The sequence below is a fragment of the Colias croceus genome, chromosome 11, assembly GCF_905220415.1.
Source record: "Colias croceus chromosome 11, ilColCroc2.1".
Taxonomy (NCBI): domain Eukaryota; kingdom Metazoa; phylum Arthropoda; class Insecta; order Lepidoptera; family Pieridae; genus Colias; species Colias croceus.
In genome coordinates, this window is record NC_059547.1 from 5,269,393 (window position 1) to 5,341,481 (window position 72,089).

Genomic DNA, 72,089 nt, shown 5'->3' on the forward strand with positions numbered 1-72,089 from the left:
AGTCTGTAAATACTTATACAGGGTGTAATCGTTAAGTGCGCACAGGCGATTTTTCCGTAAGTATTACAGATAACAAAAAACTTTAAACTGATATCGAAAGTACTTAACCTTATGAGTAAAATGGCCGTAATAAATTTTTAAAAATAAATCGAGAAATATCAAAAAAATTATCTTTAAACCCTCCCATACATTAAGTATGAAATATGAATATCCTATATACATTTAATATGAAAGATTTTAGCTTTCTTTTTCTTTTTTTGGTTTTCTGCTTTAATTACTTCGCAAATTTGAAGTGGCATTTTCCACGCTTTTTCCGGACATTTTCACGCATTTTCCGGGACTTTTACAGGCATTTTCCGGGAATTATCCAGGCATTGCCAGGCATTTTCCGGATGTCCCCGGAAAATGCCTGCGTGAAAATGTCCGGGGAAAAAGTGGAACATACCTGGAAAAACCCCGGAAAATGCCTGGGAAATGCCCGGAAAATTCCTGGAAAATATCCGGAAAATGCGTGAAAATGTCCGGGAAAAGTGTGGAAAACGCCTGGAAAACCCTCGGAAAATGCCAGGGAAAAGCCTGGAAAATATCCGGAAAATATCCGGACAATGCGTGAAATGTCCGGGAAAAGCGTTTTAAATGCCTGGAAATCCCCGGAATACAGGGGAGTTGTACTTATTACTTTACAGGTATTTCCCGGAAAATGAAAATTCCCGGAAAATGTCTGGAAAATATCCGGAAAATGCCTGGGAAATATCCGGAAAATGCCTGGGAAATATCCGGAAAATGCCTGGGAATTTCCCGGAAAATGTTTGGGAAATGCCCGGAAAATGCCCGGAAAATATCCGGGAAATGCGTGAAAATGTCCCGGAAAAGTGTGGAAAACGCCTGGAAAATCCTCGGAAAATGCCTGGAAAATCCTCGGGAAAATGCCAGGGAAAAGCCTGGAAAATGCCAGGGAAAAGCCTGGAAAATATCCGGAAAATGCCTGGGAAATGCTTGAAAATTCCCGGAAAATATCTGGAAAATGCGTGAAAATGTCCGGGAAAAGTGTGGAAAGCGCCTGGAAAATCCTCGGAAAAGGCCTGGAAAATCCTCGGAAAATGCCAGGGAAAAGCCTGGAAAATATCCGGAAAATGCCTGGGAAATATCCGGAAAATGCCTGGGAAATGCCCGGAAAATCCCCGGAATACTGGGGAGGTGTTTCCCGGAAATTACTTTACAGGTATTTCCCGGAAAATGAAAATTCCCGGAAAATGTCTGGAAAATATCATATGAAAAATGTCTGGCATTTTCCGGATATTTCCCAGGTATTTTCCGGATATTTTCCAGGCTTTTCCCTGGCATTTTCCGGGCATTTCCCAGGCATTTTCCGGATATTTCCAGGCTTTTCCCTGGCATTTTCCGAGGATTTTCCAGGCGTTTTCCACACTTTTCCCGGACATTTTCACGCATTTTCCGGATATTTTCCGGGCATTTTCCGGATATTTCCCAGGCATTTTCCGGGAATTTTCATTTTCCGGGAAATATCTGTAAAGTAATAAGTACACCTCCCCTCTATTCCGGGGATTTCCAGGCATTTTCCGAGGATTTTCCGGGCATTTTCCGGATATTTCCCAGGCATTTTCCGGATATTTTCCAGGCATGTTCCGGGAATTTTCCGGGCATTTCCCAGGCATTTTCCGGATATTTTCCAGGCTTTTCCCTGGCATTTTCCGAGGATTTTCCAGGCCTTTCCGAGGATTTTCCAGGCGTTTTCCACACTTTTCCCGGACATTTTCACGCATTTTCCAGATATTTTCCGGGCATTTCCCAGGCATTTCCCGGATATTTTCCAGGCTTTTCCCTGGCATTTTCCGAGGATTTTCCAGGCATTTTCCGAGGATTTTCCAGGCGTTTTTCACACTTTTCCCGGACATTTTCACGCATTTTCCGGATATTTTCCGGGCATTTTCCGGGCATTTCCCAGGCATTTTCCGGATATTTCCCAGGCATTTTCCGGATATTTTCCAGACATTTTCCGGGAATTTTCATTTGACCTTGAAATTAAATAGTTGCTTAGACCCTACCATATGTAGGTTTTGAGACAACTTTTAGGGTGTCAATATATAACTATTTACGTTTTACTACTATGTATTTACATTGTGATCTAACAAAAGACTTGCAATGTGATGACCAATAAAAGAATTTGCAGCACAAAAATGGAGAAAGGTTAATTTCTAAATTATTATTTAAATAACATAACTGTCAGATTCTTTTACTAATTTATAATAAACTAGTGGTCTGCCCCGGCTTCGCCTGTGGTACATATTTTGCAATAAAAGGTAGCCTTTGTCCTTTCTCGGGTATCAAAATATCTCTATACCAAATTTCATGCAAATTGGTTCTGTAGTTTAGGCGTGATTGAGTAACAGACAGACAGAGTTACTTTCGCATTTATAATATTAGTATGGATGAATAACATTATTTTATTATTTTTTTATATTATCTAAATATGTATAAAAAAATTACGTGTTAGGTACTTTGTTTGTCCGCGATAGACTCCTGAATTAATAAAACGATTTAAAATCAAATTTGAATATGTTAAAATAACAAAATTGCGAAAGTAAGTATTAAGAAAATATGAACATTTCCAAAGGCCCCTGGGTAGTTTCAGCCCAGGGCCCCACAAGTTCACGGTCCGGCCCTGCTTATACAAATACTTAACCACCATAGCAATAAAATCCCCATTAAAATATGCGTCAAACGTCAGCCCCCCTAGCCAAGTGGCTTTCTGTAGATACGTATCTACAGCTTACGTCAATCCCATACATTCGTAGTCTATTCTATTGAACGCTACGCTAACAGAAAACCACTTGGCTATAGGGGGGCTGGTCATATTGAAAGCTTGCTGCAAGCCTTTGTTTGAGCCCTCAAATCTTTTCCTTTTTCAATTCTCTAGTTTTAGGTAATACTCAGCCCCCGGAATCACAGACACAATAGAAAATGTATTGTGTCGTGGTCCGATCGGGCCGCTCGGGGCTCAAATACCTGAAAGAACACGTATAATTTACTATAATAAAATCGATGAGATAAGTAGAAAAACATAATAATTATGATAAAATAAGGTGTAACTTTAATCTATAAGCAAACAAACTATTAGCTTCCAAGATACATGCATGAACAGTTAATAGATAAAGCTACTATTAATTGAGTATTCTTTCACAAATTGACTTGTAAACAGAGCATAAATTTAAATGTATAGGAACTATTTTAATCAAGACAATTTGCAATTAAAATAAAACATAGCATTAAATATAAATTTCAAATACATTTATTGCACGTAACATGCATTTAAAACCAATTGAGGGGGAAGTAACCGGCGTATCTGTGATTTATGCAAAACCGATGAAACAAATAAAAACGATCCAGTAAATATGCACCCATCACAATTAGCAAGCATCCCGGTGGGGTAAACGTGTTTTATGTTACCAATGTTAGCTACTGCCTGTTAAAATTGTATTTTGATCGGTAATATTTTAAATTGGAGTAATGTTTGATTAGGAAATTATTTTTAGAAGTTTGAGAGCTTTTCTATGATTTTACCTGATATTAAAAAGTGTGCCTTGATTGAGAACACCATTTAAAATTTTGACACAATTTCGAGGAAGGTTTTCAGAAAAAAAAAATAGACATAAATAGTCTATTAAGTTATAGACTAGCCGAATGAAGCCGCGGGCGGAAAGCTTAGAATAAAAAAAGGTGACAACAATTAACACACGATTAAAGATAAAAATAATTTAAATACCTATACACTTATCAATTATACTTTTAAAGTACTGATGATTTTTTTTCTTCTGTGACTTAATAACCCATTGAGCCCCGAGCGCGCGGCCCGATCGGTCCACGGCACAATAGATTTTCTATTGTGTCTGAGATTCCGGGGCCTGAGTTAATAAGTAGGTATAGTGAGAAATTAAAAATGTCATATTATATTAAAAAAAAAACAGTTGATGAAACTCTCCGCTTTATATTACGTTAGAAGAAAACCTTCCTCGAGAATCACTCTATCTATTAAAAAACCGTATCAAAATCCGTTGCGTAGTTTTGAGAATTAAAGCATACAGACACACAGACGCATATACATACAGACCACACAGTCACAGACAGAATTTTGACGCAGTGCACTGATACGTAAAGATTTAATTCATTATTCAGAAACTTACCGTACAATTATTATTCAATATTCGTTATTCATATTCCCTTCACAGTCCCTAAAACGATCGTCCTTTATCCTTGTCTTTGATACATTGTTTGACAAATTCGGCCAACTGATTAGGTACCAACAAGCTAATAAAATACCTTACCAAAATACCTGAAATTATATAAATCTTTAAGCATCTACCCTCACTTTTATACCGTGAGAATTCATTTGATATAACTATATTTTTTACATACAATTATTATCAGTTTTATAGTGTAAGTTTTATATTTCATGTAACTTCTTAACAAATGTATGAAATTCATGATACATATGCAATGAAACCCGACCCTATTTTATATTCTCCGGTCATCATCTCTCGCTTAGAGTCAGTGATAGCTGGGCGTCTGTCATCATAACATTGTGTCCGTGAGCACCATTTAAACATTCATAAATAGGTACGTACCTACCTTTATTATTCTAGTAAATACTTCTCATCTCATAAATACATCTCAATTAATTTGTATGCCTGTTATTTTTTTCCCAATTTATTATTTCCAATATGTCTGAATAGGTTATGGTTTGACCTAGACAATGAATTCTATTAATGAATTCTATTTTTAAATCTCATTTTTTTTCGTGGAATGTAACTGGCAAGTGGCAATAATACATATATTATACCTGTTATTGTATAAAATGTATAAAATCAAAATACCGAATCCCTATGAAAAATTTGTCAAATTTTTTAAATTAAATAGGTACTTACATTTCTTTATTTTGATAAAAATTAAAAAAAATAGTATACCTAGAAAATATTATGTGCGGAGACAACATAATTATTTTTTTACTGTTTTAGGACGTAACAAAATTTAATTAAGTACACGGTATTAAAAAAAATAGGATGGAACAGTAGTTATATACAGAAAAAAGTAAAAAAAAAGTTTGTTTAGTGCATCAATATTTAATATACGTACTAAACAAACAGTTATGTTATTTGCTTATTAATAATAATTAATATCAATAATCATTTTTTACTAATCTCTTTTAACGAGAGAAAAAAGAATACATTTTAATCTATGATTTATAACAAATAAATTAGTTGTACCTATATTGTGTATTCCCAATATGTATTTGCAGTTGCAATGAGCTGGACTCGTGTGGTTGCCATAACGGGATGCGACAGCGGCCTTGGCTGGGCTCTCGCAGCCCGTTTGGCGCGAGAGGGTCTAGTTACTGTGGCAGGTTGGTTTTCATATACAATTCGTGTATTTGCGCTCCATAATTGCAAGATAAGTGTTTCGTGTTCGTGAACAGGATGGTATTTTTGTTGTTAATTTTTTTTTTTCGATTACTGCAATGACATTTTATTGTAACTTTTCCTTTCTTTATCTTATACATTAGGTATAAATCTGTCGACAACATTTTCGAAATTTAAAAATGTTTACCATAAATAGGTATGTAAAATTCGATGGATGAGGAATGAGAATTTCAAAAATGTTTTAATTGACGATAGTTTGATAGACTTTGGCCTTATAAACTATAAACTTTACTCTCGTTATCTTAATTAATTTATCCAAAACCAGTGATTGCTTTCAAATGAATCCTCTTGGGTCGGTGTTTTGATGAGGATACTATGTAAAAGCGTGTATCTAAGCTCAAAGTCTAGACTCCAAACTATCGACATAATCGTAAAAACCGTTCTCCTATGAGTTTTTTTTGCGTCAGTCGTAGGTTAATTCGAAAAGTATTATTAAAATCCTATGTTATTGTTAGCATAAAAGAGGGTAAATGTACCTACAAGAATAAACGATGTTTCGGGTATAAAGAATTCATAAAAATAATAGATAGAACCGACAACTTATTAATAAGAAACTTCCAACAGGAATGTACAATGGAACCGAATCTGAAGCTTCATATGCCCTAAAAAGTTTATGCGCTCATCCCCATAAACTTGACGTGACGGACCCTGAAAGCATTGCAAAATTTTATGGCTATGTAAAACATCTTCTAGAAAGAAATCCGGAGTATAGTAAGTATTATCACTTACAGTCTATTGGACAAAATGATGGTAAACCTTTGTCGAAATGCAGCTATGTACAACCTTTTAGATTAGGAAGTCTATTTCAATAAAATAAAGATATAAAGAACATATTATTTATTCTTAGTGTAGTAAATACAGAACCTAGGGGAGACCGGGTTTGGTTGTCTCACGGGTTGGTTGTCACAGGGGTCTTAACACAAAACTGAACTATCGAATAAGTCTGTTGAACAGCGTGGCAAAAGCGATATAGTGACAACGCTGTCCCCACTTCGCGTCAGACCGCTCCGATCTGCCGTGAGGGCTTCACAAGTGTTTATTGTTTTCGCATAGCAAAAGTAAATTTCTGTGCTGCTGTGTCGAACCTCGTAAGTATACGTTCTTGTTTTACAGTAATAATCTTTCAGTTCATTTGATGATGATGAAATGTGTTTTATGATATCGTAGTATAGTTTTTTAGATATTCATTGATCGGAATTTATTTTCAATGTTATTTTTCTAAAACGTGTTATGGGGCTCGTTGTCACAAATTTTCGGGGGCTGATTGTCACATGTGACAACCAGCCCCTGTATGCGAGCTGACTTTATTGGCGTTTTGAGGTTGTTTGTTTCAGCCGTTAATTTTCAATCAACACCGGAAAATCGCCCTAACGAACCTGCTGGAATTCCATCTATCCTAACGCCAGAAAATTTTATAGAAAGTCCGATGCTAGGGGAATCTTTGTAGAATCAAGTTCCCAATGAGCTCCTGGCGATACCAGGTCTAAGTGGAGTAAGAACCCGGGAGCCCCTAGCGATACCAGGTCTTAGTGGTGTAAAATCTACTCTGAACGTATCCCCGCTTATTTTGAAACCACTACCAAAAGCACCTCCACGCAAGTCACAGCAAGGTGATAAAAGAAAATGTAAATCGGCCATTCTGACAGATATACCGGAAAAGACCTATTTAGAAGAGAAAAAGAAGGTGCAAGATGCTAAGAAAAAGAAAGTATCAAAACTTGTATTGAGTGAGAAGAAATATGAGATGAAAGTTTCTTAATCTAATAAAAACAAGAAGAAATCTGACAACAGTGAAGAAGTGAAAGAGAATGAAGATTTCTGCTTAGTCTGTTTGTCGCCATACCCAGCAAGCAAATCTAGAGGTTTGGGTACAATGCCAGGATTGTATATTTTGGGCTCTAGAAACATGCTCATCTGGTCTACTAAATTTTTTCTTCTTTTTGCACTATCCCATTAACTTCATACATTTCCTTTCCATCAGGTTGCCTGGTAGAGATTGCTGCTTAGCAATAAGGCCGCCTCTTGTACAAACTATGCCTTTCTTATGTATTAATGTTATTTTTGTCATATTTTAATTTGTGCAATAAAGAGTTATATAAATAAATGAATAAAATAAATAAATTACATTTGCTAAAATTATGATTCTTAATGTTCAGACTGAAATAAAGACTGTCTACGGTTTCATTAGGTTAAGAGTTCTTAATTAAAAACTATTCCGTAAAATTATAAGACCAAAAAGTGACTTTCTATTTATAAATTGCCTGTTATTTAGTATGTGACTACCTACCCTAGGCATTGTGACAACCATCCCTGACCCGGGGTTATAAGTCACATTTTTCTTTGGAGTGAAAATACAAAATATTTCTACAACTGATAATATTATACAAAAATATGTTTATTTATTTTGTACCAGAATAATTACACTTTCCTTTGGTATACAAATATCATTCCTAAACAACGTATTTTGGAAGTTACATAAAAAAAGAAAAAAATGTGACTTTCATCCCCGCTCTCCCCTACATAATATGCTTGGATTATTACTTTTTACAAGTAGGCATTAAGCAGCCAAGTTCGCGGTAGCCTTTATTTTACTCGAAAGCGGGGATTAAGACAGTAGCGCGGGTCTTTTGCAAATAAGCCACAGTTGCATGCACTTGGCAAGATTTGAACATTTTCAATTATACATATCGTTTTATAATTACTTCCATTAGGTACATAAACAGAAACAGTGTTTTAGAAAGTTATTAATGAGTTAATTATTTACTTAACCCTGATACTAGTTGTGATATTTTTTACGTACCTATATAATTTCTCTAGATTTTCCTACAATGTAAAACATTTATTCATTTGTTTTTCTCTTATAAGTTTAATGTAAACAATATTGTTCATTATGAAGGTCGTAATTTGAAAATTATACTTTTGTCCTGAAAATATTATAGTATTTATGATAATGATGTAGGTACGACATAATATATCAATGTACCACTTGAAACTTTTCAGAATTGTACGCTTTGGTAAATAATGCTGGCGTGATGACAATAGCGGACTACGAAATACAAACCCCTCACATTATTGAGAACACCATTAACGTCAATTTACTGGGGTCTATGAGAATGGCATCTGCGTTTCTTCCTGATCTCAGAAGAACTGCTACAGAGGTAACATTAATTAATGTTCTGTTACTTAAACTATTTAGGTATTCCCAAAAATATATATCTATTATTTTGTTCTACGACACGGTTTATGTGTGCTTTATTTCATTATGGCTTAAATACAGTTTTTTTTGCTTGTTCTTTGTTCGTTTGCTTGGTTTTATATTTAAAAAAAAAGTTTTATTGACGTCCATTTTTTTGATTACCTATCTGACGAGGTATCTCGACTAATTTTATTATTTTCACAGGGTTTTGTTAAACCACGTATAATCAACATAGCTAGCCATTGCGGCCTACAACCTTTGCCTAGGTTTGGACCATACAGTGCGAGCAAAGCTGGGTTATTGGCATGGACGCGGTCACTACGTTTAGAACATTCTGGAAGCGGCCTGACCGTTGCCGCCTTTGTACCTGGTTGGTATAATTTTATATTTGCCCTTTTTTTGGTTTTTTTGTTACGTTTTTTGCACGCCAAACAACGCGAAGCTGATGATGTGTTCTAGGTACTAGGAACTTGTGAATTCGAAGTACATTTTTATATGCGTATTAAATAAAGTAATGAGAAATTGGCTTTTCATAAAAACCAGAAAAAAATACATGAACAAAGAACGTTTTTGAGTTTGAGTTTAATATTTTCAGGTGGTTTCGTGGGTGCCAGTAATCTCATGTTCACTCAAAAATGCCAAGAAGATGCTATATTAAAAAATATGACTGAAGAACAGAAGCCGATCTACGAATCGAAAATAATAACACTGAACAATTACTTATGCCAAAACACACAGAAAAGTAGATTCGATGCCCTGAAAGATGAAAATATTATAGAGACGTTTATGAAAGTAGTACATGCGGATAAGCCGAAATTATTGTACAAGGTGGAGACTTGGCGATATAAATTTTATTATGCTTTAATGAAAATTCCATTTCCGGAACCGTTACATTTATGGATTATCAAGAAGTTCTTAATATTCCCTAATTGAAACTAATCAATGTATAAGGGAAGAACTGTTATTAAGTATTATATAACATACTAGCTTTCCGCCCGCGGCTTCGCCCGCGCAGTCAAAGAAAAACCCGCATAGTTCCCGTTCCCGTGGGGTTTCCGGGATTGCGTCATTTTCCCGGGATAAAAAGTAGCCGATGTCCTTTCTCTGGTATCAATATATCTCCATACCAAATTTCATGAAAATTGGTTCAGTAGTTTAGGCGTGATTGAGTAACAGACAGACAGAGTTACTTTCGCATTTATAATATTAGTATGGATTATGTAGATACCTACCTATTTTATATGTTACGAACGAATTGATAATAATACCTAATTATTATTAACCGACTTCAAAAAAAAGGAGGAGGTTATCAATTCGGCCGGTATATTTTTTTTTTTTTTATGTATGTACACCGATTACTCCGAGGTTTCTGAACCGATTTACGTGATTCTTTTTTTGTTCGATGCGGGATGGTGTCGAATTGGTCCCATAAAAATTTTATTCGGATAGGCCCAGTAGTTTTTATTTTATGAGCATTTTTGTCTGTAGGTATTTGTAAATTTTGCAAGTGCAAGTTTGAAGTCGGTTGTTTTTAACGCAGTTATCACTTGTATTATTTTAATATTGCTTTGTAAAATCATTTTATTGGTATACTTAAATATTAATGTAATTAGAACAATTATTGAATTATTAATGAATGCTTAATGAATGTAATTAAATATTGGAAAGAAATAAAATAAAATTTGTAATCGTTTTATTTAACTGTTGACTATTACTTTAAGGAAATAATAAATATATTTATCTAGGTAATATACATACCTATATCTTTATCTACTTTAGAAGAGTGTACAAACTACAAAGACATAATAGTTACTCAACAACTTGGCTTATCATTATCGGGTTAAGCGATTTTTGCTAAGGATTTTTGACTTGTTGGATTACATATAAATAATATCTCCGCTTGGATTAGAATAAAAATAATAGGAATAGCTAATTTAAAATTTAACAAAGAGGAATATCACCCAGTCTAAATTATTAAATTAACTAGAAAAGTCTCCAATGAAGGAACAATGTAATAATTTACTTAGTGCTATATTAATCTGTGGTTATATTTTTCTGTAAGACAACACTTTACACCGCTGTCTATCACTATGACACTGACATCGTTGTTTGTTGACATTGATTGACATACGGAAGGAATTTCTGTCGGTCGCGGTTTTATTCTCGTTTTCTTTGGCATATTTGTATTTGCAACTAACTAAATAATCTTTATAATTCCATAAATACTTCGAATTTAAAGGCTGTTATTAAAATTTATACTTTCTTTCTAAATACTTGCATTTAATTAAGTAATCCCAATAATGTGCTAAATGTTTACTTTTACAAATACGTTTTATTATTTTTAAATTTTATGTCTATCTTTTGAAGTTACCTCAAATCTCAATCTCCTACGATGGAAGTCCAATTTGGACCAAATTCCATAGATGAATCTGTAAGTAACATCCATATAAATATATTATGTTCTTCAAAATATAAATTGCTAATAGGTTATAATACTACCCGGCTTTTAGAATCTGCTTTACAAGCTACAACGGAAAATAAAGGTGTTTAATACATCTAATACATTGCCTAATCGAGGGTACAATTTATTGACGACATCAAGCAAATATGGTATTGTATTTGTTGCTTCACCACAAGGAGTTTTATCTGGTAAGTTATTCTTATATTATTTTAGATGTTTATGAATAAATTTCAATCACACAAACTACTATATATTGAATGCTCCTTACAGTGTACAATATCAAAGAGTTGATCAACAATGAAATTGAACCTCAACATCTATCAGTAAAACTACCAGTGCAACCCACTCATATAGCCGTAAACTGCGATCAGGAATGGCTAGCTGTAGTTGGGAATCAAATGCTTTTAGTTTTTAAAGTAACTGATTTTCAAAATCCAGTAAGTAACCATTTTATTTACTTGTTTGTTAAACAGTTGTAATTAACAATTTTTTTACCTACTTTCATTTTATCTTGTCATCAATATATTGGTGGATAATTTTTTAGAATGTTGGACCATCTGCATCTATAAAATGTGACGTCGATCCATCAACTTTTGTATCATCCCTGCAATGGAATCCATGTGTACCTGACACTATTGGTATTGTCTTCTTTGACGGTACTCTAGTTGTTTGCCAAGTTAGTACTATGCAGAAAAAGCAAATACCATCAACAGCTAGGTAAAAACATATTATTATTACATTTTATTATTATGTATACAAGATTATTTATTATATTTTCAATTTATTTGAAATGACTGCATGCTTATTTATTATTATTATATTATTTTGATTATTGAAATATTAAAGATAAAGAATATAAAATCAAGTTCATCAAACACAATATTCAAATCTTTACTCTTGCTAAAAATATATAATACACTTTATGAACTACAAACAACTATTTAATAAGAACTTTCATCACATCATTGAGTTGCAAAAACACAACTATTTTAAAAGAACTAATGGTATGAACAATACACAGGTGCATATGTTGGAGCCCCAAAGGAAAACAGCTAGTAACTGGTAACAGCGATGGAACGCTCTGTCAATACAAACCTGACTTGTCACCAATGAAACAAGTACCCGCTCCTAATCTGTTTGAAGGAGCACCTGTTGAAGCTCTGGCTATTTATTGGATATCCACTTATCAATTTGCTGTTGTATTTAGAAACGCATCTGATAATAGCCGGCCAGGTATGAAATGTTTAAATTATTATCATAATAATATGTTACAATATAAAGTTAATTTTAGTGTTAGGAAGATAAATTGAAAATGTTTTCTACATTAATTCTCTGTTCTGAATATTGTATAATCGTCTTCTTATATCAAGAAGTATACTGTTAATAATTTATTCTGTATTATGATTTTAGCTGTAACTATAGTCAGCACACCTAAGGTAGCAAAGCCTGGATGCCTAAACTATGAAGATATTTGTTACAGTATGGGTTCCAATAGACCCTGGTACTACTATTTATATGGCATTGCACAATGGTAAGAAAAATGTATTATTTTTAGCATATTTTTGCCATGCCGAGAAATGCCTAGCCTATTGGCCATATATACAAAGTGTCTAAGATATAAAAAATATAACTTGTTTTTTCATTAATTTCAGGAATATGATTTTGTCATCATCATCAAATAGTATGGAAATTGCAACCCTTGGAACCAAAGATTGTGTTGCTTGGATGCAATGGTGCCAGGTAAATATTATTATTATATTTAAAGTAAATAATAAATAAAAAATAAATAATAAAGTAAATTATGTACTGCAAAATAAAATAACTAAATCTGAAATAAGATATAGCAATCATTTTTATTTGTTGTGATAATTGAATGAACATTTTATTTAAAATATTTTAGCTATAAAGATAAATATTTACAAATATTGAAGACACTTAAAAATATGTTTTTCATTAAAAATAATTTCCAGAATGATGAAGCCAGACCAGAGTTGCCGCTAACATCTAAAAAACAAGAAAATTACCCTGTTGGATTATGTGTTGATACTAGTGCTGTTCATCAGCTGCCATGGGGTAAATGATTTATTTTTATTTATGTAGGTTTACTAATAAATTAGTTAATATAATTCTTGAAAAAATGTAATGCTTTTTCTAGATAAATTATTATTTTTAATACTCAATTTATGTGTTGTTAACAATATAACAATTGTATAAAACAAAGCAATTTATTTACATTTTAAATTACACAAAATACTTACAAGGTCTAGCATATATTTTTTAATTTTTTTTTAGGTGAAAATGAAGTTCTACCACCAATGCCTTTTTTGCTCATCGTATCACAGACTGGTCTCCTAACAGTCTTCAATATCATTAACTTGGATAAGGGGGTCGCGAAAATATGCGCACAGCCTCAGATTCTCTCTTTACCAACTGCTGCTATGACGAGGTAATATTTTTTATAGCATACATTTACTCAAAGACTCATATTTGACATCAACGCTTTATTAATTTAAATTTATATTAACCCTTGATTAAACTTACTTCTAGAACAACTCAATATTGTCCAATTATGATAATAAGAAGCACCTTCTTCATAGAGTTTGTCAAAATTACAGAGAGCACATAGTCGCTCATCAATAAGATATATTATAAGAATAGTGAAAATTTTGTTTTTATGGCGGCATATTTCATTGCTTCCTTATAAACTCTGGTCTTTCTGTTTAAGTATTTCTTACTTGCAATGAACCTGAATTTTTATTTTTTAGTGAAATACCAGATGACGCACCACAACAGGAAGCTGCAACACCTGCTCAGGTAAGCTTTCTTTAAAGCACTGTGATCCATTAATTTATTTTAACTATAGGCAAGTAGGTAAGAGAATTATTCTATTCTAATATATTTATTTCAGACACAGATATGAATATAAATAAAAAATTTTCTTAATAAAATCAATTATTTTAATTCATTCTATAATACCTTGACGATCAAAATATTGTGTACCAAACCAATACTAATTATTAATTATTGTTAAATATCTATTAGGTATAGCTCTTAATAAAATCAATGTTTACTTGGATTTGATAAAAAAATGTTAACTTAACCCTCAAAATGTATGTATAACAATTGTCACTAAGTTTTGAAACATATTTTAGCCTCAACCGGCGCCAGTTCAACATCAACAACCAGTTCAACAACAACAACCAATTCAACAACAACAACCAATTCAACAACAACAACCAATTCAACAACAACAACCATTTCAACAACAGCAACCAATTCAACAACAACAACCATTTCAACAACCGCAACCAATTCAACAACAACAACCATTTCAACAACAGCAACCAATTCAACAACAACAACCATTTCAACAACCGCAACCAATTCAACAACAACCGATTCAACAATCCCCAGTACAACAACTAACGTCAATACAACAACTATCGAAGCCCATACAACAGACGCCAACGGTCGAACAACAGACGGCAAATAGCGCGCAATTTTCACTGTCGCAAGTGCAGAGTGCTATTGGAGCTGCGGGTAAATGTTTTGTTTTTATATTTAACTAGCTGTGCCGCGCGGTTTCACCCGCGTGGCTCCGCTCCTGTTGGTCTTAGCGTGATAATATTTCTAAGCCTATATTACTCGTGGATAATGTAGCTTTCGAATGGTGAAAGAATTTTTTAAATCGGTCCAGTAGTTTATGAGCCTATTCATTACAAACAAACAAACAAAGTTACAAAAAAAAAAAGATGAGACCAAAATTGGGCTATTCAATTCGTTATTGCTAAAGAAACTGATATTACTAATTTTGTAATTTTAAAATCAAGAGGTTATATTAATCATATTTTAGACTAGCTGCCCCGCGGGGTTAACCCCCGTGACTCCACCCCTGTTGGTCGTAGCGTGATGATATATAGCCTTATAACCTTCCTCGATAAATGGGCTATCTAACACCGAAAGATTTTTTTTAAATCGGACCAGTAGTTCCCGAGATTAGCGCGTTCAAACAAACTCTTCGGCTTTATAATATTAGTATAGATAAACATTGAACTAACACAAATCTGCCTTTGAAATTTATATGAAAAATGTTTTACAATATGAAGCTTTATATTTATAGGTACTTTATTATTTCAGCTGCATTTAATGTGCAAAAGCCAACAGCAGCTGTTACTGTATCAACTCCACCAGTAAGTGTTTATGAAAACAAAAATCCAAATAATTTTAAAGATCTGTGTTGATGTATGAAGGGTTTAGAAACTTGCAAAAACTAATTTCATTGCATGATTTTTCTCAAAAATTATATATTATGTTATTGAAAAACAACAAAAACTTTTATCTCATCCAGTTTAGCTTGTCATCACATAAACCTACCTTTGCTAAATGATAATCTATAAGTTTTTTGAATATTATGATAAATCCAAAATAAGTATAAAATAATGTTGTAGGCAGCACCAAAACCAACTCCAGTACAAATCACTCCAAATCAAAATGCGACCGTGGAAGCAAATGCTGCAATGAAGTTGGAACAAGAGAAGGCAAATAAAGCTAAAGTGGAACTTGAATTGAAGAATATGTTGATAAAGGAAGTCAATGATTTCCAAATGGAACTCTATAAATTTATGACTATGACTAGGGAGAGTCAAAATAAGGTGGGTATTTACGTAAGAAATTAGAATATTTTCGTTTTTACAATATTTATGTATTGTGTATTGTATAAAATTGTATTAAAAATGTATATAGCATCATTGTTTTTTGTATTATATTCGTTTCTGGTCATCAATTTGCTTCTTTCGTCAAAATACACAATACTAAATCACTTACATTAAAGTTTAAGGTGATAAATGAATTCTTAAAGTATAATGATGTTTTAAAGAACATAATATAGTGTGCCAAAGGCAAAATATGTAGTATTTTGATAAGCATATTACACTTATTATGAGGTATTTAAAACTACTATTTAATACATTTTATTTATAAATATAAATTCTTGTCTTATACAGATTCAACAAGAAATCGATGCAGTGAAACCAAACTCAGAACTGCAAACGTTAGACGCGGAACAATTGAAGAAAGACTGTTCTGTAGAGGAGTTGACGGAATCTGTGATTCAATTGAAGTTGGAGCTTGTGCGAGCTTGTGCGGTGATCGCTGAGGCTAAAACTCATGCTGAGTAAGGTTTTTGCCTATATTTAAAGTAAAATGAAAGGTTTTAAATATTGTCCTATTCTATTTAAAATTTTTATTACTTAATGGGATTGCTTGTTGTGCTTGTCTTAAATAAAGTTATTAGTAAATTATATATTTCATTAAATAATAATAATGTGAATAATTTAATTAAATAACTTTAAGGGTATCCTTAAACAACTTATCTAATTTATAGATATAGACTTAAGTTATGGAATTTATTGATTTTAAAAGGGAACCCTCATTCCTCATGAAATGTAACGATATAAATATTTTTAGAGCCAAGGATCTTCATGAATGGACACAAGCCGATCCGTTAACCATCAAACGTTTTGCTTCCATCAAGAAGCTTGCGTATTACGTGCAGAATCAGCTGGACCAAGCGCAAAAAGCGCTTGACTTTAAATGGAATGATATGTCTACCAAAAGTCAATATGGAAAGTAAGTTTCTATTTTTGTTATATCATATCTTTGTTAACAAGTAAATACCCTACCTCGACCATTTTCTAAAATATTATCCTTCAAAACTATCAATATGGTGTTAAAATAGTGTTAAAAATCATAGTGATCATATTTTAATCTTTTTTTTTCAGTTAGTATTAAGAAAGTAATTAGATTAATTCTGAGCAATTTAAAAATTTTATTGAATAAAATTATCAAATGTAGTCCGTCATAGTGTGTTTTACATTTATACTTAAAATGTTCTTTCATAGACCAGGCCCACGTATGATTCGTCCAATCTTAGATGACGTGTATCAACCCCTTGTGAAACAACAGGAGATTCTCAGCCGCCAACAAGCAGTGTTAAAAACGTTAAGGAATACACTCAACGAATGTAGTACGACGCCAATGTTTAGATCCACTTCCTTGTTACGGAGCACGCCGTTTAAGAATAAGTATGTATCAATTGTTTAATTTGTTTTGTAATAGATTTTTTGGAGTCAACTAATAATTCATTTCTTATCCAATTAAAACTTACTTTGTATTCTTAATTGAAAATTATATCCACGACACAAATTTTATGAAGGCGAATGATTTGATTTTATGTAAAACTCAAAAACTACCCATTAAGACATTAATGATCAAGAACGAACCTTTCTTTGTTTTTATATTAACCCTTCCATATAGGGATCCATTATCGAAATTGACAAAAAATATTCTCAACATGAGCATTGAACCGCAAGACAATAAAGAAAAGGAACTATCCGCCCAAAAGTTAGATGCTCTCCGCGACATGCTTTCCAACCATAGACCCAAAAAGATCAAACCAGTTAGTGTCGAACTACGTCAGCATTTAGAGTCCATGTGGGATAAATATAAGAAAGGCGTAAAGGAAAGAGCGGAAAAACGCGAAATGGACAAACAGATGGAAATACAAAAGCAAAATGATATCCATAGACAAATGGAATACCAAAAACAATTAGAGGCCCAAAGACAAATTGAAATACAGAAACAAATAAAAGCGGATATTCAAAGACAAATAGAGGCGGAAATGCAAGCAGAGATAAGAAAGGAAATAAAGGCTCAGATGATGATTGAGGCGCAGGCTAAAATGAAAACTGAATTGCAGCAAGGTATAGTAGAATGTGTGTTTTAATAATAACTTGTATAAAATTAATATTGTACTCGTATGCATTTGATATATTAATCCTAATCACATCCTTCTTTATTTCTTTGTGTATTTATTAATTGGAAGTGTATTTGAAATTAATATAAATTATTAACTTTAGACTTCATTTCAAAATAATTTCCTATGCATATCCCATTCATATTACGCCACAAATCACAAAGTAATATACATTTATTGTGTTCAATCCAAATAGTACCAAATACCTATTCCAAAATATTAACATTCACAGCTCAACAAATTAATACATTCATTAAAAAGGAGCCGAAACCTTTGAAAGAGTCGCCCATTTCTATACCGTCATTTTCACCGGCAAGTATGGCAAAACCATCCAAACCTGGTATGGGAAATGTTGCCAGGACATTGTTTACTGGAGGTGTGTAGCTTTTTTACTAACTTCCTGGTAGCCTTTTATTTGTTAAAAAAAAAACTTACGTAAAATACCAAACTCAGGGAAAATATTGAAAATAATTAAGCAGAGATATTCTTGTTTTATTATTTATCAAATCCACCATTGTGTCCTCTTAGCTTTGTTAGTGTATTGATAAAGTTCTTTCTCCCGCAATTATATATTGTATTCGTACATTTTATCAATGCTATTATATGTAAAAAGTTGTAGATAGGTTATTAGCGCTCCAGGAGTGGCACATGGAAATGTGGCAAATTAGCCACATTACACTTCAGTTGTCTCTTTTCGCTCACGATATTTTTATCATGCTATCTTATTTCGCCGTTTAATCGAGCGTGCGTTAGTGTACCGTTTTAAAGATCGAATGTTGTACTTTATACTTATTATACGGTTGGTTGCAATAGTCACCTCTAAGGAACTTAATACATGCTTATGTTTAAATTTCATACCTTTTGTTAATAAAACAATAAATTATTGTAGAAACAAAGACTGAAGATGCTCCTAAGCCACAACCACAAGTTTCGGCAGAACCAATCAAGACTGAACCAATCCCTGCTAATATAACTTCACCATCAAACCAACGTTCACTAAAAGATTATTTGAAAGGTGATGTTGAAAACTTGGTACAAAATGTCTGCTCGCCAACTTCTTTCTCTTGTGAGTATAATAAAATTACTCCTGTCTGTGTTTTCATATCTATATTTTATTGTCTTGTGAATTTCTAAATTGCAAAAAGGTTTACTGCAATCTATTCAAAATTAAATAAATAATTCCTTCCTTCCTTCTTAGTGCAAAAGATTAATTCATTTTGGCACTATAACATATTCAATGCGTGTTTTTTATAATATTAAATCTAGTTTTGATACTATATTTCAAATAATATTCATAAATAAATATGATTACGACAAACATTTCTATAAAAAAAACATTTTTACAGTTGCTAAACCCGCCACAACTAGCAGTACACCTTCATCAGTATTTTCATCAAAACCAATTGCCGGAATGACGAGTATGTTAAGTAAATTCACGGAATCGCCAGCTCCCGAAACAAAACAAACCGTGAAACCCATTGTGACGTCTGATGAAACGGGCGAACTCGAAACTATAAAAAGCGTGACTCAGTCACAAACTAAAGAAACTAAACCCCTACAAAATATATTCAGTATGAAAACATCTACACCCTTAACAAGCGTGCAAAATGTCCCTGACCTCGTTAAAGGAAATCAAATAACGTTTGGTAAAGCTGAAGTTAAACCAGCGCCAAAAGTAGAAAAAGAACCTTCAGTGCCTAAAGAGAACGTACAGAAAGCTGCCGAAGCTACAGTAAAAATTTCTGTTGCAAAGAAGGATAGTGAATTGAAACCTTTTCCTATACAATCTATTAGCATCCCGCCTGGTGTAACACCTTCTCAACCTGTTTTTGTTGGTAAGATATAATACATTTATTATTGCACTAGCTTCCGCCCGCGACTCCGTCCGCGCGGAAAAATTAAGAAAAATTAAGATTTATTTTTGTAACTGTAACTTTGACAATGACATCTTATAAAATACATATATCTATTGGACCCAATTACGGCTAGGCCTATAATAATACGCAACGTGTGTTCGCGGTTCTACAGAACGTCTATGGATAAAACTGAAAAATTAAGATTAATTTTTTTCTACGTATTTTTCCGGGATAAAAAGTATCCTATTTTATGCCCAGGATAATAAGGTATAATTATACCAAGTTTCATCGAAATTGAACCGTTAGTTTTCACGTGATGCCTGAACATACAGACAGACAGACAGACAAAAATCTTTTTAATCACATATTTGGGCTTGGTATCGATCCAGTAACACCCCCTGCTATTTATTTTTTCAATATTTTCAATGTACAGAATTGACCCTTCTACAGATTTATTATATTATGTATAGATAATATGAATATATAATAACTTCTTTTTCAGTGGACCTTAAAAAACCAAATGAAATTAAAATACAAAAATCTCTCCCTGCTGCATTTTTTGCTACTACTGCAGCAACTACTGGTAAGGAATTCACTTATTATTTACATTGAATTTACATTTTCTTGCTGCAAAAACATAAATGTTATTTTCTATATTTGTTTATAGTGACAGAGAGTCCAACAGTTACTACATCTCAAGTGACATCTTCCGCCTCTGTACCAGCTAAACCTTCATCCACGACACCGGAAAGTACCGAACCGCCACCTGCTACAACTGTTTATTCTACGCCCGATTCGACCAAGAAAGAAGAAACTGCTGAACAAAAACCACCAACTCCCCAATCAGAACAAACTACCCCCAAAATAGAAACACCAGCTTCAACTCTATCATCACCAATTACACCCACAGTAACAACAACAACACAAGCACCTACCAGTCCTACACCACAATCTATATTTGGTAGTGCTGTATCAAAATCTTCAATATTCAGTGCACCATCTTCAGGAACAGCTCAGCCATTGTTCGGATCTTCTACACAAGTGACTAATACTACTACAACAACCTCATCAAGCTTTGGTTCGCCAGGTTTTGGAAGTACACTCTTCGGTTCCACTACTACGACGCCAAGCGTCACTACAGTTGCTTCTTCTTCTGTATTTGGCCCGTCTTCCGCTCAGAGCGTTTTCAGTAGCGCCAATAAAACGGCATTCGGTACACCGGCTACTTCTACTCAAGGTCTATTTAGTACAACAACAACAACCTTTGGAGGTGGCGCAGTGTTCTCTTCTAATCAGTCGCTTTTTGGAACGTCATCTGCACAAAGTGCTGTATTCGGCAGTAACGCTCAACCTGCGTTTGGATCGCAAACAACGCAATCCACATTCGGTGGAACGTCGCCTACTACGCAATCCAGTACAGGCAGTATATTTGGAACGTCTACGTCGACCACGCAATCTTTGTTCGGTTCGTCTACCGCCGCCCAGCCTGTATTTGGCAATGCGGCTACGACACCAACGTCAGTTTTTTGTGGAACTTCTACGTCCCAATCGGTGTTTGGTGCGCCTACGTCACAGGCAGTGTTTGGTTCCCCTACATCGCAGTCATCTGTGTTTGGTTCCACTGCACCGGCGGCTTCAGTGTTCGGAACATCAACTACGAGTCAAGCTGGATCTATGTTTGGTGACGGTGGTGCGGGCTTGTTTGCTGCAGCCAGTATTTCTACAACGAGCGCTCCATCACAAAGTGCAGGCAATTTGTTTGGCAGCAGGTGAGATTCTTGTACATACATACTTTAATTAACATGTTTGATTAACATTCATTTATTTCATTTAAAGTTTGATAGTATAATATGGTGTATAATTTATTTACAGTCGTCAATTGCTGTAGCAATTTAATTGTTAAAATTTCATAAATTTTTTCATCTAATAACTTATTCTAACTGTTATGTCGTCACGTTTAATTTTTTTTTCAGTTCCAACTCAGTATTTGGAAGTTCCAATACCAATGTGTTTGGAGCAAAATCAACGTTCAGTGGAAGTAATCCCACCGCCGCCAGTATATTTGGTGCAAGCAATAACAGTGGCAGCGGTTTTGGGCAAAAGCCTGCCACGGATTTCTGGAGTGGAGGCAATAATACAGCTACTAGCGGATTTGGTTCTGGTTTTGGTAAGTATGTGACTTACTTTTTACTTAAAAAACTTAAAAAAATCAATGCAAAACAGCATAGACGTTAAGCGTACAATAAATAACACAAAAATTATGCTGAAACTCTGCCTATGAGTTTATTTGTAGAGTTTCCTAATGAACATTCAACAAACAATAGACTGAACATTACTGCCACTAAATAAGGTGCAATTTAGAATGAATGTAACTGAAAATACTTCACGAGATTTTTGAAGTGAAACTTCTTTAGAACTTCTTTAGGCGCGCTGAGAGTAAAATTTCAAGGTCGCGTCAAGATGATTTCACAATCTTCAAATTATCTTTTACTATTATGGACTCTATTATGTAAAAGATAATAATCTTAATATTTACTTTTATTTTATAACAGGTCAACCAGCTACAACGCAAAGTTCGTTATTCGGTAGCTCTGGAGGCAGTTTCAGTCAACCATCCACGGGCCAGCCTTTTGGTAGTCCACAAAAGTCAGTGTTCGGTTCGCCGCAACAACAATCGGGTATGATTAACTGAAAAATACTGAAAATCGGTATTAATATTATATTAATTAATAATAAGTAAGGAGTCTATAATCGTAAATGCTTTTAATATGAGACGTATGTATTATGTAATAGTTCTGCCATTTGGAAACTTTCTTTTTATTCTCAAGTGACCTTGAATATATGTATAACTTACTAACATTATATACCTCAGTATTTGTAATTATTTGTTAGTTTTAAAAGTTTTTTGCACTTTCGAACGAAACATCGCTATTAATTACAATCCGGCGATTAAACTGATTAATAAAAATAAATAATGATTTGTTATTTTTTATTTATTTATAGCTCCTGCTTTTGGTGGCTCACCCGTGTTCGGCTCAAAACCTGTATTTTCATCACCACCTAGGTAAGTTATTTAACAGCAAGTAATAATAATGTTGTAAAAAATACAATTAATGTTGTGTATAATCTAAAATTAGACTCTCTAATAACCACTATCGTATTTGGAAACAGTAATGTTAGTGTGTTTTATGTGTAGGTACTTAAGTATTAAATAAAGAAATAAATAATAGGTAAAATTTGATATTAAATGAAATATGGCTTATTATTGTTGATGCTTTTTCACATTTTGATGTTCATAATCATTTAAGCAATTTTCTATACCTATCGTAATAAACAAGCTTTAAAAATTCGATATTTTATTGTTGAACATTTTTATTTACATTTCGTAAATTTGCTTTTTTAATAAAATGAAATAATACAAAAAATATGTACATTTCTACAGTTTCGGCGGCTCCGCATTCGGGGGCGGTAACAAGAGCCCCAGCGCGGGCTTTGGGGCCTCCGCTACATTCGGCGGGGCCCCCGCGTTCGGTGCCCCCGGCTTTGGGAACACTTCGCCGGGGAAAGTGTTCGGTGGGACTTCGCCTGGTGAGTTTTGTATTCTCTTTTTTATTAATTTTGACGTCACAACGTCTTATAATTCGATAGAGCCGGCTGCACGCACGAAAAAACATGACTCATGCGGCGTTACCTCGCTCTGAGGCGTTCCATCTAAGGCCTGAAGTGTAAGCGAGAGCGCGGAACGAGCGAAAAAGAAACACAATCGGCCTTAAGACGTTGTCACGTTCAACTATCGTCAGTAAACCGACTTTACAGACAACCAATTTTTTTATTATTATTTAAGTGGTGGCTAGCATGATTGGTGTATGATTGAATACAATATGATATATTATGATTGTTGATAAAAATAATCTGTACAAGCAAATAAGTACGATTAGCAGAAGGATTTCACATTTCCTTTATGTACGTAGTCAGTTTATATTGATTTTTATAACAATGATTTCGATGAGTCAGGGATGTTTTTTTTTATAGATTCGTTTTTATGAATTAGCTTCCATTCATACTTAAAATCCTTTATATTTTATTAATAAACTATCTTTCATTTCAATTCTCATCAATTTTTCATATCATGAACTTTTGTTTCCACTTCTTCACAATAAATATTATTTGCAGGATTCGGTTCGCCCACACAATCAAATGCGACGTTTGAAAACCTAGCGACACAGAACACGCTGACGTTCGGAAATCTCGCACAGCAGTCGGGACAAGCGCCGCAACAAGCACCTAGTTTTAATACGTACGTATATGATAATTGTTTACATTTGTTAAACAGAAAATAGATTATGTTGTGAACGATTGGTAACAAAGATGAATTTCAATAATAAAAAAAAAAATTATTTAATAAGTTATTTTGTTTTATGTATGCGTGGTGGCTAGTGAAATCTATACTAATACTAGATTTCCGCCCGCGGCTTCGCCCGCGTTTGCAAAGGAAAACCCGCATAGTTCCCGTTCCCGTGGGATTTCCGGGATAAAAACTATCTTATGTGTTAATCCAAGTTACCCTCTATATGTGCGCTAAATTTCATTCATCGGTTCAGTAGTTTTTACGTGAAAGAGTTACAAAAATCCATACATCCATACAAACTTTCGCCTTTATAATATATATATTAGATAGATTATAAAGAAGAAAGGTTTGTATGTATGTATGAAATTTAGCACATATATAGAGGGTTACTTGGATTAACACATAGGATAGGTTTTATCCCGGAAATCCCACGGGAATGGGAACTATGCGGGTTTTCCTTTGAAAACGCGGGCGAAGCCACAGGCGGAAATATAGTATGTAATAAAAATATACAAGTAACCTAAGGTCGATTATAGGGTATTCGAGACCTGTTTTTGCTTAATATCTCCACCCTATTTTAGTTGGTTCAGTGTTTGTTAGATGGCAAGCCATTGAAAAAAGTGAAGTAGTTATTTTTCAAATAATTTTTTCGACCTTGTACATTGTACAATGCAAACATATATTTAGAAATTAAATACTTTTTAACGGATTTTAAACGAGATTTATTCAAACCCTAGAAAATACTATGCAAACATATTATATTTTCATTTTATAGGTCTCCATCATTCTCTGGCTGGCGTGGTTGACACAGACATACTGCTTCAAGAAAATAAATATGGTGAATGGACTATTATTGTGAAGCATTATATGCTATACTAATGTGATGTTTTAATATTATTGTGTTATTGTTGGAACTATCATGATAAATTAAGAATAAAGAAATTTTGATACAATAATATATTGTTCGTTGTTATTACTTATTCCAATCATATTATAAGCCCGTTTTCACCCCTTTCGAATATTATTTTGACAAAATGCTTCCGCCGGCGCCGTTATCCGGTTAGTGTATCTTTTTTCTGTCTAAAATAAAATTCAAACAAATCTGCTCAGCTGTTTTTAAAACTTAAAAAAAAACATAGGGTTAGATACGTTCACGTAATATTGTTTTGCATCTTATGATTTTTTTTAATTAAATTACAAACAGATAAACAGTAGCCTACTTATAAAAAAAAATATTTCCTCTTTCAGAAGGCTGATTTTAGTCGATCATAATAATTCAATCTCGAAGTCAAATACATTTACTAACGCATAATAAAACTGTTATTCCGCCCGCAACTTTGGCCGCGTAGTCTAATTAAATACCCGTTGGAATGATATACCTATCACCGCGATAAAAATTGCCCCATATTACTCTCTGGCCTCCCCACTATCGTATTCTCTCTTGCTGTAAAGGCAGACAAAAACAAATACATATTTTCATGAAAGGATATAAATATTGGCATGTTTTATTATGCTTATTTACGCAAAAGCTGAATAAAAAAAACGACGTGTGGCACTCGGGGACTGCCGCGGTAAAGCTATTGCATGCTATGCCTTCAAGCCACACCTCCGCCCGTCGGAGTGGGGAGCGTGAGGTTTTTTCGTTACGGAATTTCTCGATTCGGTCCCCGCGCTCAAGGCCCGCGATAGAAGCTATGCAATAGCTTAGAAATTATTATATTATCACTCATAAGGTTTTTTTTATTATAAGTAAGTATATAAATTGAATAGCATTCCTATTTTATTCCCACCGATTTTCGATTTAAAATAAGAACTGAGTAAAATTCAGTTATGCAATCATTTGAGTATTCCATCTTCTTGACAAAACTTGATTCGTTAGGCGCGTGCTGGACAGAAAATTGAAAAGATATCCCGGTTTGTTAGCGAGTTATCTGAAAGTATAATCAGTCTGACCAACTTTCCACCATTGCATAAGTTTAATGACTGAAGAAGTTGAGAGCTTATTTTTATGCTATACAAATTAACTCGTAACTGGATATTATCATAAGTTGAAACTAGTAATATTAAGAACATTAAAACAGGATAGGTACCTAAGTCTTAACCCAAATTCTACAAAACTTGCGAGTTGCGGCGTTTGCATTATTGTTCCAGACATGGATTTTTCATTATGTCAGACTTCTTGCGGGTATATAAAAGTCAAAAAACATAAAAACATTGTAATTGAGTAACGAGCCTCAACGGATATACCTATGAACTTTACACAGGGTCAGTAGACAAGTCAACTAAGTTAACTGTTTACATACTGAATTCAAATCTGTTTACACAGGGTTTTTTTTCGGGTCAGCACTGATTTGCCTCGAATTTGTAGTCAGTTACTGACCCTGTGTAAATCAGCACTAACAATAGATAGGTAAGTATAGAATCACCTAGAATCTAGATAGTGGAGAATGGATGTCTCCATTCTCCACTATCCATATTTCTAAACCTGAAAATCGAAGCTATATTTTATTATAAAGCAAACAGCGTGTCTCGATTGCACTCATTAGTTTTACTCGTAATTAAGTTCTACCAGATTAAGTACACAACTACACAGTAGAAATTAAACACATTTGTTTCAAAATAACATTCACCGTAGAAAATAGTAAAGTAATAAAATAGTATTGTTAAAACCGGAAAAGTACCTACTTTCTTATGATGATATAAAGGATACTAAACTCCGCATCCCGTGAACGTTTGATTCATGTTTGACCGTCTTCGGTATTTTCACCATAAACTACCTACTGCACCGATTTTCCTAAGATTTTCCTTCTGTTTTCATCAATAGATTATAGTTAGAGTAGTTCTCAATATTTTTTTTAATGTTGATATACATAAAGTATACACATTACAAAGCAAGTCCTCCGCCTTTACTGTTTAATGTTTGACGGGTTTGACCGTATGCTCACGATGAACTCAAAAACGACTGCACCGATTTTCATTATGTTTTCACCAATAGATAGTTTGGTTCTCAAGATCTACTTAAATGTACATAACTACCTAATATTATAACGTGTTAAGTTTGAGACAATGCTGGGTATACCTGTAGCGACACCTCGCTCTGAATCGCGCAAGCGAAATGTTTCGCTACAGAGCCTATATATACAACTTTCCGACATCATCCATCGGGGCCTTCACGGCCGGCCAGTCGAGTTGACTGGTCGAGGATCCTCCCTTTTTCGATGGAGGAATTCCACCTTCCTTCCTCCACAGTGGTGACCCCTGACAGTTCACAACTCCTTCTGTCCATCCATATGATGTCCATGCCCTATCCCTTCCCCACCTACGATCACCGCCCGCCAGCCAGCGCACTCGGCTTCAAATGGAGTCCTGTCCACTACCATGTGCGATCGCGCATGCTTGGTCAGCTCCACAGCCATCCTCACTGCACGCACTCCGACTCACTGGAGCATTACACGCAGCATCACCGCACTCAGTTCCGACTCACCGTGAACTAGCGGCTTCCTGTTCCGACTCACTGGAACATACCTGGCACTGGCAAGGCAATTCGTACTACGACCTCCGGTCTCGGAGGGGAGTCCTGTAGCGACACCTCGCTCTGAATCGCGCAAGCGAAATGTTTCGCTACAGAGCCTATATATACAACTTTCCGACATCATCCATCGGGGCCTTCACGGCCGGCCAGTCGAGTAGACTGGTCGAGGATCCTCCCTTTTTCGATGGAGGAATTCCACCTTCCTTCCTCCACATACCTACCTCCATAGATGTTCTTAGTATTGAAAATTACCTAAGTAGTTAGGAATTACATATTATTATATAAATATAGGTACATACCTATAAATGCAAGAAAAACCGCGTGTCAGACGCATATTCGAGAGAAAATACCAATTCAATTAAAATCCAATTCAATAAATCTGCGTAGTGCGTGCCAATAGTTACAATGCAATTATTTCAAGTACAAAGTGGCAGCTACAAAATATGGAGAGGATGGGATGAGCACACTCGATCAATTATTGAAGGACTACCAATACAGTGAAGTGTTCAATCATTTTGACCCTTGTTGAAAACTATTTATTATTTTTTTGATATAGGAAAATCGTGGGAAAATGTAAGTAAGTAGGAAAGTAGGTAATAAATTTACGTCACTGGTGGTAATAAATCAGTCATCCTCAGTACATGTCGTGTCGTCTAGACTAGGCACGTGCATAAGACTGTAGGAATATTATTATGGTACGGGTGCTAGCAATGTTCGTTTTAGTAGGTATAGTTGGGTTTTTGATATTATACTGTTTCTCTTGCTATTTCGGTTAGAGTCCGTGCTGTCTGGCTGGTGGTAGTGGTTGCGTTTATTAGTGCGCACAGGAAAAAGTCATTTATTATCGCGTAATTTTTAATCTTTTGCCTCTTTACAGATCCATCAGACATAATTTTTTTATTGCTAGACGTTTTAAATAGGTGCCATCTGGTGCCATATGCAATTTTTTATTTCAAAATAATTAAAATGTCATCGAAATAAGTGAAATTACATGGTTTTGTTTAAAACATGTTTTTTAAAGTGAAACTTTTATTACATCGTCTCAAACTTTTTGGTCTGTGTAGCGCATGTCGCGTGTATCGCGGCTGCCGAGTAGGTATACCTACTCGGCACGCGACATGCGCTACACAAAGCAGTGTTCGGAACCGTTCGAACAGTTTCACTTTTACCGTGGTTTCATAAAACCACACAACATTTTTTTATCTAAATACCCTCAATTTAGTGAGGTTGGTACCTAATGTGGCTCCGTGCAGACAGAGAGCGTTCTGCGTTCCGCGTTCTTTGTGATGCGAAGGATCTCGCCGGCACACACAGAGGATAAGCCGCACTATTGCGAATATATATTTGTTGTATTGATAATTGATTTACTTGGAAAATTCTATACTAAGAACTAGCGTAATGATGGATCTGTGGAAGCTTAAAATAAGACAAATTGTGAAATCTGAGTAATCATTAAAATCTCAGTACAAAGGATTTACAGAATCAGGGATTATCTCTATTTCTGATATCGTAGAATGATCAGAACTTTCTTTTTCATTATGCTCTTATTAATTTTCACTTTCCACACTGCTATCTGCTAAATAACCATTTTACCGGAAAATTCAACTTTGTAACAAAACTAAGAAGGGCTTAGATTACAAAATAAAAGACAGATGGAGCGTTGCCGAACTAAACCGAATAATTTATCGTCATTTTCAATAAAGCTATGTGTGCTGTCATTTCGCCGCTGTACTATACGTACACGGTGTTTCTGTGTGCGTGTAATGTTGCCAGATATTGAAAAATTTCCCAAATTTTTCCCCGACTACGCAAAAAAGAGGGTTATGTTTTTCGAGTTTATGGATGTATGTATAATATTTCTTTGAACGCCCTGCAGTATAAACCGTTGGACCGATTTTGAGATGTGAGGTTTCATTGCAATGATCTGAATTATTATGTTAGTGGCGGTAGTGACGTAGGCTATTTAAATAAATGAGAAGTCAAGTTTTAATTTTTATTTAAATTCTTTTATTACATAAAGTAAGTACCTGCCTACTAAAGTTATATATGGACAAAAAAATTGTATTCAATTTTTTATTAAATAAATTACATAAAAAAGTTTCAATATTAACTATAATAAGTATATTATTTTTTATTTTTCATATTATATGAATACGAATAGCGGTAGTTTTTAGTCGAGAATACGGGACACTTTATTTTCATCATATCCATCATGGAGTTCACATAAATTAAATCGCTAGCGAAAACGACTATGACGTTTTTAAGCTTTATAAAAGTAACAAAATAATGTATTATGCTTATTAAAATAATCTAATAATTATCATGAACCTTTAGTGCACTATACAAATAATCACATTCACGATCGAAAAATCCAACAGCATTACCCTGAAGATCCTTTAACCATTTTACCGTTTTACCAATAAAAATGGCAAATTCATTTTCAAAATACTGGCAACATACGTTGAAGTTTTGTATTCCTTCATATCTGTAAAATTATTATTCGTATATAGAAATAAATCAGCCAAATAATCTACAGAAAACCTGTGAAACGATGTTTTATCTTTTTTTTGTTTTCGGGAACAAATTTTACAGCGTTTTATTATCACAAGACGGCATTTTTTTACTAAAATTGCAAACCCTTTTTGACGTATTGCATGACACTATATGCGCTATAGCACTGGTGCGGCGACGTATTTGTTTTTGATTTCGTATTTTCTTTGACAAGGGCGACGGGCGGTTGTCATGCTCCATCTGTACTTTATTTTGTAATCTAAGAAGAAGGGTATGTAACAGCAGCTCTATACAAATTCCATACAGAGATAATACGTGCGGTCAACAACAATATATAAAGACGACTAGGTAACGGATTTTTGAAATTTTTGACTGACAGGCTATCGTCACCTACCGCCCGAATTGTTTTCGATTGTGTATTACTCTGAATTGACTCCTATTTCTTTCGAACAAGGTGCAAGATGCAAGTGCATTATTAAGGGCACTTACGGTTCAATGATTCGGGGTGATTCGGGAGTTTCTGGAAATACGTTAATTAGCGAAGATCTGCATGCGCATTATTAATTTTGGAGAACTGTAATGTATAGGTACAAAACTACAAACATTACTCAATTCAATTTTTTGATGGGTAGGTAATGGGCAAGCACAATATTCACCACTTAGATTACAAAATAAAGTACAGATGGAGCATGACAACCGCCCGTCGCCCTTGTCAAAGAAAATACGAAATCAAAAACAAATACGTCGCTGCACCAGTGCTATAGCGCATATAGTGTCATGCAATACGTCAAAAAGGGTTTGCAATTTTAGTAAAAAAATGCCGTCTTGTGATAATAAAACGCTGTAAAATTTGTTCCCGAAAACAAAAAAAAAAAAGATAAAATATCGTTTCACAGGTTTTCTGTAGATTATTTGGCTGATTTATTTCTTTAATACGAATAATTATTTTACAGATATGAAGGAATACAAAACTTCAACGTATGTTGCCAGTATTTTAAAAATGAATTTGCCATTTTTATTGGTAAAACGGTAAAATGGTTAAAGGATCTTGTAATGCTGTTGGATTTTTCGATCGTGAATGTGATTATTTGTATAGTGCACTAAAGGTTCATGATAATTATTAGATTATTTTAATAAGCATAATACATTATTTTGTTACTTTTATAAAGCTTAAAAACGTCATAGTCGTTTTCGCTAGCGATTTAATTTATGTGAACTCCATGATGGATATGATGAAAATAAAGTGTCCCGTATTCTCGACTAAAAACTACCGCTATTCGCATTCATATATTATGAAAAATAAAAAATAATATAATTATTATAGTTAATATTGAAACTTTTTTTATGTAATTTATTTAATAAAAAATTGAATACGATTTATTTATGTACGATTACTTTATGTAATAAAAGAATTTAAATAAAAATTAAAACTTGACTTCTCATTTATGTATATAGCCTACGTCACTACCGCCACTAACATAATAATTCAGATCATTGCAATGAAACCTCACAACTCAAAATCGGTCCTACGGTTTATACTGCAGGGCGTGTCAAAGAAATATTATACATACATCCATAAACTCGAAAAACATAACCCTCTTTTTTGCGTAGTCGGGGAAAAATTTGGGAAATTTTTCAATATCTGGCAACATTACACGCACACAGAAGCACCGTGTACGTACAGTGCAGCGGCGAAATGACAGCACACATAGCTTTATTGAAAATGACGATAAATTATTCGGTTTAGTTCGGCAACGCTCCATCTGTCTTTTATTTTGTAATCTAAGATTCACCATATGTCTTGACTAATGTCATTATAAAATGTCAGTGTCATGTGTCACCTGTAACAGCTGTCATAATCATATATTTCACATTTCAATTCTTTATTGTTGTTACAAGTGAAAAATGTCTATTTTGTATATTAAAATAATTTATATTATAACTCCTAATAGAATACGATGTTAGGAGTTTAAAAGTAAAGCTTAAGTGAAATTTCTAGTAATAGCCATTGCGTCTCATACCATTAATCCGTTCTTTATAATAGGTGTTACAATGTTGCGTTGGGCTTTTATTGCATTATTCTATCTTATTTGTATTTGTGAGGCTTCCGATGAAGCAAAAGGGGAGAAAAACGTGGTTGTTGATTGTAGCACTTTAAGATTAGGTCAATATATTTGCCCTGATCCAAATATAAACCACATTGATCCAGATACACAACAATTACGAGGTTGTACGAAAGGCAAAATAGATCCATCAGAAGGGGAAGCTGAAGGTACATAATATCATCTTTGACTAATTTTAAATACTTACAGTGTTGTGTTGTTGACTTTTGTTAGTTAGTAGTTGTGTAGGATCTTATGTAGGATGTAATAAATGCATCATATACAATTAAACAGTTGTGAAAGGTTTACAATATAAGACAATTACAGTTTATTAGACTTCATATCAATTATCAATGATCATTCTTTTTGTTTTTTGATTAAATATTGTGTGTGATAATTTGATCAAAAATAAATGCAATTGCACGATGCACAATTTCAGTGAAATGCCTAGCTGCAGAAGGAATTATATGCAATGAAACAAACAATTCAACATTTGTAAGAAAAATGCCTTGCAAGTGGACGTAAGTATTATGAATAAATTAGATTTTGAACACTGTTTAGTTCATTACATTATCCATAACTAATAATATACACTTTATTTTACAGGAATGGATACTCTTTAGAAATAGCTCTGTTATTATCAGTATTTCTGGGTATGTTTGGTTTGGATAGATTCTACCTTGGTTACCCAGGTATAGGACTGGCCAAGCTGTGTACACTAGGATTTATGTTCCTGGGACAACTCTTAGATATTATATTGATTGCTGCGCAGGTAATTAAATACAACTAGTTTATATACCTGTTTTTTTAAGTAAGTAACCAGTAAGCTCATTTCAACGCATCATTTTCAAAATAACTTATAACCAAAAATCTGTTGCTGAAACCTTGTTTGATTGCATTAGATAGGTGTCATAAAAATTACGTGAAAAAAAGTGTAAGTCGAAGTATAGTTACTACAGATTCCCAAGGTTATTCCAAAGTCTTTAAAAAACAAAGCAACATATTATTGTAATTTATGTTATCACTAGCTTTCCACCCGCGGCTTCGCCCGCGCTGTCAAAGAAAAACCCGCATAGTTCCTGTTCCCATGGGATTTCCGGGATGAAAAGTCCTGGGGTAAAAAGAAGCCTATGTCCTTTCTCGGGTATCAAAATATCTCTATACCAAATTTCATGCAAATTGGTTCGGTAGTTAAGGCGTGATTGAGTAACAGACAGACAGACAGAGTTACTTTCGCATTTATAATATTAGTATGGATTTCAGGTGGTTGGTCCATCTGACGGTTCGGCATATGTGATACCATTTTACGGAGCTGGTGTGCAAGTTGTCACAAGTGACAATGAAACGTACCTTCTTCCTCAAGCAGATTGGCACAACATCACCTGACAGTGGGGAACCATCTCTTTTGAGCTCGACGAAGATTATGATTGGACTTAACAGTGAATTGTTGATTATGCAACTTTAGTTTAAAATATTTTTACGAACATCTTGTATTGATTATAGTGAGAGATTTTTGTGTTGCAACTTTGGTCTATATTGTTGAGTAATATAAATTTAATTAATGAGGCATAATATTTTAAAATTGTATAATCAATGTAAATATTAAGTGATATTAGGTAATAAAGTGTTGTAAATACTTATTTAAGCTAATAATGTCTGCTGTTAACAGCAAGAAATTTGAGTTTAATAATGAGTTAAATTGAAAATTGTAAATAAAAGTCATATTAACAACATCTATATGTATTTTACAATTGTCTATATTCAGTAACTATTATCCCGCTCTCTCTATATTATCATCATCATGAATGGCTGGTTGCGTCTCTTGTAATGCAACATTGTTCGATGGGGCTATTAATGTGAATATAACTGGTATCTTTGCTAGAATGGGGTTGTTGTATTTCTCCAATAGCCTTATCCATGATAGTAGAGAATCTCTTGATGATGAACCTGTAAATAATATGAAAATGTTTGGTACATAATATAGTAAAAATTGATTATACAGTTTATCATTTTTTTGTTATTATTTCAATAAAAATAAAAATATACAAGACTAGTCAGTAATCTTTTTCTGGAATATTTGTATATTATATACATTTAACAATTAAGTGTTTACCAGTTGCACAAACAGCAAGGATGGTGCCGTCATCTTGTTCATGAACAGTACATTTCACAGATGGTAGTGTTGTTTTTCCAATATAACCCGGAATTCCAGTGGGTTTCTCTATCTTGGTTACATCTGAAAATATTCAATAATTAGACTTTTTTAAAATTCATGAATAGCTTATTTTATGCGGCTGTAAATTAAAAATATACAATTTCTTGATTCTCAACTAAAGTTGAAGATAGATTATTACTGGTTAGTTAAATAAATAAAATACTGTATAAATTATAATTCAAGTTAAATTCGTTTTCCCTATCAATGTTCTTATAAATGCTTTTAGACTGGTAATTTATTACTTAGCAACAATTAACACGACAAATAATACTGCTACATATACTTACCATCTAAATCAGTGTCATCCTGATGATCAGGCCGTATCTTTCCCAATAGTGTGAAATATGTAACAGTCTGATCTCTAAGATATACTGTATATGGCCCTTTTATAACTAGGGGTTCTTCCAAAGGCTGTTCACTTAGTAGCACCTGTTGAGTGCTGCTCTGTGCACTTACAACCCAAGTCTTGTCGAGCGAGGCCTCTATTTCTTCTGTCTGACAAAATGTGTTATTATCATACCTTATGAATATTACATAGATAAGCAATTGGATTAAAATAACATTTTTAATGTACTTCTTTTGATACGACTTATAGCATGTTATTTCAAAACATTTATAACAAAAACTATAACAATAAAAATTGCCCATTTTAAAGTGAGACTTGAATTTACTCTGTTAGCCTTAATCAATATTCAATTCATTAAGTTCTAATACTATGCAATTGAAAGAAAAAGCACATGGGCGTAGCTAGCCATGGGCTCAAGGTGGGGCAACAATAAAAAATAATATGTAACTAGCAACTGTATGTACCAAGTATGTACCCAAAGTTATATCCAGGTCTTCAAATGCCGGCGGCCGTACCGCCGGCATTTGCGAAGGCATTTGCGAAGCCATTCGCGAAGGCACTCGCGAAGGCATTTGCGAAGGCATTCGCGAAGGCATTTGCGAAGGCATTCGCGAAGGCATTCGCGAAGGCACTCGCGAAGGCATTTGCGAAGGCATTCGCGAAGGCATTTGCGAAGGCATTTGCGATGGCATTCGCAAAGGCATTTGCGATGGCATTCGCAAAGGCATTCGCGAATGCATTTTTTCTAGTGTAGGCACTAGAAAAAAAAAGTGTAAAGTAAAAAGTATCAGTGAGTTGTAGAACGTGTAACACAACAAAAGTGAAATTGGATAAGTAAGTGGGGTAACTAATTGTGGTACTATACTCATTTTTCTTACAGTTCATGTAACATAGAAGCCTCAGCTATTTTCTTTTTTCATGTGTAATTTGTTATTCGAATTATTCTTATTCAAAACACCTTATTGTTCACCTAAAACCACGAAATAGATCCAAAAATCTTCAGCCGTTTGGTCACTGGGCGTATGACACTTGTTAGTTGTTAGTCAGTCAATTTAGAGGTAAATAATACTAATTATAAAAGTCGCATTTTCTGTGTCGCCTGTCGACTTTCGAGAATCGAGTGTGAATTTTCTTACGGAGCTTAGTAGTTAGTAGGTACTTCAATTTTTAGATTTGGTTAGGTATCTACCTACCTTCCAGGTCAAAGCTAGAGTGGGGCAAGCGCCCCACCCTGCCCCACCATGGCTACGCCCATGAAAAAGCAGTCTTTTAAGCTGGATTATTTATATAATATATCATCAAACATATAGAGATGTATATTTCACCTGCCAAATATTAATTTTAGTATCAGCATCAACTGAAGTAATCCTTTGTATAGCAAGCATAGCCAATTCCAATGTGTCATCAGGCAGTTTATCAGGTAGGTACCATGGACTCAAGTTTTTAAATTTAGGCATCCAATACATCATTCTCCAATATTTTCGCAGTGGTATGCCTCTACGTCCAAATGTATTTAATAACATCTGTTCCATTTCCGTATCTGGCATAACAGCTGTAAATATATTTATTTTTTTATTAAATTATTTTTCTATTTTATGTACATAAACATTGATATAGAATTCAATCATTATGGATAAATATTTTAATTCTAAAAAGTTAATTGCATAATATAGTCAACCAGGTTACTGAAATAAATTCAAACTAAGTATCATAAATAAGATTAAATATTACCATTATTTTCCATTTGTTCCAATAAGTCCACAGCACACTGTTGTTGTTTTGGGTAGTGCATAAATTCTGCTTGAAAAATATTATGGGGGATTAACTTTCCCTTTGGTAATACTTCTATAAGTGCCTTATACACTTCAAGATCCTTGTGAACTCCAAATTCCTTCATACGTCCGAGCGCTGCATAAATAAATTCTACATGGCCTCGTCGCCTTTGATCCCTTCCCTCAAAAATTTTTATCACTTGTAAATAAGATTCTTTATTTTTCTCCGGTTTGTCTGCAAAGGGGTCGCGGATGGCGACACGTTTTTCGGAACTTTCCCATCTTTTAAACAAGACGTTAGATATTCTTGGTCTGAGTATATTTCTAAAAATATTACCGGCCATTCTAGGTTACCTATAGAAAATTTGATACTATTGAAGTGTACTCATTCCAAAGATATTTTTGAATTATAATTAATTTTATTTTACGACTTCTTAGTTATTAAGTTCTAATAAGAATGTAACAATTCTTCATTACTTAATCAGCGATGTTGATTTATTTTTCATTTCACAAATCACAATACATGATGTCAATTTGACATAACAATCATGTTGATGTCAGAGCATTGTGTCAGAGACATCAGACAGTCGACAGATGACGATTCGACTTCAAAGTTGCCATAAAATTTAACTGAAGAAACGTGGAAGAAACGAATGAGTGATCAAGGTGATCATCATGGCACTAGGGTCACAGGAACGTAGAAAATTGATAATAATTTCTCTTGAAATTATTGAATAAGAAATGGCACAAAAATCAATATTTAAATATCAAATAATAATATTATAATAATATCCTTTCTTTTAAAAAATTGTTTAGTATTTAAACAATAATTTAAGAATTGTATACTAATTTATAGTCGAGCCAATTTAATAGGCAACATTTGACGTCTATCAATTTTATCTTCGAAGAGAGATAACCTGCTTAAAAACATCGATTAAAGTGTAATAATCGATACGGATTTGAAACATTTGTCAATCGAATTTATTAATTTATGATGATTTTTATTCACAAGTAATCAATGCATTCGATTCTAGATGTCAGATTTCGATTTTTAGAGTAACGTCTCTAGTATTTAAAAAGAAAAAAAGTTTATTGGCACAAAATTGTAGCGACGTCAGTTCTTCAATTCAGAAATTGTTTATTATTTTTAGGATGGTTTATCAGTAAAATGAAATCTTAAAATAACTTCTATCGGTCATTATTATTATAAATATGTAATCGTAATTGAAAAAAGTTAAGCAAATGTGCAGTTCTAACACAACGAAATATCATGTTATTCTATGTCGTCGTTACTAGGTTACGTTGTTGAATTTTGTTGAACTGTCAAATGTTGCCTAATAAAATGGCTCTACTATAGTAAAAAAATTTCAATATTTTATTATTTTCCTACTTTTAACAGAAAAAAATGGACTAGATCCTATAAAAGAAGAAGATGGCTAGAGGTTATTTTTATAAAATAACGTTGTTCAATTTATTTATTAAAATATTTTGTTAGTAGCCGTCATTTAACGCTTTTCGATAGCCTTTTGTGTAGTGTACTGAGGTAGTGTATGTTTCGGTCTCAATCAACAATACAACAGCTGTCAACTGTGACGCGTCACGCAAGTCATCACTCGACTCCAAGAAGCTTATATCTTCTTGCTCGACTCCAACTCGCTCGGAGCAATTAACTAGCCAACTCGACTCGCGAATAGGATTACGATTCGTATTTCGTATTCGGTTATCGGTATCGGTATTCCGTATTTCCTAATTCCAAAACTAGGGATGTCGAAAGTGAAAAAAAATATCGATATATCGATACATCGATATTTAAAAAAAATATCAATATCGGCATTGATATATCGCGGAAAAATTATCGATATATCGATATATCGGCAAAATTAAAAAAAAAAGTGGTTTTAAAATAACAGTGTATTTAGCGAAATAATATCAATTGTAATCTTATCATAATATACATATATAAATCTCGTGTCACAATGTTTGTCCTCAATGGACTCCTAAACTAAATTTGATGTGTTTCCACTCGTTTTATAGTTTTTATCACACAGATTGCAGGTAACGTTACCTTTAGAGGTCTTTTTAAAAAAGTTCCACACAGCACTGCCGCTGGAACTGCTGGAAGATGACATGATTTACGTCGTGAAAAATAAATTCTGATTTGGAAAACAGTAAACAATTCACGAGATAACAGATTTAGGTTATTTTCAGGTTTACAGGTTATTTTGATGAATTTGAATTTGATTACTAGCGACGCCGGACGCGAACCTTGAAACCAGAAACAAAAGAACAACTGAAGTAGTGAAGTGTCAAGTGAAGTGCCAACTGTCAACTGTCAAGTGTGGTGTCAACACAAGTCATAGACTATACAGTTATTTTTTCATTTGTTTTACGGCTTTGAATTCTAGCGACTTTAGCCAAAATCCATAAATAAAATAAAAATATCGTTTTTGATACAATTTTCGATATTGGATATTTTATATCGATATATCGATTTATCGGTTAACAATATATCGGCAAAAAATATCGATATTTCGAATTAAAAATATCGATATATCGATGTATCGATATTTTTTCAACAAGCCTATCCAAAACGTTGCGCAGTTCTATCTTGAATGCGGGTAGGGTATGTTGTGCTCTTCTTGAAGTTTTGTTACGTGTTAAAGTACGTAATTATATTATTGTTAAGAAAGTGTTTTAAATTAAAGTTTAATAACAGAAAAGTTTTGAGAGTGTAAATAGTACAATAATAACTTGCAGATAATACAAGTGAAATTTTAAGATATAAATGTTTATGAGATTATTCAACATGACTTTTACTGAAGTGATATTTTTGTGGTTAACAACATTTCTCGTATTTAATCGTATTGGTAAGTAAATAACAATCCATTTCTAGTTTTCATCATTCATAAGGAATGTGTTCCTTAAATAATCATAATTATGATTCTTCATTTTTAAATGCTAATAAAATTTCGTACAAATTCAATAATTTCAAAAACCTACTTGACTTTGGTTTAAGCTAAAAAATAAAAATCATGTACTTACCTATACATATACCTGGGAAAGATGGTACTTGAATAATTATTTTAAAAGTATTTTTTGTTACTTATAACTTACTAAGTAATTGACTTATAATAAAGTATACCTACTGTCTTGGATGCTAGGCTACATAGGTAATAATTTCTTGTTGACCTTGAAAGGTATATAAATAATTAATGTGCATTTTACATTGTTAATGTAACTATATACACATTTCAATTTCAAACAAATATTAATGCAGGTACTGAAAAACTAGTACCTACCTACATACGAGTAAGTAACTACCTACTCGAAAATATAAACAATACCTACTTCAAAATAATACCATCTAGGTAGGTACATATGAATAACTTGCTGCGCCCCGCGGTTTTACCAGCACACGTGAAAGAGTTTTTTCTTTTTAATCCATAGGTTCCTGTGGGAATATCGGAATTAGACATAGAGCCTAATAATAATTTGATATAAGTTAGGTACCTACCTACTCCTTATAACAAAAGTTATCTGTTCGATTATTTCAATATTAAAAACTTATTGGTAACTAGTAAACTATGTAGGGTAATTGCGCTGGTTTGCCGTCCAGCTTCTGTTTTCGTCCATTTGACTGACCTGCTACAATCACGTGCGTAAAACTTGAATACAAACCTACCTTCCCGCGCAAGTTTGCACTTTTTACGGTCCATAATGTTTAAGCAACAGTACTATCAACATTAAAATTTGATTTGACAAGAAGAGAGTTCAAAAAATTAACGTAAATGTGGCCGCTTCGCATACGTGCCTTGCAGATGTCATCGCGCGAGAGAAAAATTTGCCGGCGAGAAAAGTTCATGGTAAGGTAAATCACTGTTTTAGCTAGTTTACGTAATGTTTTTGGTACGTATGTTTATTTATAAGCATAATAAACGCAATTATAAGTGTTTATCATACATTTTTATAATACTCTTCGAAATATTAAGTGGACGGATACTAGGTTACCAAATTCTCAAAATATTTGGTTTTCGTCCAAGTGGACGGAAACTCAAACAGCTACGTGAATATTTGTTAGGGTCATTTTACTTTATCGGACCTTTAAAATACTGAATAGTTTCTCCCGAAGTGATCTTTATTGCTATTAGTTTAGTTTTTTTGGTTTCCGTCCACTGCTATGTCATTGCTGCCAAAATAAAAAAATATTTAAAGAAGTGGACGAAAACTAAATTTAGCTTTAAATGTTTTAGTTTTCGTCCATGAATGAGTATTGGAGTATCCAAAAATTAAATATAGCCATTCTTTTGCATTACTTTTCGTCTATTTTTACGTATTGAAAAGTTTTCTATTCAGTATCTTCCTTATAAATAATTGGTGAGGGCCAGAGTGTTGTAGGTACCTAATATTGTCATTCATTCAGTCATGTATCATTCTCCTTATGTGAAGTAGAGTCAATTATTCGTAGCATAAATGGGGGTAGGTCAGACATAATACACTGTATTTTTTCTTGATTATCATTCACTTGAGTATCATCTTTTATTCTAGGTCTGTTTTGCCAATGCAGTATTTTTTTATTATACTTACTCAACGTATCCTCAGAAAGATCTTATTGTTTTTAGATGGCCTCGAAGGAGTCTAAGAAATCTAGAAAAAAAAGACGCTGCGTACACTGAAGATTCTGTAGCTAAAACTTATTATTATGGCTGTGTGTTTATAGTACGTTTCATTTGATAAACAAAGTATTAGAATGAAAATTTTTGTTGTTAGAATGAATATTTCTGTTTTTTGATGTTATTTCTTAGTCCTGTAATTATTACTTGTTTCATTTACATTGTAAGGAACGCATTCCTTTCTTTATTACGAATGATTATACAGTCATCACTAACGCCTATAAGGACTGCCAAGTGCTACATAGATCTCAGTGTTGACTAGTTATATTGATTATTATTAGTAAAACCACAAGTAAAACTAAACCTGGGTAGTGAGAAATGTAATGTTAATTAAATAAACGTATATATTTACCTGTAATTGATTTTAAACTTAATAGTTGACCTACCCTCCTTTTTCTACACGGTGGTCGAAAACTAGCTTACACTAGGACGAAAACCAGTTTTTTTGGACGAAAACTAGCATTTACCCTACTTTTGCAGAAAATAATTTAAATAAAAAGATACATCAAAATGATTTATTTTCCCTTAATATTATCTTAAAGAAGACTATATAAGGACTTAAAAAAAATTATATGTTTAAGGAAGGGTGCTCCAAAATATTTATTTCGTATCACAAAGTTGGCAACTCCTATAATTGGACGAAAACCAGCGCAATGACCCTAGGTACCGACTTAATTAAATAAACAAATAGGTATTTCACATGCACCAATAGGTAGTCCGAGAAAACTAAGCCGAAAATGGGCCATTAGCGGAAATAATTCGTGGTTTTGAAAATAGGTATTCCTTGATATGTCCATTGTCGAGATGATCATATTATTGAAAGTCCTCAAGGGTTGTCCACAAGCGAGCTAAGGGTGTAGGGGGGGGGGGGGGGGTTATTATATTGCAATGTTTATAGTTTTGGGTATGAGGCAGTTATCCATTTCCATCCATTTCGTATTTTATGGCTCTCAAGAGACTGATTTGACTGTTTGCGATTAAACCGATCGGTAAACAAAATGCAATTCGAAGGGTAATGTTTAAAATACGTAACTAACTATTACTTATTTATACATATACGTAAACATTAGCGCCATTTAAATATTATAGTCTTTACTTGAATTAGAATAATTTGAAGTCGTCACAGAACTCCGTGATTAGAACATTAACTTATTTAAATGGTTTATAAGTAATCAACTGAATTGGATTATAAATAAACCTTAATAATTCAAGAACATATTTTTAAAGTTCTAACGCCTTAACCCAATCAATTATTAACTACCAAAGCTAAATATTATTCAGGTCGATCAGCATTGTCGCGAAAGCGTAAGAAATAGACACGTCTGGATCAGGTAAAGGAAAATTGTATTGCAGTGCACTGCAGCTAAACGTAGGACCTTCCATCTAAACTGTTTCAATTGCTTAGCTATTTGAAAAAGTAACCAAAATTACCTACCTAGTTAGTTTACCTTCCTTGAAAATGCTTTATTATCTAGCGTTGCGTATCTTCATAATGAAAATTAATAGAGCGTATAAATTAATAAGAAATGGAGATAAACAATGGGATGAACCGCGTTAATGTCAAAGGTGATAATGTCGCGATTTCCTTGCAAAAGTTCGGATGAAGTCAGCGGTCCGTACAAAAAGTTATCCCACGATTGAAATGACAAATGACTGCGCATAGACATCAGTGAAATGGGCGATTTGCTTCGCGATCATTCCCAGTTTTCTGTCTCAGCAGTTCACTTGGGAGTTACTTTTATTGAGATAGGATCATGATACATTGTTCGTTTTCATCATGTTCTCGTTTTTGTGCTCGACACACATTTTTCAAGTGTAAGAAAAATAATGTTCAGAATAAGGTTTGTATAAGAATAACAGACACCAGATAATAGCTAAACGCTTTTTGCATTCGATCAAAAACAGGCCGCCAATTGTGCACTTACCATAATAATGTTCTCCATGTTAAATTATATATTATGTTTTTTTATTACTGGTATTGTACAATAAAGTGTCATAAATAAATAAATAAAAACAATATTTGGTTTGGTATTACTTATTAATTTATTACAGCTTCATTCGCAGAAAATAGGTCTAATTTATAAACGACTAACTACGTAATTAAATTTTACTATCAATTTAAAATTAAAATAATGTCTTTCCTCTTCCATATCACGACCTACCTCAAAATAAAGATTACCTACCTATTTTTTGTAATCTACATATTTAGATATGCTATGATAGAGTGAAAATTGTATAAATGTTGTTTTTTTTAATATGTACAGTCTGTACTACTTAGGTACTACATGTTTGACAATATTTACACTTTACATCGTATGTCAGTACCCACGCTCTTGAAGCAGGCCAAAACTCTACTACAACTGCGCAAATGAATTACGTCTAACGCTTTAATGCAATTCAATATAATATCCTATATGTAGGTACATGTAGTTATTCACCATCACCAGTCGTCACTACCTTGGTCTCGTCACCATTCATTACAATAATATGTTTTCGGTTCTTAAATTAGCCTCTAAAACTATGATGTTTGTTTGGATGATGTAAATGCTAAAATATACATAGGGTTTTATAATAAAACAATATTAAGACACACTATTGATGAGCAGAAAACTGCACCGTAAATATTCATAAATAATAATTAAAAGAAGAGAATTTCTAAACAAACGGAATATAAATCTTTGTGAGATAATACTCAATTCAATATGAACGAACAAGGTTAATCTTTTGTAATAACTATTAATTGTCCAATATCTTCGTAACAATACAAAATAAAATATTTGTTCAAAAATATAATTGTTATTGTTAAATTCTGTTGTGATATCTAAACCGCAATTTAATTGCAGGATTGTTATACCTATACCATTTTTTTATTCAAATTCAGATATTTTTGTACTTAATGTTGGTTTTTATTTTCAATCATTAGTCTGTTATGCTCAAGAGTGCTACTCACCTTGGCAATTCATATTCATAAAATGTCAATACTCTGTTCTTTTATTACATGACATTGAACAAATTAACATTTAATTATCGATTTGATTGTTAGACTTAAATGTAACACTAAGTTTAATAATTTTTATTTTTATAAAATGATAGTTAAGTTTAAGTTTGATATTCATTAATCACCAGAAACATGACAATTAGCGCTATTGCGATTAAAGAGCTATTAAATTAATTTAATGTAACGATCGTAAGCACGGATAATAAGCAAGTACAAAATATTGCATATAAAACATTTTTTCGTATTTACAACAATGGAATACTTACCTTACTTTATTGATTTTCATCGTAGTTTACAAGCAAAAATGTTTAAAAGTGTTTTTAATTAGGAACTAACGAAATTAATAACTATAATTTATTAATTTCTGATCCCTCTTTCAAAAATACAAGATATTAGAAAAATCCATAATTAATACATAATAATATCATATTAGTTATACAGACACATATTACAGTTAGGTATGAATTTTTGAACATTAAACTGTTTATTAACCTCTAGAGCAAATAAAGTTAATAGTTGACTTGACAAGGTGTGCAAGAATTATTTCGCCTTGGATCCAATTATGTAAATATTGCTAGCTATTAAAGTGGCCGAGGCGCAATATATTTTTTGTTATATGTTTCTAATATACTCTGTTATATTAGTAAAATTAACAATAAAAGTATGTAAAGTAGGTACCTACATTGTACGTTTATAATGCATTATTTTACAAAAATACTGAAAAACTGACTATGCAAAAGTGTTTCTAGGGTTAATTGAACTAATAAAAGTTTGAATTAAAAAAAAAAAACATATTTCATTTATTGCAATATCGAAAAAGTTAAAGATATCCATCTATGAGTACTCAGGAAATAAACACACGTTTATTTACTGGTATTATCTTATCTTATCATTAAGTTTCTATCTTGTTTTTAGCGATGCTTCTCCTCAGTGCGGAATCTCATACTAGCCAATATCAATGGAAAATCTTTAGTATGACGAAAATGATAAAAAATTACATTGACATACATTTTTATCCGTATCTTATTAAACCGCAAATAAAGGTAATAGCAAGTTATTGTCCTCATACAAATATTACTCAATACGTCCCGACTTACGCATCTGAAAAAAGTTAATTTAATAATTTAAAAAATCTCGACTTTCAAAGACCTAAGATGAAAATATTTAAAAGACCCATATATTGACTGTTTTCTATGAAAAATAAGTTACAATTAAAAAAAAGGTAAACGGTAAATATTTTTTATTTCGATGTAGAGACCACGAGAATTTTAGTGGCAAGAGAAATGTTAAGATTTATTTGTGCTTTCGAGAACGATCGTATCGAATGTGTATCAAACAAAGTCCATTTTTGTTATTGGCCAAATTGTCTGGTAATTTCATCATACTATTCTGAGCTTCTATAAGTTCAAAATGGTATTACGACAGCTCTTAATATTTTCTGGCCCAATTGAAATTAATCAATCCACATATTCGTGTGCATGATGGCCTGATTCCTGGCCACAAATCTTGGAAGTTGAATTGAACTTTTGATTAATTGTAGCGCATAATGGAAATCGGTAAAAATCCATAAAAAGTGGTTCTTACTTCCTAGTAATTAAGCAGAGGTACACAAAGTTTGCCTATAACAGTACAGCGCTTAAACTTTATTATAAGTATAACTAATATCTGCTCTTACTTTTATGGCTCTGAAATACCTAATTTCGCGCGTAGAGGACGGTCACCGAAGAATTTATCTATTCCTTTACTTAGCATTTCAGGAATGAGAAAAGCTTATCTTACTGAGCTCCTTTAAATGTAATATTAGAACCATTGGCATTAATCGTGAATAAACTCGCAGATTAATTATAAAGCAAACTCTAGAAAACCCCCAGGATAGAAAATGAAATGTCTTTATGATGACATTTTCAGGAAAAATGGTGAGGCAGTAAGTAAGCAAAAGTAGACATCGCTTTTGAGTTACATACTTAATTAAATAAAACATAAAAAATTTAGATTTCAGAGTTTTGTTAATCTGTATATTTTTTGTTATTGTATTTTAATAGAGACCTAATTGCTTTTACGGAGACCTGATTTTAAGGCCAAAATGCAGTGGTTAATTTAATTCTCCCATTTATTATGTATGTAAATGTATCATTACCAATTTATTTAACATGCTCAACAAATTTGCAATGAAACAATATTATAATATGCGATTTCGGTTTGGTGTTGAGGGATTAAACCCCACCGTAATTTAAAGCTTAGCATCCGACATGTTACCGCGAACTGTTAGCGACTTATGCCCAATTTATTATTCTCATTTGACTTTTAATGCTTGTTACGGCTGGATTATTATGGTAATACTGAATTACTGATAATGTTTGCAATGAACGGGATTCACGTTTTAAATATTAAAACCGATAGCGAGTGTGTGTTAATGTAATCGTTGGCCAATTATTATAATCACGCACAGTTCATAATACTATTAACTATAGACGATAGTAAGTTTTAATTCGGTAAGTACGGTAAACCTCGTGAGTGTTTTATTAATGTTACTTGTTTTGATGGAAATCATTTTCAGCCTTCAGACGCGAGTAAAAATAGCTCATAACGTCATTACTACGTTTTGAATTCATATTTAAACCGTGCACTGAGCTATGCGTAAACAACACATGCTTGCACTAATAATAAAAAGGTCAACAATCAATCTACTGTTCGCTCATTTGTGTAAAAATTTACTTCCTATGGTATCCGATCAATTCAATCAATCGATGCATACAGATGTTTCTTAAATTGGTCTTCGATATATACGACGCTAAATGTGTTGGTTGACGTATTCGCACCGCACACACACAAGCCAAAATATCATACGATATGAATTAGCCAATGAGATGGAGCGACGCTGTGGGCTCGCCACCCCACCACCATCGGAATGCATGGTTAGAATGGCACCGGTAAAAATAAACTCGTTCAACAGGACACACATGATGCGAGTTTGAGGCCATTACTAAGAATTAGTTATCAGCTCGTCGATAGTAAAACGTATGGTATTCCATTTCATTCCTTTCAATTAGAGTAGAAGCGATATTACGTGTTGTAAGAGTACGGCGATTGGTTTAGAAGAAAGAGAGTATGTTATGGTACAATTCCGTTCAATAAAAATCTCGCTTGAATTTTTCCAATCGCGAGCAAACATGATTGCTCGTGGAGACCACGTGATTACGTGTATAGTGGATATGTTTCGATTGTGAACGGCCGCGGTGGCGCGCGATCTCGTACGACGCAGTCAGATAACGAAGTTTAACATGATATAAGCACATGAACAAACAGTGGAAGTAATGGTGATTCAAGGACATTATACATCATCGATCTTTTATACATAATTAATTTTATTTTATATGAAAATTTAATGTAAACTGTAAACAGTTTGGTCAACTGAGTAGGTAAACGTGGAATAAAAAGATTTAACATAATGGGAAGTCACTTTTTCTGAGGGTAACCTTTCCTGCTTCATATGAGGGTCTTCGTTGTAATATAAATGCTAATAAGCTATTAGCGGCAGAATTACGAAACACCGAAAACTTGTTTTTAAAAACATGTGTGGGAATGCTGTTCATGTATTTTTTACTTTTCTATAGGTTACTTAAAATGCCTTGGAGCGTTGCAAAATATTTTCTTTAAAAAATTTACATTTTTAAAACAGTGGGGATCGCTTTCATCCAGGAGGATCGGTTGCTCTTTCTAATCACTCAGCGGTATTAAATATACTTTACACAATTACACTACAAGCTATTTTCAGACCTACCAACATTAAAGAAACTCCAAAAAATCGGTCAAGCTATTTCAGAGGAGTTTCTTTACACTGAGGAAGAGTTTCTTACATACTGCCCAAGAGGCAAGTTTTATCTGGAAATTTGGTATATTCTAAATTTAATATTTTGCAATATTCGTGATCCAATTGTAAAATGGATTCAGACTTAATTTGAAAACATACGTTTAACAAATGATACAACATGAATAGGTAACTATTGCCGTATTGATAAATTAATTATCAAACAATAGAGTAGAGACGCATTAGTACAAGAAGTAATAAATCTTACTAAAATGTGATAATTTATACCCGGAGAGCTCAATCCGAATATTACGTTGATGGGAGTTTACCCAAATGTCTATCTCAGACGGAATTCTGTTTGTCTATGTGCGGTATTTCATTAGATCTAGTTTGCAGACTATTGTCTTAGCTTACCAGTTACCGAGTACCAACATCTTATTGGTTAAGACGTTATTTATGTTACGACATATCCTGAGATAGAGATCATTCTTGAAATATATTTCAAAAAATTACATGCAAAATTTTGAGATGGACCTTAGATTTTTCCTGTTTCTACAACAATTTTGTGAGTCAATCATGATTTGGATAAAAAAAAAAAAAAGAATTATTCTGTTTTCATTTGCACTTACTATTAATAAGATAACAACTGAAGATAGTATGAAGCCACCCAACAAAAAGAAAAAGTATCTGATAGAGATCGCTTGAAACATGTAATTAAAGCTTTTGTCCTTGTATTTTGTATGTATGGTGAAGTAGAAGCATTTTCATTAACGTCATTTCTCATTATGATTGTTACAGAGGCTACTAAAGAACACTGCAATAAAGAAGAGGACTTACTGCAAAGGTGTTCCATGGCGCTACCTGTGTTAAGTTCCCCAGAAATATCTTTTGCACTCACACGAGAAGAATTGGATAAAAGTTGTGTGTAAGTACGTAGTGACTATGAGTATAGTTACGTAATATACGTATATATAATATACGTAATATACGTTTAAATAAGTAGTAAGGCTGTTTAATTTGCTAACATATTTTGATAGGCAGAGCTCTTATTTCTTTGTTTTTCTATCTATCGAATCATACTAATGAGTGGTTATTATTGTAAAATAATTTAATATTTAATGATGTGAAAATTATTATAAGTGATTCAAATTTTCGATGGTTATAGTTCTTACTTAGAGGTATCAAATTCGGATAAACGTACTTATTCGTTATCAACATTAATGACAATATAAATGAGTTAAAAACTATACCAGACCAAATCCCATTAAAAATTTAATTTAAAACTTAAAATATCATAATATCAAGTGCAAGGATTTTATAACTTCACCTAACTGCACTCCAGTATCACGGCCAATTTACGGTTCAGTCATTTACCAAGAAGTTTGGTATGCAGAATAACTTTTGTTAAGACTGCGATGTCAGCGGCACTCGTAGTAACTCTAGCGGAATGGCCCCACGCAGCTCATCTTAATTTAGTCTTCTTGTTTGTGGTAAATAGCAATTTGGTACTAATGGCTCGACCCTTCAACTTTAGCGCTAAATCGAGCAGAATGGTCAATGAGCTAGATAGCCAATACAAACTCAAAATCTTCAGCGGAAGTTGGGTTCAATTTGAAGAACGGTCGATATTTAATATTATATGGATTCGTATGCTTCCTGGGTGAACTTTTGGTTACTGATCGTTTAAAAGCGTAGAACGTGACTTTCATATGAAAGCGCCAAGTGATATATTCTGAAATCTAAATCCATGCATTCCGAGACCCGAGAGGCTTGGATATTAAATTAAATTCAGCTATTTTTGATTTAAAACATTAATAGCAGGAATAAACTTTTAGTGGAATCAGTGATTTTGCCTGAGAGATTGTATGTAATTATGACGGATACTCAACCACCTCAACCAAATTTAATTGACTCTATCTCTAAATAACACGTTTTTTAGTAATGTGAGTTAACTAAAAGTTTATAAGTGCTCCGTTTCCTGTGGTTTCCTGCTTGCCACGATAATAATTATTGACAAAAGACTACTAACGTTAACAAGAAACTTTCTGAAAGATAAACTTTGCATACTAATACCGTTAAAGTTTTTTAAGTGACTTGCATTCTTAATTTGTACCTACGTAGATACTATGACTGTATGTAGCTCTTGGTATTGTGAATTGTATTCGTTATAAATAGAAATTGAGTTCATAAATTTATTATAATTTATACTTGTAATTTTTCACTTTCTTCACAGCGTAATGTCTATCTGATGAAAGTATCTGAAAGTATTAGATTAAAAAGTAAAAGGATTATTATAACATGATACGATTAACAGCATCAATGAAAAGATATGTAAACAGAACGCATCTTATCAAATCATAATAATAAACTGCAAATTTCGTTACAGAGAACTCCGAGCTGGGATCAAATGCATAGACAACTATACAGAAGTATGCATGGAGAAGAGTAAACAAGTGATGTTCAGGCGAATATACGCTGGTATCACCGCAGTGGTACAAGAATTATGTACCCGTGGAAGCTACCAGGACGAGTACCTGAGGCATGCCGATTGCGTGAAGAAAGTCAGGCCCGAGTATGAAACGTGTAGCAGAAACTATGAAGGAACGCTCACAGCTCTGACGAATCACCAGAAAAGTGATCAGTATGAAACAGATGTTGATAGTCAAGGAGATTACTTGAGAACTGTCTGCTGGTGAGTGTAGTTAGATAAATAGATTAAAATTGTTTGATAATTAATTAATTGTCACATTTGAGGGAGGTGTGTAATGTTTTACAAAGAACACAAACGAATAATATTTATGAATTGAAAATGATTGTGGATATAATTATGAATTGAAAATATCATGAAACAAAAGCCAAATATTTTTATGTAGGATATGAATATTAATCTAGATTTAATGGGATATCTGTGGATATCTTGTTCATCTGCTATTTCAGAAGCTGTCAAGTAATGACATTTATTGAGAGCACTCAAGGCAGACGGATGATTAAAAATTTAGATATTACTTGTAATTTTGAATGAACTCCTAACTTCTACGTAAAATTTATTGAAAATTCCAAGATAAATCCATTTAGATAACTTTGATTTTACAGTCAATTAATATTCCGTCTAATGTAACCACAAAAGAGCTTTAACTACTTATTCTAAATGTATCGAGTACAATCTCTGTAAAATTAAATTTGCATTGCTTAATAACGTTTTCAGTTCATAACTAGCAGCTGTTTAGTATTCCTCTTGAGTACCATTAAAAGAGTCTCTTAAAGATGTTTTCCGGTACAATTGTGATTCATGAAAATCAGTCACGTTCGGCAACTAATTTTAACAGGAGTCTATAAAATTCAATCCGGACACTGATATGGGAAATTATTTTGAATGGATATCGCAGGACTTATACGTCGCCGGCCACGGGCACAATGAAAATATAAATATATACAGAACCACTTCCTGTAAAAATTGCAGTGCGAAACGCATAGCGAATTGTATGATTGGACAATGCGGCCATTTAAAAACGTTTAAATGGAATATTGAATGGTGGAATCTGAAGGCTAATTCTGCGTTTTGCGCCGGATTTGAAATGTGTTTGGCAGCGAAAAATTAAATTACGTTTTTCATTCGTGCGACACGCAAAATACGATTCTTGATAGATTTTTAATATCGCTGATCTCTAAATCCAGACTATTTAAGTAACGATGTATTGATGTTTCAATTCCTCGTACTATAGTCCTTTTCAACTAGGATGATTCCTGTGACACATCGATTGTTGACACGTGTAGAGATTGCCTTTACTGAAATCGTATCAATTGTTTCCGATAATCGATAATATTTTATATGGAAATGAAATCGATTTGAATAAAGGACCAAAATCAGTTATTTCGGCATTTCGCCAACAATTAACTAAGGAATCTTAGCAAACAACAGCGACAAAAAGTGAACAATTACAATTAGTATCTAATAATAACACAATAGTACCACGTAAAGTATCAATATAAAAATGCAACTTGTATACAAAGCTGACGGACTCGTTCAGACGATTGATGCGATTGACAAACGATCACAAGATGGACGTCGGTTATATGATTTTCCAACTCTATATTTTTTCAACGTTCGATTTCATGTACACGAATTGCGTAGGTTTTTGTTGTATTTCATTTTATTTTTCGTTATATTAAACTAAACAATACTGTTTTTGTTTTAGTAGCTTATGATGTTTAATTTTTATGTTTTTGGTAATAATGCCGCCTTAAAATAAAAATATTATGCATTAAAATTATTTTTGCTTTTTAAACATAAAATACGTAATTCGGAACACGATGAAGTGTCACAGGAATCATCCTAGCTGAAAGGACTATAATGTCCTGATGTAATTGAGATTATTTTCTTTAATTTATATAGCCTGTAGCTTGTTAAAGATCTCTAAATGATCGATATGACTTGGTAAGTCTTTAATTAATGCAATCTGAATTTGCAGCTCATTCCAAGAATACCTGCTGTGTTCAGAGAGAACGGTTCAGAGGTCGTGTGGTGATGAAGCAGCCTTGTTCACGAGTGCATTCCTTAAACGGATGGCTTCTAATATTATTAAGGTTTGTGTATTTTATTTTCATTTATTATTTTATTCGTTTAGTATTGTTCGTTTAATATTGATGTCTGGTTTGTAAATTCAACGTAATTCTGTTCAAATAAGTTAGGGATATATTTTGTAACATCTTAAATTAAATATTTAACAAATAGTTGGACCTATGAGTTCGTGTTTAAGCTGGTACTTTTAAACCACTTGTATCAATGACACCATGAAATTTTATATCAATCCACCAATAACACACGCAAAACAAAATATATTAACACGATGTATTATTCCACAGAATTTTTGTTTAGATTATCGGGGGCAGGAATGCGGCTTGGCAGACAAAGCAACGTCGAATCAACTCAATATAATCCTAATCGCTGTTACTATTTTAGCAACTATACTTCCTCATATATCGCTAGTTCCCGCGTAATCCAATCGACTACGTGTTATAGTAGGATCGAATTTTTAATTACACTTATTTCATAGTTGTAATTAGTTTGGGAACTTTCTTGCGATGCGACGATGCAATGTGCAGTGAGGTGTAAATAATTAATGTAGGAATTCACTCAGGTCATATATTTTGCTCGACGGCTAGCAGTGGTTGTGTTGTTATGTATGTTGTATGGATGATATAGTTTAGTTATGATTAGCTCATGTTACCTGCTAATTTTAAGATTAGTGCATTGAGGTTTGTATAGATCAACTATTTTTGTTTTTATTTTTTTTATAATTTTTGTACGTCTCACTTTATGTTCATAGCTTGTTTAGAATAAGTATGTAAACTGTTATTTATTTTTTATGTCAGGCAACTATTTTTTTTTATTTTTAACTGTTCTGGCAACCTACTTTTTTATTACAATAGATTAAAAAAAATAATCTTATATCTTAAGAATTATTTTATATTTTATAAAATCCCATTATAAACAGTCTTGCGTGTATAAAATCATTTTTTGCTATATGGTTTTAATTCCACAGTAAGAAACTAAAATGCGGCTAATATTTATTTGTTATAATGTCTTAGTTGCTGTTAGCTTAATAACTCAAGTGTTTAGATTTATTTTATTATTTTTAAAATAACATGGAGTCGTCGAATATTTTACGCCAAAGACTGCGAATGGAATTCGTGAAGGCATTTAGAGAAGGTTTTATTATTCATAATGTTATGTTCTTAATAGTGTAACATTTGAATTCACTTTGCCATGTATCCTTTCAAATAATTGGAATATAATCATGTTATAAACATATTATGTATTAATCTTAGACATTCGAAATATAGGATAATGCATAGTTACCTACAAAAAGATAAAATGTTAAATTACTTATGTAACAACATTCTGTAACAATGTAAAGTCTGTAACAATAATAATTCGATATGACAATGTATTTTCAACAATAATTGTTCAATTACATTGAAATTATTTCTTTAAATTATGTTTTATTTTATAAAATTACACATTTGTTGCTGTCCATCAAATAAATATCAAAGTATATTATGTGAATTATATTTGCAGCTATCGTTGAATTAAGATGAATTATAATAAATATTGTTAAACAATTATTATTGCCTATTTAACTATTTAAAGATTCCCACTAGATTGTAAGGCTAAGCGCGCACCACGATTTTAATTTTTACGACACGATTTCAAAATCGCGCTGTAGAAAATCGCAGAGAGTACGGTGCGCGCACAGCGATAATTTAATAGTGATCCTTACTCACTTTCATCATGGATTTCGTACAAGTTGCTTGTCTTTATACTCTACTTCGGAGGATAAGAAGAAAAAAAAAAGAAAATTCGTCTATATTGGACTCATTCTTTTACAGCAGATAGAATTGTCAAAAGTTTCTTTTATCCATACTATCTAATATTATAAATGCGAAAGTAACTCTGTCTGTCTGTAAATTTGGTATAGAGATATTTTGATACCCGAGAAAGGACATAGGATCGGTTTTATCCCGGAAATCGGGAACTATGCGGGTTTTTCTTTGACTGCGCGGGTGATGCCGCGGGTGGAAAGCTAGTCAGAAATACAATAAACTTCGGATGTATCCCAAAAAATTCTTTAGCTATTATAGAATGAAAATTCCGCCAATAGGCCGCCCTTTGTGCTTTTTTATTTTTTTTATTATTGTAACCTTTATGTATATTTTGTTTCTTGTACAATAAAGTGTTAAATAAATAAATAAATTCAAACCTTTGACAGATTACTGAATTTATGTTTACCAAACAGTACCTACCTATGGGCGTATTCAGAAAGAAAGCTTGAAACTTATAAGCGCTTATAAGCGCTTATCGGCGCTTGTCAGCGCTGGTAACCTGCGCAGGAAAATATATGAACATGCGCCTATAAGCACTGATCGGCGCCGACAAGTTCCGACAAGCTTCAACAATGCTGGTGGCTGCCATATAAAATTTGTGTAGAACGAACCAGCATTGACAAGCGCCGATAAGCGCTTACAAGTTTCAAGCTTTCTTTCTGAATACGCCCTATTATACCACTACGATGTTTACTGTTGGACAGACGAAACACAAGTGAATTGCCGGCCGGGCCCGAGTGTGCGATTTTATTATCGCAGTGCGCGCGGTACCATACAATTTCATATTCTGCATTTCATTTTCGCGACAATCGCGTCGCGAGCAGTCGCAGCAAAATGTGACAAATCACAATTTTAAAATCGCTGCGATTATTTAATCGCATGTGCGCGCATTGTCATTGTAACTCATACGTTGTATTTCTGCGATAAAATAATCACGCTGCATAAAGTCGTGGTGCGCGCTTAGCCTAAATCGTAAATATTATATAAGCTCAATTATCATTTTTAAAGACATTTGCTGTGTTATTGCTATCATTAATTTATTATGTACTTGTATGATTTGTTCATGATTTCCATAGTTAATTAAAAATACGAACGTTACGAAATATTATGTTACTTAGCTCAGAACTTCCTGTGATAGTTTGATGAAATTAATAGAAATAAGTTGATATTATTTGCTATTAAAATATGTTAAGATTTTTTCAAGTGTTTTATTTATCCTTTTTTTATAGTATTTTTTTATAAAATTTCAATTACTGCGTGTTTAAACTTTAAACTTTTTGTATCTATCTTTCAGTGATTCCCATCTGATTGGAAAGTTTTGCGGTAAAGTTTCTACAAAAGCAATTAACTTTACAACTTACAATAATTAACAGACTTTAAATATAAAAATGGGGTTTATTTTCTCAATAAAATAATATTTTTTTATCGTTAATCTGCCTTTATAACTTTTTCCTATATGAAAATAGTCACTGCATATGAAACATAGACACTGTCTACCTAATTAGTTTTAGTAACGTTTGTTTTCTAAATATAATACCTGTATTATTAGATACGTATTCTTTTGTATAACGAACGTTGCCCATAGCGTGCCACAAGCACTTATAAACTGAAAAAGTATCGGTACAACTCGTGTCTAGTTTATGATTTATTCATGCGTCGCTTATTTATCACTATCAAGGGTCGTTACGACTTCTAAACTAAGTTTTGTTAACAGCACCCACGGCGTAAGTTAATACTTTGATCATGCAATGCGATTTACTTTTGTATTTTACAAATGTTTACAATTATATACTTATACAATTACGTCAAATATAAATTGGGTATATTTGGTCAAATTTAAACGCAGGGTGAATTGTTGTAAGCTTTCACTAACTAGTTAGGTACACATTATATTATAAATCACCGCAAAACTACTCAGAATATATTAAGGCTACGGTAAGGGCTTGCTTATTAGATTATGTAATACTATACCTACTAGGTTCATTTTATGCTTTAAATTTTTCAATTAATTTACCATAAATCTTGTGTCCGGGTTATAAAGTACGGAATGTGCTTTATTCCAATTTTATATAGCCTTAAATTGTCACGTATCTACCGAAAATAGCTGAAAAATATGAAATTATGGCCTCTAACGGTCACCATGTTGAAGTGTGTCTTGATAGCTTTATAACCAATATATTATAAGTCTCTTTGCTATACTCTAAGGCTATACTTGCCCAAATTACATTATGATAGGTAGGTAGTCATGGAGAAATATACCTGTCAATATAGGTACTTACTAAGAAAAAGTTCCTTACATGGCTGATATACATAAAATTGAAATATTATAACAGCCTATCTACTTACATGATAAATCATACGTGATACAATCATAAAGTCTGTTTAGATCTGCCCTAGTTATCGAACAAAATACCTAAATATTGTTCAGAAATCAGTAGCTCTACCATGAGTTTACGCATACGATACTCGCTAGGGATTGTAGTAAGCGGTTTGTATGAAATTTCGTACAGCGCCCCTAGTGTGCAGTAGCGGAACTAAAAAGCCTACCATGAGGTGCAATATACTACAGTAGATAACGTATAGTCGCTGTAGTAACCATACAATTTTTGCACCATGAGTTCTAATTTTGACATATAGTTTATAACTATATAGTCATTCACGGTAATTTATCTCGTGAAAGTTAAGAACTTACGTTTACTATTGTAGTTACGTCAGACGATTAAACTATGTCAACTCATGGTAGAGGTACAGGATACTCGTAGGTATAAATAGTAATGACTGTTGTCTCGATCTGACTACGAAAATACAAGAATCAATACATTTTATTTCTAATCGTGTTCTTGCTTATAATTTATGTATTTTTATTCTGTTAAGTAGGTACCTGTATGCCTACGAAAATACCAATATGTTAATTTTGTATTCTAAGTTCCACATATTTGCCTAGGGAGAGATTAGTTACACTTCCTATTTTGCAGTAGGTATAAAATTTTATGATTTGAAAAGTCTATAAATGGGCATTTTTTTATCTAGGTATTTATGTAGTTGATTCATAATTCATACCAACTCACAGTCTTTCTCTAGCATGTTCGTTAATTTCCTGAAGGCGTTGAATAAGGATTAAGGACCAAATTCTAATAACATAAAAAGTTCCGTTTAAAATCTTCGTTCAGTTAACGAATTGATCACTTCTACAGATAAATCTGCAGTATCGAGTTCTAATGAAAGACTATTATTCTCGGCTCGATTGGAACGAGTACTCCGTAAATGACTCGAGACTTGCATAAGAACGATTCCATCGTCGTAGAAGAATTGTCCTCTCGTTTAGAAACAAAATTTATTTCGAAGTGAAAAGTTTTAATTGATGCCGCAGTGCTATTTCGTTTCGTAATTTGTAACTTATTTATCTTTATAACAATCATAACGTTTTCTTTGCCTATGTATTGCTTATCTGTGGTAATAATTTTAGTGGCCCTTAGTACACAATTACATAAGATATAACGTATTTGTACAGTAAAGACACTTATTTTATAGTTCGTTTCAGTTTGTGTCGTTCAATGTGATGTTTAATAGAAAACTTCACAAATCATTTTAACTATTAAAAATCATCAGGCGCCTTAGATCTCACAGGAATAAATCTTTAGATAATATCGTCTAATAAATCTTTTTTCATTTAATTTATCAGCTTTATTTTGCCTATTCAAATATTTTATCACAAAATACTGAATCATATCCCACCGTTTACTGTTTTGCATAACACCTACTCAAATGTAAAGCAATTGAATTTCAAGTAAATACATATGCATAACTGCAGTCGACTTAAACCAAAGTTCCACAGTTGGATTGTTAAACTCAAAGGCTAATTGAACACTCAAATTAGGAGCTACAAAGGAAGCGACCTGTGATTTGTTGTATGGATTGGATTACACGTTGACTATCGAGTAGTGATCTTGTTTCCATTGGTAACCTCAGTCCATAGAATTGCCTTCAGGCTGGTTTAGTTAAGACGAGAGGGTTCAGTGAGGAACACTGTTGTCTTTCGTATTATGTTCGTTGAATATTATTCGTGAGGCTTCTGTTTTCTATATAAATTAGTTAGATGCTTTGGAAATTTTCAGTCGCTTTATACGAAGCTGACTTTTCCATATTGGCAATCAAATTTTTTTGAATAAATTTAGCTTAGGCAAATTGAACGCGCATAAAAGATATGCTTTGTTTTTTTTTTGAGAAGTTCGTTAGTCCACGAATATGGACCAGTATTTGCAAAGAGTTTTGTAAAATACATTTTTGGAATCATCAATAAAAAGTATACCTAATGTTTGCCGTATCGTAATAATCTAATAAATAATCTCTCTAGTAAATAAGATTTCACATACATTCATTATTTTGATAATTTTGCGACAATTTCGTTTGATATGAGTATCTAAGGTAAATTATTTTTTTGTAGCTGTTTATATGACTAAAAGTTAGTTTTGTAGTTTATTTTTAATCTCAGCATATTTAAAAAATCAAAGGTACCTATGGATATTGCATAAGCGTCCCGTAATAAACTGGATTTTTGTCTAAATAGAATTCAGAAATATAAAGTTGTTTGAAGATTTTTTTCAATTTTTTTAAAACGAGGAACAGGCGAAATCGATCAGTTGTGAACGGGTCAAATTCACTGAAGCGCTGCTACAGCCTACGGTTTGACTGAAGAGGCTGAAATTTTGAGGAGGTTCAAATTTTGACTCACGAGTGAATAAATTCTCGTCTTTTCGTTGTTTTGTAAATAAAATTAATAGGTAGTAACGAGGAAATAATTCAGAATAAAATTATGGTATCTATAAATAAAATACTATTTAGTAATGCTATGATAATTTTATATCTTTATTGCATGATTACTCGCGTTGTTATACGAATTCTTTAGCTTTTTCACGCTATATTATGTATATTTAAAGACTTTAATTCTATTTTTCCTTGCCTTCCTTGCGTTATGGGTTCGATTCCCACCCAGGGCAAATATTAATGTAATGATGATGAAAGATGTTTGCTCTGTGTCTGGTTGCGAATTATCTAAATAAGTATTTATTTAAAATGATATATGTATGTTTATCAGCCATCTGGTTTCCATAAGACAAGCGAAAGCTTAGTACAGGAATTGGGATCAGATCGTGCCGAGTGTGAAAATTGTCCAGAAAATATTTTATTTTGACGCAATGCAAGATAGAAATCAACACTGCAAAGAAGTGCACAAGCGAAACAGATAAACCAATCAGTCCAATTCAACTGTTAGCTTTTTGGCAAGTGATATTTTTATTCAGGATTAAATCTTTTCCCTTTGCATTTTCACTGTTGCAGAATTGGAGCACGACCGTAATAATTGATTGGATTATACCTTTCATCGGGCCGGCTTGCTACGTGATCCCTATACATGATTGCTGGATGCGACTGAATTTATTTAGTAACTGTGACAATAAAACGTGTTATCTGCTTCATACGATTGCATTCTCATGCATCGCATAAGCTTCATTTAAGGCAATATTGTTTTTTCATTACTTTTTTTAGCACGTATACACTTATAAATTTATAAACGTATACACTTGCCCGTAAAGAAGTTTTAATTCTGAAATAAATGTTTAAACACTGTGCCCTCAAAGATAAATGTCCACTTAAAAATTAATTAAAACTAGGTATACCTATATCCCGGTGAAAAACGATAAAAAGAATTAAGGAAGTTAATATTCTTTTAACTTTTCAAGATAAAATAATAAGTTGCCAGTTCAATTCAAATAATGAGAGAATTTAGTCATATAAGTTTAAAGACGTAAATTATAATTAATTAATACTTAGTGTCCCTTTTAGTCTAAAGATAATCTTCGAATTTTCTTTGGAAAAACTGCAGAAATGTATTGCAAAGAAGATAATATGTAACATAATAAGACGACTTGAAGTTTATTTTTGGTATGGCGGGATATTTTAAGATAAAACTTTTGCGAGTGTGAACTAATTTTAACGTAAAACAAAAAGTTTGGTTTCAGTGCCTCGGTTAATTGTAACTTTTTCTGGTTTGTGAAATTGGACGTTCCGAAAAATAGTTTGATTTTTCTATGTTAGTATCGAAATACCTATTTCTGTGCTACCTAATCCTATTTAGTATGTCGTATTAAAGACATGGACATTGTGTAATGGACTATAATATGTAGCGTCATAATATTTTGTTACTATATAACTAACTAGCTTTCCACCCGCGGCATCGCCCGCGCAGTCAAAGAAAAACCCGCATAGTTCTCGTTCCCGTGGGATTTCCGGGATAAAACCTATCCTATGTCCTTTCTCGGGTACCAAAATATCTCTATCTATACCAACATGCAAATTGGTTCAGTAGTTAAGGCGTGATTGAGTAACAGACATAGACAGACAGAGTTTCTTTCGCATTTATAATATTAAGTATGGATTATAACATATAGGTATTGTTCTAACAAAAACAAATGTTATTTTTAATAAAATATAGAGTATAATAAAGTATTGTTGCAAACGAGTCCGGAGAAATGAGGCAATTAATACATAATAACTATTAACTATAATGCAAGTTATTATTTTTGAGATTTTATCCGCTTTTCTCAAATCTCTGTATTTCATGCTTTTGAGTTGTGTGTGAATAATCATTTCAAAGAGAAGCTGTGCTTGATCGTGCGAGTTGTCCATTTTACTTTGATCGTCAGCGGAATGCGGGATTCAGGCCTCTACAGCTCTACACTAATATGCGATGTTATTAACACACTTTTCTTCGATGCTTGATGAATTCTTGCAAATAGAAAAGTATGTAAAGTAATTGAAAAGTAATAAATAAAAACATGAATCATGATGCATGTACATTGATGTATAATCTAATAGGCATGTTTTTGAAAAATTTTTTAGCTCTCGCACATTTTATTAGCAAGTTTTGTGCGTATTAGTGTTGTAGAAAAATAGAAAGTCACTGTAGGAACGTTTATCGTTACTACAGCTAACATACGGACGTGCTAAGCCTCGCAACTGAGCAATAAATATCGGCAAGCTCTGACTAATGGCGTCAGTTTTGCTTCCTCGACGTTGCTTAATTTTATGACTGAAACTGAAAATTTACACGAGATCATTGCTGGACAATACGATTGAGTGATTTCAAAATAATTTTGTTCCAACGATTTAATGGTGTGTCAAACCTGCTTCGAATTGTGCGGTCTCTAAAATACATACAGTCTAATAACTCAATCTCTAAAGTTCACATATGAAATAAATATAATTATTATTAATTGTTGATTATAAATTATGAATAAAGAATAATAGTGAATATAGAGATATATAGGATAGCACACAGCAAACAAATCGAACTCGTAAGTCGAACTTATTAGTTCGATTTGTTTATATTATCTAGTTGATATTACATTAATGTATATGTAACATTTAAAAAATTCTTAGCACGTATAAAAATATTCAACAGGTACCTATATTTAACACATCATAATAATATTATAAACATAATGCATGAGAATTGAGATCTCTATCTACCGTGTCTCTTACGACGTAGCAACGTTCATTTCAACTAGTAAGTTCACGATAGGCTGTTTATACTCATATTATTATTATAAGATAAAAGATAATCGCTTTAGCATTGATAAGTAATTGGTATTGAATAAACTCGCAATTTCGCAAAACATTAACAGTGTAAAAAATTGATAAATTGGATTGCTCCGCACGATGCGGCACGCAGCCGTAACGTCATTTTACAATTTTCAGTTTCATAAGAAATTGTTTTCGAAAATTCCTTTCGTAGTGGAATGATATCCAAACGATAATCTATTCGACAGTTTCTTTAATTTTACAAAATTACTTTAGGTATGTCTACTAAAACGCTAAAGTTTGTTTGTATGGATGTTACTCTTTCATATATATTTTTATTTATTTTTATATTATTTTTTAAGAGATGCAAATTACCCAGATAAGCACATAGGCTACATTTCGCCAAAGTACCACTCGAGTGAAGCCGCGTGCCCCAGCTCGTATTACATAAAGCTACAGCAAAATACGTTTTTTAAACGATTAGATGATACAATATAATATTATGTACATATAATATGATTAAAAATTCTAATTCTCCACAATAAAATACGATATGTTTGTAATAAATCCGCTCAAATCTTTTCCTCGCAAATAAAACTGTTGTGTTCACTGGTGTGATAATAAGCATGCTCATAGAGGTTTATTTAAATCTGACGTACTCTCGCGTCTTACACTTCTTGTGGACTAAGCCGATTATTAAATAAATGTTTGTGTTTACTTTGTTCAAACAGTTTTCATATTTTTTGTTAACGACTGGTTTGTTTTTTTGGAAAATTATTTCGTGCAAAGCCTTAGAAATTGAAATAAATTTTGGTACAAATTTTAAACGCTACAATTTATTTTTAAGACTAGGCACAGAATACTTAAAAGTATTGTCTCTAGTATCTCTCTATACTTAATTATCCAAACTGGCTAAATGGACACAACACTAAGACATGGACAGCTAAGTAAATCGATAATACATCAAATATAATTCTTCATTTATTTATTACACAGACTATCATGCAAGAGCACTCTTCAAAGAAAACTATAACAACGGAACATTGTTTCTTACGAAACCACTCGACTACATGATATTATTGAATCTGAGTGCGCGTTGCAAGTTGTGTATTCAAGATCTTTCATTGCCTAAGTTTCAGGAGCTATACGGCGAGGATTGCCAATAAAGGCAAGGCTTGAGATGCTGCATCCGCCGTGAGTTTCATAAGCGTTTGAGACGCTGCTAATCCAACATTTCATAGTTAATTAACATGTAATGCGATGCGAATTGGCCTATTAGTTAAGTGTATTTAGAGATGCAAATAGATTGAATTCAGGTTTCGCATGAATAAAGAAATGTTGTTCGTTAAAGAGACTCAAAATTAATTTATGTTTTGTCAGTTGCCACTTGTAATCTAATGTGGTCAATTGAAAAAATAAAAAAAGTTACATATGCATTTGAATAGGTACTATATTTATTTTTTTATAAAAATTTCAGCCTGCCAGTTTTAAAATTTCCAAAATTTTATTTATATTATTAAATCCTTCTGAACCAACACAATAAGCTCTCTCAATTTCGAAAGTAAATTATTTTTGATGACCGAGTACATAGTTTATTCTGAATCCGTCTATCTGGATCACGTGCGATGAAGAACTAATCAATCATAATCATTAATCATAATCATTTATTCACCATAAAATACAAAATTAAATACATAGTATCATTATCTTAATTAATTATTAAACATTCAAAATACAAGGACATAGTACACACACTAATATTGTATTTAACTGTTTTTGTGATTACGATAAATAATCACGTAATCAAACGTAACAATAATCTTGTTATTATCTAGTCCATAACAGTAGGTACATTTGAACGAGCTGAGATTAAAACGTCTATATACATAAACATGTTTAACCCGGCACGTGGATAAATGAAGAGTTTATTAGTTTAATAATAGAGATATATAGGAGTTTAATAATATAAGGAAAAAAATAATAATTAATAATATTTCATATTCATAGTGTTATTGTGGCGTTATAAATTATAATCTTGTTATAATGTGTTAACTATCATCGCCATTGATAGAGACATTCGAAATATAGAAAATTTAAAGAACGGTAACTTAGTAGTTCAACATAGGCAACCCACGCCATTTTTGATTAAACTAGCCCTTCTAACGATATTTGTAAAATGTATTTTTTATAATTTGTATTTAAAATCAAATTATCCTATTATCTAAGCAGAGTTTATACGAAGTGACTAGATGACATAATTCAATTAGATTGTTGTCCATTAATCAGGAAGGTGTCGTGACCGGCGTCCCGTCTTCCCGGTCGCTTTGACAAATACCTTAATATTGCGTTCCAACCTTGATGTATTGTACTTTGTGTATATTTATTGATATATTTTATTTCTAGAACAATTCAGATAGAGAATATCATTGATATTACGTATGTTTCTATAAACGAAGGTGATTCTCAATTCGACTGTATTTTTTTTGGTCCGCATTAGGCTGTCACTGGAAATTGTCTCTATTTTATGGTAGGTATTTAATAGGTATATAACACTTCTCATAGTATCTTTACCTTTGTTGTGGTTTCTACATTAAGTCCATGAGCAGTAGCAGGCTAGTAGGTACTAGTGGTTTACTGCTGTACGCAACGCAACTGGTTGCGTACAGTGCAACAAGCTGTAAAAGTGCAAATCAAAGGACTAAATTAAAGATAGGCAAGGAAGAAGAACGTATTTTTACCAACCCTACTGCCTACAAAATAGAAAATGTTTCGTTGAATTTACAAAAATGTACTACTTATTTTTTGGTTTCTCTTTACATATCACCAGTTAAAATTTAATGAATAAATTATTATGTAAATATCATGAAGAGTTTTTACAAAAAGGTACCTACGCCTGACTTACGCAAATGATGAAACCGGAATTTTCGTAACGTACAGAGGGGTTTCGACAGGTATCCTTTTAATATTTTTCATTAAGTAATTGTACTATTTATAAGCGGTTAATTATAGACAAAATTAAATATACTGCCATGTGTAAAATTGTGGTTATTTTTTGTTGTTGTTGTAAATTACAAAAGTCACAGTTTAGATAAGTGATTCAGACACCTCCGATTATATCTATCAAACCATCTTAGATAGGTAGAGCCTGTGAATATTATTGTAAAGTTAATCATGAAAAATAGAGCCCTTCTCTTAATAATAAAGTAATCTTAAAGTTTTAAAATTTATATGATAATATGTAGCATAGTAAATTTTGGACATCTTTTTACTCTTATATGCGGAACCTTAAAAAGGTCAATTAACATGTTAATAAGAACCGAGTGTATAAAATCCATTTAATTTAAATGTTGAAGTATAATTTACATGATATATTCATATTCGGAAGAATTATCCTTTACCTACCCTTTTAATTTTACGGGTGACCTGACTGATCGTTTTCGTAAATATTTACTGATAAAATTTTGTATTTTGGATAATATTTTTGTTTGCTGGAAGTTTATTTATAAAATAACAGCATTTCAACTTTCAAGATAATCATAATAATTTTAAATTGAAGTTAAATTATTGCTGCTATTTTTTAATGTATAATTCAAGCACTACTTGCTTAAGTGTGGAATACTTTCGTTTATAAAATAATTAAAATTATTGCAACAACAAAGGAGGTTATTGAAAAAAATCTCTGCCTCGCACATAAAATACTAGCTGTGCCGCGCGGTTTCACCCGCGTGGCTCCGCTCCTGTTGGTCTTAGCGTGATAATATATCTAAGCCTATATTACTCGTGGATAATGTAGCTTTCGAATGGTGAAAGAATTTTTAAAATCGGTCCAGTAGTTTATGAGCCTATTCATTACAATCAATCAAACAAACAAACAAACAAAGTTTTCCTCTTTATAATATTAGTGTAGATTATATTATGGGTACCTAGGAAAAATATAACAATACAGGAACTATTCTTTCTCAGTAAATTGTTCACATAAATATCAAAGTTGCGTAGTGCATACATATTGCGAATTTTAACTTCAAAAAAGACAATGACTAGAAGTTTGGTAATAATGGCAAACTGTAAATCTTCCAGCTGCTTATTTATTCTATTTGGTGCATCCTAAAGTTGTATAGACTTGTAACATAGTGGAAATGTGCTATTATAATTATAATATATTATAATTATACAGAAAATACGTTACTTATTAAAATACATGCTCTATATTTTTATATGATGGATAATTCGTATTAGGCACGTAGGTACCTTGTTTATCAGATCAAATGAAATAAATTATTCATAAATGTCTAAACTGTCCTTAACTTTATCTTTCTATTTTACAGATTATACAAATTCAAATTAAAATATATAGAATCCTGAATTACACTTAATCAGATAAATTAAATTAAGCACAAGAGCCTTTATAGGTACACTTTTATACATACTTTTTATTGTTTTAAATGTTTAATGTAGATGAAATAAAATTTTCACAAAAAATAAATGTTTGATTTATTCAAAAAGAAACTTGGAATGAGTAAATAAAGCATAAAGGAAATATTCAAATCATACGCGAACATGCCGTAAGAAATGGTACGGGTCGCGACTCCTCATTCTGAGCCAGTGAGGCGAATAAACTAGAAAAGGGAATTATATTCTTACAACTGTGAAAACGTTTACAGACAATCGACTTTATTTTTCATGAATACCATTTGTTGAACAAAAATGTTTCATACGTTTAATCAATCGTTTAACTGAATACGATATTTCTGTATGGGTCTTTCACATCCTCGCTATGACTAAAATTAATGTGTTCACTGTTCATTGAAGGAACACGGTTCATTAGCCTCATAAAATAGCACAATTTCAATTAATAGCAAATCATCCGTATAATAATAAGCTTCGTACACTACACAGTAGGTACAGACAACAAAGCCCTTTTATTTGGTCAATGATATCCAGCGATTCGTAATGACATCGTAAAATCCAATGTCTATTCACTATCGCAATTTAGTTAAGCTGTACGCGGTAGCGTAATGACGCACTAAACTGGCAGAGATAAGCCTCATACTGCAGTGAAATTAGTTGTGAATATCCTGAATTTACAGCGTAGGCGCTATTGAAGACTTTGATCTATTGAGATGATTAAATAAAATTTCAATGAACAAGATTCAGTTTCATAACTTGGTGATAAGGTCACTGAATTTGATTAATTGGATATACCTACTCGTACTTAAAAATCTCAAATAATTCAAAACAAAAGAGAGGCAATTCAGTAGTCACAAAAATGGTTGCTAAATTTTTTTGCATGTCAAATTTTCACAATGATAATAAGAGAACTAACTGATCGTATACTTAGGGATTTACGAAATAACAATAATAAAACAATCACAATAACAACCAAAGTAAGTCATTATATAAAATTGCTGTTAAAACGGTTATAGGTTGCAACTTCCAAGTAGATCTTTGAGCATTGTAAAGCGAGCGCAATTTTAACGATGTGCCAAATTGTCCATCTGCTGCATCTGCAAAAAAAGGTTGCTGCATTATTTTCAAAATCACGTTTGGCTGTAAATTTTTTATTGGTAACAATTTATTATTAATAGGATGATATATCATTATTTCTACCTAATCATAAAAAGTTTCAATAATTATAAAATCCCTATTGCTGAATATATAAAAATATTTTTATCGTCGTTTTATTTTTAATCTTGAGTGTCATAATAGGGACTTAATTCAGCTCAGTTAGTTATAGGTATATATCATACATACTTCAAGTATTCTAGTACAATGTGATCTTAGAATTGTAGAAATGTATCCCGTTGAAGGTGTCCCACTGATCCTACCAATCGTGTCCGTTCAAGCGGGATTACGCGCCTCAAGCCGGGGTTTTATACAATAACAAAGCAAATGTTCTTCGTAAATGTTTATTTTTCTTATAATAATTTTAGTTGTTAAATGCCTTTATTTTCATTACCTGATTTTCCTTTGTTTTCTTAATGTGTAGCATTAATGTTTATATAGGATTTTTATTTATTTTGCGGTAATCTATAACAAAAACATATTTTGCGAATTTTATTATCAAGTATATTTACGTTAAACGTACTAAATATTTAATGATTACAAGTGTACAAATGTTAATAATGTTATTTGAGAATTTATATTTCACATATTTTATCACTGTAATTGTTACGTCTATCCTCCAAAACACGTAGCAAGTAACGTACGAGGTCGATCCTTCTCAAGCGAGATAAAATGTTTACGCCGTGGGTAATAGCATTAGGACCAGTTACTTTCTTTCCTAACTCTCAAACGGCTCTCTAAATTCGTTTCATTTCTTATATCTGGATGTGTAGCGTAAGTGAAAGATAACAGAACATGTATTTACTATTTGAGATTAGATACGTATAGGTATATGTTTTTGTTTCGAGTAAAACAGATTCTAATAAGCTGTAGATGCAGATATTTCCTTAATGAATATGAAACAGACACTGGACAAAGGAAATCTTCGTTTAAAATACTTGGTTTTAATTAATGATTATACTTATTTTTTTAAAATGAATGTAAATGACCGACATTTATTTACTCAGTTTAGTACCTTGAATAAATAAGAACGAAACAAATATTTATATGTATACCTACTTATTTGTATAAATATATGAACTCTATTTTAATTTTATTCTTAAAATCTTTAAATAAAAATGAATAGTATACGACAAAAACCCGCAAATTCCGCAAAAAAGCTGCGTCGCTTAGCTTATTTCTTTTTCATTGCTCGTAAACAAGTGGAAATCCTCTTGAAGTAATCCATACAAATTCATTATGAGTACATTTTTGAGTTTATCGTTTTCTGACGCAGGAAAAGGCTGTTGTGGGGAATATGAATAAACGAAGAAAACTCATTTCAGAAACGTTGAGCATGCTTTCATTTAATTAGATTTTTTATTATTTTTTTACATTACTTCATATTATATTCGCGTGATTACATATTATGCATATTTTATATTATTTAAATAGAAACGCGCATATTAACAAAACCATGCATTCGTAAATTACCTACTTTTAATATTAATGTAGGTACTCGAGATTGTTATTTATCTTATACTAGTGGTCCGTCCCGGCTTCGCCCGTGGTACATATTTCGCAATTAAAGTTAGCCTATGTCCTTTCTCGGGTATCAAAATATCTCCATACCAAATTTCATGCAAATTGGTTCAGTTTAGGCGTGATTGAGTAACAGACAGACAGGCAGAGTTACTTTCGCATTTATAATATTAGTATGGTTTATGCACATTTTTCTACACGGAAAATGCTATTAAAATCAAGATTCTGCAGAATAAACAAAATTTATTCAACGAATCCTGGATGTGATTATGACTCTCTTAAACGCTTCAATAAACTAGTTTCATGATAGATATTATACTTTTATTGTTATAATAAAATAATATTTCATAAATGAATAATAATTCCATTCTTGAAGTTTAGTTAATTTAATTCAATTGTGGGTAACTCGTAGATTTCATTCTGCTCTGTATTTATTCAAGTTATGCCTGGAATGCATTATTCGTAACTTAATTATGTTCGTTTGGAATCCAGCTCTTCATACCGTTTAAAAGGCTTTACTTATCATGGATTTTTACAGTTGGGAATTAAAAAAAATTCTTATATTAATTCTCTATTTAATTTATTACCTATTATTTAATGTTTATTAGCTATTCAATATACACAATATAGTATTACGTGCAAACTAAATAAAATGAATTTATTATTCAATGAAATAAAGCAGCAATATAAACGAAAAGTAATTCTAATCTCATTGCTATTAAAATAATACTTCTTACAAATATATAAAAGTAACTTATAGTTCTCCTGCTTCGAATAATAATGGAATTATTCGTAGGTCTCCCGTGAAAAAGATTTTTTTTATATAGCTTTATACAATTATGTTATTTTATTTATTGATGAACGTTAAATAAAAGGGAGGGACGTGACAAAAATGTCCAAAATACACAAGTAACGAGCAAATAGTTTTCGGCTAGTAAATGAGCTAGCGGTCGTTATTCAATTGACAATTATTATTGTCAGCAGTATACAGCTTATAATGTGAAAAGTAAATGCTCCTCGTATATTTTATTTTTCTTTTTGTCCTTCTACATAAAACTTTTATTTGAAATAGTCTTGAAATTGTAGTTATTAAGCGATAAGGTCGCCTTATGTATCAATCCGTTTATTGTATACTTGTATACAAAAAATATATTTTTTTAACTTGGTGTGGTAAATTAAATTTTCCAATAAATAAATAATGTGTCAGTGTGCTTGGGTATTATAATTACAATACTATGTTATAATTATAAGTAAATATGACGGAAATTACATCTTTACCCAGGAGATCAGGAGGAGGAATATATTGTCCTTGATAGCCTGCGCGAGCATCTATAGCGTGTTATCGAGTGTCGTTTGATTTGTCTTCTTGCGATATTTACTTATTAACCTATAATTTATGAAATTCTTATGTTAATTTTTACAATTAAATAATTTTAAATTTTATTCTTATTGTTCTTTTGAGTATATTGAGTTTAGTATCAAAATAAGCGAAGTTAACAAAATGAAAAGGTAAATTTAGAAAACTTTAATTAAAAATTCGAATTCTGTGACTGTACAGAGTAACTTTGGTTTAATTTCAAAACAAATATTTTAATAAAGAATCATATTATTCAACGTCCATTCGTCTGAAGAACCTGTAAGTTTCTAACAAATTCCAACCATAAAATCTTATCAATATTTAAACAACGAATTTGAAAGTTAAGCTAATAAATTCAGAAGCTCAGTTAATTCTAGCTTCAACTCTAATACTATTCGCGTGTTATTAGGAGCTGAACAAGTGACATGTACTGGGAGCACTAATTAGTTCAAGGAACGTCGAAGACTTACTTATCTCATTGGAATTTCTCCTCACTTTGAAAGTGTAATCTAAAATTGGAACAGATCTCAAGTTCTGAAATATATTGCTGCGTAATTCGAGATTTCTTTATAGGAGAGATATTTTGTTACCTACTCGTATATGTAAATTGTGCCTTATAGCTTCTAACCTGATCTATAATATAATTATTTTGATAGAAATTTATTCAATTACCTTTATTGAAGGAGTATAAAAATGTAATAAACTGTAAATTGGCACTGCATATCTTAGGAAAGTATTTATTTAAACCAGAACAGCTCAGCTCTTTAAATTGTTGTAATATTTCCGTACTTCCTTTGCCAGCTGTACCGGGAAATCCAAGTGGAAATGAAATGAAAAGCTGGAGTGATAAATCGTTTTAAATGGCATTGCCAATGAGTATTAAGGAACACGTTTAATTCGAACTTCCCATTAGAATGTTTACAACCTAAATTGCTTGCTTACAAAATGTTTTACGCGTTAATTGAGACGTTTTAAACATTAATTATATGTTACATGTAGGGTAATTACTTGCAATACAATGGTTTTCATGCGATTATACTTTGCTTGTAATCAAAATTCAATAAAAGGAATATTATGTAGGCTGTAGGCCGTAACAATAACAGTCATAGTCTGAAATTGCTAATGAGGCAAATTTTTTGTACATACATTAGTTTAGTGAAAATCATAAACATTTCTAAAATAAATAACGCTACGTAAATATTACTAAGTTAATGTTTGTAGTTGTGAACAATTTACATTTTTCCATTTCCCTTTGTGTATTAGGTACAAGATTAGAATATTTTTCTATCAAACCTACTTTGCTGGCATGAAAAATCGCATTTAATGTTTAAATTCAATTAGTTAGTAAATAAACAATTTTATATTATGCTAGAGTTTGTGAATTACTCTTCAAATAATACGCTCCGTTGAATCCCTTAGCACAAAGCGCGCGGAACTTAAAATTATCCTTCATTCATACGTAAATGGGCAAAATTTCAGACTATTGGCCGGAATAGAGCGGGTTCAGAAACTTGGCCCGTTTTATGCTACCTCTGGGTCCTCTTTGGAGTTTACATCGGTTAG

The 72,089-nt window shown here is 32.6% G+C and overlaps 5 protein-coding genes across 5 annotated transcripts; 4 read left to right on the top strand and 1 right to left on the bottom strand.

Annotated features, from left to right (window-relative positions):
- The first annotated feature begins 4,398 nt into the window (after window positions 1–4,398).
- LOC123695476 (D-beta-hydroxybutyrate dehydrogenase, mitochondrial) lies at window positions 4,399–9,864 on the top strand. The gene is made up of 6 exons (XM_045641335.1): window positions 4,399–4,635; window positions 5,315–5,419; window positions 6,060–6,206; window positions 8,496–8,653; window positions 8,896–9,061; window positions 9,287–9,864. Exons 2-6 carry the CDS (start codon window positions 5,320–5,322, stop codon window positions 9,622–9,624), a joined length of 909 nt encoding a protein of 302 aa, XP_045497291.1. The 5' UTR covers window positions 4,399–4,635; window positions 5,315–5,319; the 3' UTR covers window positions 9,625–9,864.
- A 968-nt stretch (window positions 9,865–10,832) lies between these two features.
- On the top strand, window positions 10,833–25,128 carry LOC123695664 (nuclear pore complex protein Nup214-like). Its single transcript, XM_045641571.1, has 28 exons — window positions 10,833–11,122; window positions 11,202–11,340; window positions 11,423–11,589; window positions 11,697–11,869; window positions 12,174–12,385; window positions 12,563–12,683; window positions 12,805–12,892; window positions 13,123–13,225; window positions 13,445–13,598; window positions 13,918–13,966; window positions 14,305–14,692; window positions 15,290–15,342; window positions 15,601–15,804; window positions 16,156–16,325; window positions 16,619–16,780; window positions 17,053–17,235; window positions 17,468–17,925; window positions 18,199–18,342; window positions 18,856–19,032; window positions 19,313–19,801; window positions 20,325–20,405; window positions 20,490–21,591; window positions 21,796–21,989; window positions 22,375–22,500; window positions 22,826–22,886; window positions 23,265–23,410; window positions 23,996–24,119; window positions 24,946–25,128. The coding sequence occupies exons 1-28, from the start codon at window positions 11,084–11,086 to the stop codon at window positions 24,974–24,976; spliced, it is 5,538 nt and encodes a 1,845-aa protein (XP_045497527.1). The 5' UTR covers window positions 10,833–11,083; the 3' UTR covers window positions 24,977–25,128.
- A 6,940-nt stretch (window positions 25,129–32,068) lies between these two features.
- Window positions 32,069–34,050, top strand: LOC123695295 (TM2 domain-containing protein CG10795). The gene is made up of 4 exons (XM_045641089.1): window positions 32,069–32,485; window positions 32,755–32,836; window positions 32,922–33,087; window positions 33,579–34,050. Exons 1-4 carry the CDS (start codon window positions 32,266–32,268, stop codon window positions 33,699–33,701), a joined length of 591 nt encoding a protein of 196 aa, XP_045497045.1. The 5' UTR covers window positions 32,069–32,265; the 3' UTR covers window positions 33,702–34,050.
- Window positions 34,040–37,199, bottom strand: LOC123695294 (evolutionarily conserved signaling intermediate in Toll pathway, mitochondrial). Its single transcript, XM_045641088.1, has 5 exons — window positions 36,608–37,199; window positions 36,202–36,428; window positions 34,818–35,025; window positions 34,429–34,551; window positions 34,040–34,262 (listed from the first exon to the last, which is right to left on the bottom strand). Exons 1-5 carry the CDS (start codon window positions 36,990–36,992, stop codon window positions 34,087–34,089), a joined length of 1,119 nt encoding a protein of 372 aa, XP_045497044.1. The 5' UTR covers window positions 36,993–37,199; the 3' UTR covers window positions 34,040–34,086.
- Window positions 37,200–39,238: 2,039 nt separating this feature from the next.
- LOC123695494 lies at window positions 39,239–54,268 on the top strand. Its single transcript, XM_045641360.1, has 5 exons — window positions 39,239–39,515; window positions 48,923–49,049; window positions 50,511–50,816; window positions 52,594–52,708; window positions 52,988–54,268. Exons 1-5 carry the CDS (start codon window positions 39,434–39,436, stop codon window positions 53,120–53,122), a joined length of 765 nt encoding a protein of 254 aa, XP_045497316.1. The 5' UTR covers window positions 39,239–39,433; the 3' UTR covers window positions 53,123–54,268.
- Window positions 54,269–72,089: the final 17,821 nt, after the last annotated feature.

Excerpts from the sequence above, each read along its gene's own strand:
- LOC123695294 (XM_045641088.1), bottom strand. The coding sequence starts at position 36,992 with ATGGCCGGTAATATTTTTAGAAATATACTCAGACCAAGAATATCTAAC. Across the intron at positions 35,026-36,201 it reads CTAAAATTAATATTTGGCAG|ACAGAAGAAATAGAGGCCTC; the intron begins GTGAAATATACA and ends ACATTTTGTCAG. Across the intron at positions 34,552-34,817 it reads GGATGACACTGATTTAGATG|ATGTAACCAAGATAGAGAAA; the intron begins GTAAGTATATGT and ends GAATATTTTCAG.
- LOC123695295 (XM_045641089.1), top strand. The coding sequence starts at position 32,266 with ATGTTGCGTTGGGCTTTTATTGCATTATTCTATCTTATTTGTATTTGT. Across the intron at positions 32,837-32,921 it reads AAAATGCCTTGCAAGTGGAC|GAATGGATACTCTTTAGAAA; the intron begins GTAAGTATTATG and ends TTTATTTTACAG. Across the intron at positions 33,088-33,578 it reads TTATATTGATTGCTGCGCAG|GTGGTTGGTCCATCTGACGG; the intron begins GTAATTAAATAC and ends TATGGATTTCAG.
- LOC123695664 (XM_045641571.1), top strand. The coding sequence starts at position 11,084 with ATGGAAGTCCAATTTGGACCAAATTCCATAGATGAATCT. Across the intron at positions 13,599-13,917 it reads CCAACTGCTGCTATGACGAG|TGAAATACCAGATGACGCAC; the intron begins GTAATATTTTTT and ends TTTATTTTTTAG. Across the intron at positions 15,343-15,600 it reads TTACTGTATCAACTCCACCA|GCAGCACCAAAACCAACTCC; the intron begins GTAAGTGTTTAT and ends ATAATGTTGTAG.
- LOC123695476 (XM_045641335.1), top strand. The coding sequence starts at position 5,320 with ATGAGCTGGACTCGTGTGGTTGCCATAACGGGATGCGACAGCGGCCTT. Across the intron at positions 5,420-6,059 it reads GGGTCTAGTTACTGTGGCAG|GAATGTACAATGGAACCGAA; the intron begins GTTGGTTTTCAT and ends AACTTCCAACAG. Across the intron at positions 9,062-9,286 it reads CGTTGCCGCCTTTGTACCTG|GTGGTTTCGTGGGTGCCAGT; the intron begins GTTGGTATAATT and ends TAATATTTTCAG.
- LOC123695494 (XM_045641360.1), top strand. The coding sequence starts at position 39,434 with ATGTTTATGAGATTATTCAACATGACTTTTACTGAAGTGATATTTTTG. Across the intron at positions 39,516-48,922 it reads TCTCGTATTTAATCGTATTG|AGGCTACTAAAGAACACTGC; the intron begins GTAAGTAAATAA and ends TGATTGTTACAG. Across the intron at positions 50,817-52,593 it reads TACTTGAGAACTGTCTGCTG|CTCATTCCAAGAATACCTGC; the intron begins GTGAGTGTAGTT and ends CTGAATTTGCAG.